Source organism: Stegodyphus dumicola, chromosome 2, assembly GCF_044657685.1.
Source record: "Stegodyphus dumicola isolate Sdum_Otavi_A_Nest chromosome 2, ASM4465768v1".
In the NCBI taxonomy this organism is placed as follows: Eukaryota; Metazoa; Arthropoda; class Arachnida; order Araneae; family Eresidae; genus Stegodyphus; species Stegodyphus dumicola.
Window position 1 is genome coordinate 58,492,650 of NC_140769.1, and position 72,089 is coordinate 58,564,738.

The window sequence follows — 72,089 nt, forward strand, 5'->3', positions numbered from 1 at the left end:
TCGACCACTTTTTAAAGAATCATTAATGTAGTATTATTAGAGTGTAATGTGTTGGTATGCCGTTTCAAACTGCATTTATTTTGGTACGTTTTTAAGCAATCAGAGCATACAAAATTACTCTCAGCCACACTAAAATTATTTGCACAATCAACCAGTTTTCAGAGACTCAATTAATGTAGTATTATTGTAATGAAATTTATATGCATCGCGTTTCAAATTGTATCTATAGTTGAAAGTTTTAAACAATCACGGCAAACAAAATCACTCTGAGCTATACTAAAATCATTTGCACAATGAACCATATCACTCATAACACAACCAGAATTATCACACTGAATTATCGCTCACGATTACTCCTTCCTAATTTTGATTCGATTTAGAATCAAAAATACCTTCTGAGGAAACAGAAGTACTTGGCCCTGAAAGGGGCAGTTTTTCTTGATTTTGTGCAGAAGATATAATAATCGAAGCAAAATAACTGTAGAGAGACCTGTATCTGCAATCACACGCTACAATACATAATCTTTGCTACCGCAGCAGACAAGCGTCTAGCCCCTCAGATACTAGTTTCCTCCCGATTCCTCCCTGATCATTTGCGCAGATTCACGCGCAGCGTGTTTACTCCAAGGAGCTCGGCGTGGTCAAAGCCGATTTTTTTAAAATGCCATACGTTTAAAACGTTACGAAGACTTAGACTTAGACTCTATAATTGACCGAGCTATTGCGAAGAGCAATGTTCCAAAATTAAAGCCCAAGGGCACTTGACATAAATAAATCCGGACGTGGAGAAAATCTCAGATGAGAAAACGGAGATAAGGGTAAGAAGAGAAGTACCAAAAGGAGCAAGACAATCCAATCGGACAAGTTCGCAAAAGGTGACGAGCGATTATAGCTTTCAAGGAGGACCCAAGACAATGGAAATCAATGACAACAATACGAGAAGATACACTACAGCAATAGTTCCAATGACAAATTCAAATATAATTAAACAACATCAATCAGTAGTGCTAAATACAACACAATACAAAACAACTATACAACATAATTTAAATGCAATTATTCAACGAAGCAACAGAAGAACTTCAATCAAAATCAGATGCATTGGAAGTGTAAATAGCTAACAATTGAGGATCTAAGTGAAAAAGTTGTCGTCTCCTCCCATGAAGGTGTGAGCTGCAAGTGGTCTGACGCTTCTATCTTCGAAGAGAATTTCATAATTAAAAACTTGGGAGTAATTAACAAAGTCACATTGCACAGCTTTATTGAAGAATTTTTCATTAGATCTTCTGATGTAATCTGGAATCGTCTCAAGTTTTAAGTCTCTGTGTAAAAGTTTATTGCGGATAAGATAGTGAGAATCAGTAATAATGCGCAGAAATTTGTTTTGCACTACTTGTAATTGATGCAGTTGAGTTTGCTGCTATCTTTTTTGAGTAACTGTGTTCCAAGCAGGAGCAGCATAACAAAGTATCGGACGAATGCAAGTGGTATATATATGTTTTTTGGTACGCAAGCTAAGATTTGAATATTTTCCAATGACCGGGAGAAATCTGCATATTATGCCCATGGCTTTGCTCTTGACACTATTAATGTGATTAGACCATGTGAGCCTTTGGTTCAAAATAATTCCTAGGTATTTGGCCTTTGTGACCAAAGGAACAGCTTCCTGAAAAAGGTAGAGGTCTTTAAAAGCAATTTTTTTTCTTAGTTTTGCTAAGAATTAAAAGTTGCGACTTGCTAGCATTGATTTTTACTCGCCAATTTGTGCACCAGTCTTCTACGGCATAGAGGTAATTTTGCATTTTGTCTATTGCATGATTAGCTTGAATGGATTTAATTGCAATCGCCGTATCGTCGGCATAACATGCTAACAGAGAGTAATTGTCCAAACCAGGGTGAGGAAAATCTGATATGTACAAAAGATATAGTACTGGACCGAGAATACTTCCTTGTGGGACGCTGGATCTTATAGGTCTTGAATTGGATTTTTCATTTCCTTGAGCGACGAAGAAAGTGCGGTTTTGCAAAAAGGAGAAGATCAGAAGAATGAGCTCTCTAGGAAGTCCCAAGTTGATAAGCTTGAAGACGAGCCCCTCATGCCAGACGCGGTCAAAGGCTTTTGCCACGTCCAGCATAAGGAGCGCAACACTTTGCTTGTTATGGAATGCAGATCCCACAAATTCTACAATTCTTACTAGTTGTCGAGTAGTACTGAGGTTTTTTCTGAATCCGTACTGATCATTAGGTAGCAGGTGGAGAAAAGGTTCCAATCTAGTGAGAATAAGTCTTTCATAAATTTTACCAAGGCTGGATAACAAACTGATAGGACGATAGCCATCAGGCTTGGTCACATCTTTACCCAGTTTGGGAAGAAGAAAGATCTTGGCTTGTTTCCAAGGATCAGGGAAATAGTTGAGAGCAAGACAAGCGTTGAGAATACTAGCGAATTTACTGATAAGTTTTCTAGGTAAGTTACGAAGCATTTTATTTGTAATTTGATCACTTCCAGGAGCTTTTTTGATGTTGAGATATTTAATTATATTAGTAATTTCCATAGGAGAAGTAAGCCGAAGTTATGAGCCGAAGAAGAATGAAGCCAGGAATACACATAGTTTTCGAGAACATCTTTAAAGGTCTGATTCATAGGCTCCATATTAGGAGTAAACTGCTTTTCCAGGTATTCAGCGAAAATATCGACTTTATCTTTAAGTGAGTAGGCAATTTTTGTATCCGTATGAATAGGTCTATTATTAATACTACTTCTTTTAAGATTTTGAAGATACTTCCAAAGAGAACCATCATTAATATTAAGTTTAGATATAAAATCTTCTCTTGTTTCCTTTTTAAAATCAGTGATAAGTTTCTTGATTCTTCTATTAAAAATATTGATTTCTCTTTTAAGGGCAGGGTCCCAGTTACGGTGCCAAAGCTTCAGCAATCGATTTCTTTCTTTGATAATGTCTCTGATACTGCGAGGAAGTCGAATATTATTGTTAGTTAATTGAATGGTAACTGTAGCATCTCTGAAAGCTTTCAGTATACTGTCAGAGAAGATATGAATGGCAAGATCGATATCCTGTTTGGTAGAAAGTGAAGTGAAAATAGGAGGATGTTTGATTAAGATATTGTGAAAAGTAATCCAATCAGTATTATTTCTGGTAATAGGAGGGTCTTCTTTAGAAACACCAAGAGAAGCAATGACAGGTACATGATCAGATGTAAGTTCTGCCTTGACTTCCAAGGAAATAGGGATAGAAGTATTTGTAAGGATAATATCCAAGATGTCCGAGAGATTTGGAGAGGCAGGACGATAAGTGGCTTCAGAGGGTACATGTAATGCGACAGGATGATTGCAGATAAAATTATGCATAATACGTCCATTGGTGTTAGAACGACGACATCCCCATTCAAGGTGCTTAGCATTCATGTCTCCGGCAATAATAACTTGCTGATCTTCAGGAAGTAAGTTTTTTAACATATTTTCAGAAAGTCGGTTTCGTGGTGGATTATAAATAGCCGTAAAATGGATGGTACCAAACTGTGGGAGTATAACAGCAACAGTCACACTTTCGAATCCAGAAGCAGAGTTTTTCGAGATAAGACAGGATTGCAGAGAGTTTTTAACAAAAATTGCAGCTCCTCCTCTTCTTTGTGAAAGTCTATCACCTCTGTAGGTGCGATAATTAGCAATATACAGTCTATCGGCAGGAACAACATGCGTTTCAGAGATCATGCCAATATCTATGTTATATTCTATAAAAAAGTCCGAAAGTTCATCAATTTTGTTAACAATGCCAGCAGCATTCCAATAGCAAAGTTTAAGCGAATCTGACTTATTGAATATGCTGGTCAGAATTAGTTTCATCTGATACCGTATTAGTGGCATTTTGACGGATGTTTTGCGCAAGGAGTTGTATTCCTGAGTTTTTCAGGAAGGTGACTAGAGTATTAAGGTCATCAAATATCTTTTTTGCTTCTGCAATAAGATTTGGAGAAGGATTGTTATTAGCTTTGATGGCTTCAGCAAAAGACTTATTGATAATAAACCTATCAGCATATGATTTGATTTGTTCTTTTTTAGCTTGCTTCGGAAACTTTTCACAACCTTTAAATGAAGCTGTGTGGTCTAGACCACAATTTGCACATTTAGCAGGTGCATTCTTGTCTTTTTGACAGGTTCTTGAGTCATGGTTATCACCACATTTAACACATCTAAAGTCATTGTGGCAAGCAGCTTGTGAATGGTGAAATCCTTGACATCGGAAGCACTGGACTGGGCCAGAGCGTCCTTTATATGGTTCGACTTTGATATGTAATCCACAAATTTTGGTTTCTTTAGATTTTTCATTTTTCTTCAGAGTGATAAGAAAAAGTGGAAATTTTTTAACTTCTCCTTTAAATCTACGAGAGAGTTGACTGACACTTATAACTTCGTAATTTTTGCTTAAAAGTTCTTCTTTGATTTCATCAGGATCTGTGTCCATTGTAAGATGACGGAAGACCACTTTATGATTCTTCTCATCAGGCAAGAGAAAGGAGTGATATTTAATTTCCTTTTTGTTCAGAACACTTGTCATTTCTCTATGAATGTTGACATGAGAGACTTTAATTTTAAAGCCTTCTTTTTGAATGTAACCTGTGTAATCAGATTTGTCTGATAATTTATGTTCTGCAAATAACGCTTTTAGTTCTTTCCAATCAAATTTTTTATCATTTATATAGATGGCAGGTGGCGCTTTGCCTTTTTTGTTTTGATCGTTTTGTATTTCTTCATTTATCTGAGATTCATTTGGAACAACAGGACTAGTGTCCATTGATTCTTGACTATTAATGGAAGGAGTAACAACTGGTTTGAGCTGAGAAGGATTAATGGGACGAAAATGACCCTTTTTCCTTTTACCCACACTACGATCTGCTTTGGGTTTTTGTTCAGTTTCGTTACCTGAACTATCCGTTTCTTGTTCGAAAGGAATTTCAGTTGAATTGTCTTTATTTGGCTTATTAGGTGAGCCTTTCATACGTTTTCTCTTGACAATTTTCCATTCACTTTCTGTAGGTGTAGAAGGAGTTTCTTCTTGATGTTCTAATGACTCTTCAATTTCTTTGTGAGCAGTAATTAAGGCATCATACACTTTTTGAAGTAGATCAAATTCTTTGTCTTCTTTGATAGAAAGATTTCCATTTTGTTTCTTAACACTCAGCTCCTCAACGGTAGCCGCAAAAACTTTCAAAAATGGTTCCATCATTCATAAGCAAATTAATGGAGTCCGGCGCTCCGGAACCAGACCCACACGAAGGTGTTCTGGATGAGCCGGCGTGACTTCACAAGGCCCTTGTCTTCAGCACTGATAGTCAAAGCTAAAGAGTAACAATCCAAAACAGTAAAAAATCGAAGGATCGAAATCCAACAATTCAGTGATGAACGATCAGTGGCACAAGATAAGCAACCACAAAGCGAAAACGCAGACGATCTCCAACACAGAGGCGGGAAAACACGTCATCCAAGTACGGGTAGAACACGCAGGTGCAACTCGCAGGTGGAGAAGAGCAACGTCGACAGACAACCTACCCTTACCGCTGCTCCACTGCAACTCAAAACGTTACGAACTCCAACTCCAACTTGCTTTATTTGCCGCGATTAACCTGCGAAATCGCAGGTTGTGTTCCGGCTATCGAACTTTGGTGCTTCTAGGAGCGCTGCAGGTAAGGAAATGCCGAACGTAGTTCTCATGGAGACAGGATAGCAGATGCAGGGGGTGTGACCAATGTCACGTGATGAGCGATAAGACATCTGGTTGGCGATGAGGTATCCAGGCATCGTAGCGCTGTAAATCTGAAGTTTTACAGTAGTTATACATAAAATAGTACTAAATCAGTTCATAAAAGGTGTGTGTTGCAGTCATAAATGCAGAAAATAGAATACGATTCCAAAAAGTATAACAGTATATACAGGAAAAATATAAGTAATATCTTGTGGGCTTGGCTGTGTGTGTCACATGATCATCCGGCTAAGATTTCTAAACATCATTATTTACAAGTCAAATAAGTTTTTCACTACATACTTAAAAACACAAATTATGTTGGAAAATCCTGGTTTCCACTGAGTAGAAAAGCGGCATATGGACGGAGGTGCCTGTCCTCGTGTAAAATTTCATAGTGAAATACGTTGAAAATGTCCATATGTTGGCACTCCATAGCGGCGTCATAAAATGCCGTGTTAGTTCTTAAATATTCCACTATTGTATCCATTTTTAAATCTTCATGGAGACGTTTGTTCTTCACATACGGGTGTGCATTTGTGATAACTCTTAAAAATTGGTTTTGCACAACTTGTAATTTTTGGATTTCACCCTTCGTAGCGGTAGTCCATGCTGGTGAAGCGTACGTCATGATGGGTCGGATTGTGGCTAGATAAATAAGTCGTTTCTTGTCTAACGAAAGTTTTGAATATTTCCCTATCATAGGATATAAACATTTCATGACTTTAATCGCTTTATCCCTGATTTGTTGGATGTGATGCTGCCATGTGAGCTTGTCGTTGATGGTGATGCCCAGATATTTGGCTTGTTTCACCATAGGCACAGCCTCGTTAAAAAGATAAACACTTTGCCTGATCGGAACATTTTTCTTCCTTTTCCTTATGAGTAGGAGCTGCGATTTTTGAGCGTTAATTCGTATCTTCCAATATCCACACCATTGTTCTATGGAGGGAATAGTGTCTTGGAGTTTCCGAATAGCATGATTGATGTTAGCAGACTTCACTGCCAGGGCAGTGTCGTCTGCATAACAGGCTAGCATAGAATTATGATTTAAATGCAATCTCGGAAAGTCTGAAACGTAGAATAGATAGAGTATAGGGCCAGTCACAGAACCCTGTGGAACACCGCTAGTCATTATTTTAGTGCTGGATAATTCATTTTTTACCGAGACTCTGAATGTCCGATCCCTGATAAAAGAATGGATTAGCAGAATGAGTTCTCTGTCCAGTTGAAGGTCAATTAATTTAGCAATTAAGCCCTCATGCCAGACGCGGTCGAATGCTTTCGCCACGTCTAGCATGAGTATAGCAACATTAAGTTTGCAGTGCAGAGCTGCACCAGCGAATTCGGTTATTCGGACCAGTTGCTTCGTTGTTGAGAGGTGAGCACGGAACCCAAATTGTTCCGGCGGAAGATGCTGAAAATATGGTTTCAGTCTATTCAGGATAATTCTCTCAAAAATTTTGCTTAAGCCCGGCAGTAGACTAATAGGACGATATCCGTCTGGTCGGGTGTGATCTTTAGCCGGTTTAGGTAGTAAAATAACGTTACGAACTGGGTCAGTACCTCCTATATACGAAGCCAAGCCTCTAGGGTTGCTTGAACCAGGGGGGGGGCCCAAGAGCGATGCGCAGTGCAGGGAGAAAGTTATGCCACATACGCATGACGTCATGTGGGTGACAGAGTTAGTTCTTGGCGTTTGTTTACTTTCTTTGCATCAACAGTTTGATTTGATTTGTGTTGTTAATTTGCTATTATACCTAAGCGGAAGTGGCAAATTGTGCTATAGCGTTGTGTCAGAATTATACACGTTAATACTTTTTTTTGGCGGAAAACACTTTTTACAATCAGATAAAATAACTATTTTTTTAATGAATTTATGTAGTTTTCATACATAACTGTGATGTAATTTTACATTTATTTTTCATTTTACTGCTATTTTACATTTAAATTGAAAAATTTCTCATTTTAAATCATTTTTTATCATAATCTTCATTTTGTGTATGAGACTTACATCGTAGTGAGATATTTAAACTCAGTGTCATGTTTACCAATACTGAGTACCTAAATGATTAGTTAATAAATTTGCGTATCCAACTTCATTCACATGTTTTGGTTACTTTCTTTACATCCCAAACGTAACTCTATGTATTGAAGCAGCGTCTGGGTTAAGCTTTGCGAACTAAGTAAACTAATACATGCCTCACCGTGAGGAAAGGACAATTTCTCGACCACACTATGCTGCAAACATCGAATGAGTGAGTGACATATTTCCTTCAGTGTTATTTAACTGATGCATACAGGTATGTGTGATGTAATTTAATTGATATAACTTACACATGCTTGAACCTGAAGGAAAACAAATCTGTGTATAATGCTAGAATACAAATAGCGAAAGAGAAAGTAAGATATTCTGTTCAGTGTTATTTAACTGCTGCATATGTTTTAATTTTGATTCCATATAACTTGTTTTTAATTATAAGAGAAAGAAAAATAATTCAATATTGAACACATATTTCGAGTATAACAAAAGTATTTTAAGAAACAAGCTAATAAAAATACATTAGTAATTAAAAATATTTAATTTGTGTACAGACTGAATTGAAATTAAGATGTGGTGGTGTATTTAATTATGGCAAAGCACACTAGGGCTATCTGCGTAATAGGTGTGATGCCTTCGTGGAGGACTTTCTCAGGGAAACTGGCTCGTATGCACGTTACGCATGAGGAAAACCACGAAAACACCCATGCAGCCAGCCCGTTCGCGGGATTCGAACCGAACTACCCAGTGTTCAGCGACTTTACCGCTCGGCCGCTGGTGGGCCGAAACTAAGATGTAAGGCAAGTTTATTATTATTATTATTGTGTGTATATGTGTAAGAAAATGTATTTTAATTGTTCCATTTTTAATGTATGAAAGGAAGAATAGGATGCCAATATCGAAGATTATTTACTATAGCAAATAATCACGTCAGGATAAATGTTATATAGAAATCTTGGGAGTGTAAGGGATTATAAGAGTACTTTTAGATTATACTGAAAATATACGCACTTCTGCTAAAATCTGAAGTGAATCAGTATGAAGTGACTTTTCACTTTAAAAAGAATGTGATAAGTATACTATTTAAAAGTATAATGACGGATATTAAGAAATTTGTAGAATTTTATGGTATTTAAATATGAATTTGTTAAGTCAAATCTTTTTATATATATTTTTGCTTGAGATATGTAATTTGAACTGAAAATCACGATCATATATTTCTCATGGAAAGTGCATGAGCAATGAAAATAAATAGAATAATACTTTTTGATTATGTTTCTACCATGGTCTTAGCAGTTATGCCATCATGTGTTCTGTTCAACAAGATTTATTTAGTGCAAACAATACTACGAAAAATATTGAAAAATACCTTGCTTTACAATATTTATTTCCCTTAATTAACTTAAATATCGTTTTTCATTTTCTAATGCTTTCCTTTACGAAAAGAATTTAATGTTTACAATTATTTTCAGCATTCGTACGAATTCTGTGCATAAAATAAACATTTTTTTTAACAAAATACTTAATCGGAAAGTATATACCCGGTATTTCCGGTATATCTACCACATATAAAATGATCATTTTGCTTTAGTTTACATTTTTTCCATTACCAAAATCATGTAGCAGACGCGTCGGCCGATGCGTCTTGTCTCCCGGGTGACGTCACTACCAGCAACCAATGGCACGCTTTTTCCGTTTCTGGCCTAACCTTAGTATATTAAAGAACCTTGGCTTGAACGGTCTGACGTCATCTAAGTCGTCATTCCTACCATCTTCCTCGCGGCAAAGAATGAAAGAATATACTTCGGTGTCGTAGCGTAGTGAACTGATTGTTGTTTGAAAGTGTAGTGTGCTCTAATAGAACATTTTTCATTTAAATTACTTTATTTATTTTTTATTATGCCACATAAATGCTGTGTTGCAACATGCAAAGGAAATTATAAGAATGGCCCGAAGGTGGCTGTATTTAGTTTTCCTACGGAAGAACAACTGAGAAAACAATGGATTTGGAACTGCAAACGAAAAGATGGATTCAAGCCTACGAAACATTCAAAGGTAAGCATGCATTTCATTTTTAAATTAGAAAATTCCTGAAAGATTAATGTCATTGAAAGAAACATGACTTGAAAATGCGAAAACAAAAAATTCTCAATGCAAGGGAAATAATTTACTAAAGTTCCATTGTATTCAACCATAGAAAATAAAACGAAGTTTTAATTACTTTCTATACAAGCATAGTTATATATTTATTTACTAGGCAGAAATTTCTCTTATCCCATTATGAATGAGTATTATTAATGAATTCTTTCAGTAATTTATATTTTCGGCGTCGGGATCTTTATAACACGCACATTGATTTGGGATTGATTAATCTTTCAGGAATTTATGTTATACAGAGCTTATACTGAATTTTAAAGTGATTATAAAATGGACCCTTTTCTCAATAACTAGTCAATAGAAAATCCACCAACCTTATAAAGTTCATATTATAACTTTAAGTAGATAAATATAAAATGCTTCAAGTCGTAATTTTAAAGCCGTTAATTTAAAGTTGTTTTAGATATAAGTATTTAACTGTTTGGGTATACTATTTCTATTGATTTAGATAAGTCTCGTTCCACCTATTTTATTTTTATTTTTTTTTCTTTTTAAAACTGAATGTATGCAATGCCCCTTTATTATATGCTAGGAGCATTTGAGAATGCATTTTGCTCGTAACTCATGTGAACAGGAAATTAATGCTAATTATGCAATGTTCTAAACTTTATTAATTCTAAAATCCTTAAAAAAATTATGAAATATATGTAAAAGAAAACAATCGTATAAATGGACTAGTTTTGACAGTAATTATTTTAATTTCTGGAATAAGTTACAAGGTGTTTAAATTAAACTGTCTTGTTCAAATAATATTGCCTAAGATTGTAAGCTTACTAGTTTTCACCACATGTTAGCATAAATCCTAATTAGCCTATTAAATTGTTTCATGCACACACACATCTATAAAAGTACGAGTTTCTTATGCCAATAACACCTACCTTGTTACAGTGGTTCACTTGCTACTGGCAGTAAGTTCTTGTGGGCTTGAAATTTACATTAATTTCTTATCTAAAACACTTATATAAGGGGTTTTGTTTATTTATACTTGTTGCAGTGGAATATAAAAATGTTTCATTGTATTAATAAGTTATAACTTTTAAAATTTTTGAAAAAAGTTAAGAAAATTATATGGAAAATAAGCAATCTAGTGAGCCTTCCACAGTAATATAATGTCAAACACGATTGATGAATGTGAATATTTCACTCCAAAATTACATAAGAATAGCCTAAAATATTTAATTACTGCAAATAAACTGTTAAATATACAAATTCTTGTTTTTTTCTTTGTGTATCATATTTTAGCACTTATACATGTTTTCAATAATTCAAGAAAAATGAATTTTTTTAATGACTAATGATGTTTTATGCCCTTAAATATAAACATTCATAGGCACACAAGTAAATTTGTACTTCTGGTTGTGAAATATCATTTGTAAAAATCATTTATCATTATATTTAGTCATATATCATTTGTAAAAATGTTTAGAAAAAGAGCCAGTAACTTTATGTTTGAATGGTACGAATGAATGTGGTTAATCTTATTCTTATCCATCAACTGATGGTTAATCTTATTCTTTTTATAACTGTATTATCACCATTTTGAATGTAATTCCATAACCAAGTGTTGTTTTCAAATAACTGAAGAAAGAAATATTTAGGATGTAGCAATTATATATACATGAGCAATTGTATGTTACCTGAGGATGTATCAATTAAATATTACTTATGTTATATGCATTTGACATATGACAACAAACATGTGCTAATTATTTGCACTTTTCAAAACTTTATGACAGCATCCATGGCTCTTTTTAGCCCAAAAGAGTTAATAGTTTTGTTTTAAGATTTTGCATTATTCACTCTAAATGGCTGCATCACTTTTTTGCGTTGTGCACTTTAAATGGCTATATCTCTTCAAATTGTTACCATCCAAACATTATCGCCCTGTATTATTTTTAAAGAAATTAAATGATGAACGTTTTCCACAACGGTAACCCTTCCCTTAAGCAGATAGCTCTTGAGTACTTTGCCATGATTAAATAAAAATACAATAAAACCCTTATTAGACTGTGCATGTATTTAAAGGATGGCGAATGCTTACGATTTTATAATTGTTTAACCTTTTGATGCATGTTTATTTATTTGTTCTTTTTCATATTTAAAAGGTGTGTGAACTTCACTTCAAGCAAGAGGATGTTCTGAGGCAAACTGAATTCTTTGATGAGAAAACTGGAAAGAAGATCATTATACCATTGTCATATCCTCCTTTAAAGAATGGTGCAATTCCAAGTCTGTTTCCTGATGGTCCGAGTCATCTTAGTTCCAGTGTTTCATCAAGGGAATCACCAGAGCATAAAAGACTCAAAAGAGAACAAGATGCACTCGAAAAAGCCTTAGCCTGTAGCTTAGCTGAAAAGGAAGAGTATGAACGAAAACAAATGTTTTATAATTTAGATGAACTAAAAATTTGTTTTAATACTGTGAATTTACCAGATAACTGGATAGTTATACACAGGCCTATACATACTATGATTCTTAATATTTCTAATGACAATCATCCAAGAATTCTAAAATCATTATTTATTGATTGTAATTTGAATATATCTGTAGCAATTAGAAATATACCTATTAAATCACTGAAGCAATATGTAATCCCATCAAAAATTAACAACCTTAAAGATCTTTTAAGTATTTTAAAGAAATTAGACCTATTTGCCTCAAATGATTCATCTGAAGACAGTATTCAAAATTATTTACAAATTGTAAATGAATTAATGACAATTTTAAAAGAGAAAATTCCACATAAAAACAATGAAATAAATAAAATCCTTTTTATATGTTTTGCATCCTAATTGTGTTGCTTTCTTTTAATAAAAATCTGAATTATTTTGAAAATTTTAAATCTTACTTTACATCTTAACAATCAGGCTATATTTATTTTCATTTCTAATAGGAAAATACATAAGACTTGTTATTCTTTCAATTCTAAGAATTGAGGACATTTGATCTATTTAGATGTTTTAAAAGTTCCTACTGATTACCCTGATAAAAATTCCAGTAAGTACATATATAAACTTCATATTTATCATTTGCTAAAAAATTCTCAAATAAGTTACAATGAAATGCTTTCAGGAACAAAAATTTACAAGTTACAAAAAAAATTATATGCACATAATTAGACAAAAGGGATGTTACAAATAAGAATAAGAAACAATAAGAATTTTGAATTCCTAGCAAGTGTCAAGTTTGTTGAATTTTTACAATTTTTCTTTTTTTTATTATTGGGGAAGATGCAGTTATGTATTCTCAAATAATGATCTAATTTAAAATGCCTAAATATATGAAATGTTTTGCTACCGTATTTTAACACTACCAATGAATAAATATTGATAGATGCTAAAAAATAGTATTTTTCAAATCATTCTCCAGGTTTCTCATCTGTTAAGAAATTCAGTCCCACACTGAAGTGAAAAAAAAGTGGAAAATGACTAAACAATTATGTGTAAATTTGTATTTACGAGAAACAGAAAATGCTGTTAAAAATTGATTAAAATTAATTTAAGGATTTTTAGTGTTAATCAACTGTAAACTTGCTTAATTATGCGTTATCCTCTTTGTTAAGGAAGAAAATATTTAATAAAATATATATTCTTCAGAAAGCAAACCAGCATCAGCCAGATATTCAATATATATTTATTACTACTAATCTGAAGTATGTTGAATTAATTTCTTTACTATACTGTTATTATTTTAAGCGTAAAAATATATAAAGAAAGTAAGGTTAGGTATTTGAAATTAGAAAATGCAGTCGATGAAATCAAATCGGAATATATATATTTGCACACACACACACACATATATATATATATATATTTAAAACCAAACGATATAATAAGCCTTATGGAAGGAAATAAAAACTACTTTTCATTTTCTCTCCTCTTAAACGAATAACAGCGATAAGTGGTTTCATGTGGCAACCATGCTTTCTGTACATAAGGACGACTTTAGTGACGTAGTGTGTGGCGTGCCGTGGCTTCGTTTATAGGAGGTACTGACTGGGTGCGCCATACCAACACCGACTCTACTTCAAGCCTAAGCGCGCGGTTCGAAAATTCGTGTGACGTCATGATTTCTGGTCATAATAAACTTCGGAACGCATGCAGTGGCTCTTTGCTGATTGCTGAAGCTTCTTACGTTGTGCGAACGCTGAAGCAGAATACTTTGATTTTTTTATGGTTTTAAGGTTGGATGTATTTTAGAGAGGTAAGAATACATTACTTTACTTCTGTATATATATTTATTACTACATTATTACTACATTATTACTACATTAAGTTATATTTTTCTAATTATATCAACGTTTTTAGGCGTATGTTCTAGTATACATGTGTTATTTCTGGTAGAGACAAGGCTGCTGTGCTATGTATAATTTCTTTTTGAATAATGTTGTGTCAGCCCATCGTAAAATAAACGGGCTTTGCATAATTATATTACCTGATCTGTTTCAGAATAAAACATTTTTTTATGGACCTGTATAAATTTGATGTTATAATATAAGCTAACACAGCTTATTCTTAAAATTTTACATGCCATTAGCTATACACTATAACTATTTACTCCCTTTTATATTTAAAAATAATTCATTTATATTTTATACATAACTATTTACTCCCTTTTATATATTAATTTAAATAAAAACATTTCAGTTATTAAAATGGCGGGTAGGTGCTGTGTACCATTATGTAAGGGAAACTGCCCAACAGGACCAAAAGTGTCTGTATTCTCCTTTCCTAAAAATGAAGATTTGAAGAGAGAGTGGCTTTCTGCAATCCAACGGAAAGACTTTTCACCCAAAAAGAGTTCAAAGGTAAGTAAAGTAGAGTTATTAATTAATAGTGTAGATTCTAATTACATATAAGGGTTCATTCAGAAATTTTTAAATGATAATATTTTGTTACATAAACCAGGATATACAGAAATAAAGGATTGAAATAAAGCTTTAATCACTGCAAATATTCTCTGGTTCTATCTGTGAAATGAATATTCTTTACTACAAATGCTCAGAATGAACCCTCTGATTTTTAAACTATTACTATTAACATAATAATTTTTTTTTTAATTTTCTCTAAAGGTTTGTGAATTGCATTTCAAGGAAAGTGATTTTAAAGTTGAAGCTTCAGCATTTGATTCTAAGAATGGAATTTTAATTTCTGCTCCACTTCAGGTGCATAGATTAAAAGAAAATACAGTGCCATCAATATTTAAGGACTATCCATCTATATACAGTTCAAAAAGTAGCACCATTGTACGAGAAGATGCTGATGCAAAAAAAACTGCCCGCGAGTGCCATAATTTACAGAAAGCATTGCGTGAAAGCCTTAAAGAATATGAAATGTATAATAATGATTTGAAAATTAATTGTTCTAATGATATTTTGTCATTTATTGATCGCTATGGAATATCAGCATTTTGGCATGTATACACAGTTCCAGATACCTCAACTGTTTGCTTTATTCATATTGTTTTTAGTCCTGGGCCATCAATTGATTATTCTGTAGTTGTGAATGACAATCAAGAAATGTCTGTATTTATTAAAGAAAAATCTATTATGCAATTATCTCCTTACACATTCCCACATAAAGTTACAAATTTTAATGAAATTAGGACTGTTTTAGATAAATTGGCTAATCTTCAAACCAAAGAGTTAAATTCAAAATTAACCATAACAATTGATATAATTAATGAATTACTGCAAACTATCTCTAACGACAAAAATGAGAGCATTATTAAATTTTTGCAAGACCAGATGAATCTTTTACTTTGCCCTAAAAATAATTTTAGATACAATCCTGATGTACTAGTGTTAGCATGCTTGTTAAATACTATATCACCACATGCATATAAATTTTTAAGGGATAGTGGCAGTATTATTATGCCTCATCCTTCGACTTTAAAAAAATTTGTAGCAATTTAGTATTGTCACCATGTAATGAAACTATTGATGAAAATTTTTTAAAATATATAAAAAATCGTGTAACTTTCCTTGAGGATCGAGAAAGAAAAGTGATTCTTTTTGTAGATGAAATTTATGTTCAGCCATATTTTGATTACAAAGGAGGCTCTGTCGTTGGGGCTGCATTTGATTCTTCCAGTCCGGCAACCAGTGCATTTGCTTTTATGATATCCAGTTTGGAATCTTCATTCAAAGAGGTAGTACATATTATGCCTGTTAACACAATAAATTTTGAAACATTACATTATGTAATTAAAAAAGTGATTAGAGGTCTTGAAAATATGGGAATTATTGTTATTTGTGTTATTACAGACAACAATGCAATAAATAGAAAAGCCATGAGTTTGTTTTCAAATCCACCAGGTAATTCATTTGTTTACAAACATCCAATGAATGGGAATAGGCCTCTTTTCTACATAATAGATGCAGTTCATTTATTTAAAAATATAAGGAACAATTGGCTGAACCAGAAAAATCCTGGTACATGTATGTTTTTTCCAAATATTGAAGATCTTTCAAAGAAGCACTTCAAAACTGCTTCGTTTATGTCTTTGAGAAAGCTACATGAAATTGAAAATGACCAACTGATTACATTTTCTAATGGTTTAACTCTAAAAAGTCTTTCACCTTCTAATTTAGAGAAACAAAACATTAAACTGGTTCTTAAGATTTTCAATAAATTTACTATTGAAGGTCTGATTCATTTGGGTCCTTTGCATGAAATACCACACTATTCAGATACATCTGAGTTTATATCCATAATATGCAAATGGTGGGATATTATGAATGTTAAAACTATGTTTAAAGGTATACATCAAAAGAGTGAATTTATGAAGCCATTAACAGCAGATGATTCTGATCCAAAAGTTATTTTCCTCAATCAGTTTCTTAACTGGTTAGATGCATGGGAATCGATGAAATGTTCAACATGCATGCTTACAAAAGAAACTCATGCAGCTCTCAAACAAACTACTTATGGTATACTGGAGTTGACTAGATGTTGTGTTGAAGAGCTTGGAATGAAATATATACTTCCAGGAAAAATTCAGACTGATGCTCTTGAAGCCCGGTTTGGTAAATACAGACAACTTTCTGGTTCTCAGTATCATATTTCAATGAGACAGTTATTAGAATGTGAAAAAAAAATTAAGAATACAATCAAGTATTAAGTTAGAATTGATTATTAAAAATACTACTGTCCCTTTAACATCATTTGAATATGATGATAATCTTCATGATATTATAGAATTAGATAATACGGTATATTACCCATCATTAAATATTACGGAGAGTGATGTGAAGGACATTAGTAGCCATCTGCCAGTTCTGACTTATTTGGGTGGTTACTGTTGTCATGCAGTTTTAAAGAAAGTGAAATGCTGTACCTGCAAACAAAACATTACAATAAATTCCACAGTTAATCATGATCAAACGTATGATCTTATAAAGAATCTTGATCGTGGTGGACTCAGGTGGCCAAAACCATTTATTGTAAATATAATTATGTATAATTATTTAATTGTAAATAAGCTGTGTAGTGAAGAATATGAAGATTTTTTGTTGGAACAAAATCAGAGGAAAATTGTTGCAAATTTGACTTTTAAAATTTTAGAATTAAAAGAAATGCTCTTTGATGATATTATTTGTGATAATGGTCATACAAGTGAAAGTATAAGCAAACTGATAATTTGGATATCAACAAATATCATGCTCAAGAATCTGCAATAGGAAAAATGACGATATTAAGTTCAATAAAGAAAAAAAAAGAAAACTTCAGACACTTGCAAAGTAACATTGATGCTGTCTTTAAAAGTAATTTTTAAAGTTCTCTCAAACTGCATCTTTGCTAAATATCTACGTGTCATCTTTGGTGAGCAGCTGAGATTTAAGAAGAATGTTTGTTATACATTTAAATTGCAAATTTTGGACTTGTATATATTATTCTTTGCTTATTTAACCAAGTTTTTAATATTACTCAAGATTTTATATAATTTTTAATTTGCTTTATACTAAGTTATTTCTCAAGGTCCTGAAATTTCTATATTGTATTTACAAGCGCCTTTGCTAAATATCTACGTGTCATCGTTGCTGAGCAGCTGAGATTTAAGAAGCATATTTATTATACATTTAAATGCTAAATATCATAATTTATTCTGGACTTGTAGATATTATTCTTTGCTTATTTAGTTATTTAACCAAGTTTTTGGTATTACTGAAGATTTTATATTATTTAAAATTTTCTTTATACTCAGTTACTTCTCAAGTTCCCAAAGTTTCTATTTTGTATTTCAATTGTGTTTCTTAAAATGTTCATCATTATTTAAGATTTTGTATCCTGCAATTACATGGCATAGTGTAGTCATAGTGTAGTAGTGTAGAAAGAACATATTACATGGCATTGTGTAGTAGTGTAAAAAAAAGACAAATTCCATAATGTCTTCTTTCTGCACAATCTTACTCTAATATTTATATTTATGCAATAATTGTATGGACTCTTTCTGGATAGTACTACATGTTCAGCTCAAGTAATATTTGCTCTTCACATTATTCACAGTGAATAAGCACAAATCAATCTACTAATATACCCGTGTGGTGACCGGGTGTGAAAGAATAGTCCCAATGTAGCTCATACATGTCGTAAAAGGCGACTAAAATGGGTACCCAGCGTCTGGGGGTATAGCCGGGCACCCTGCCCCTGGGGATTATATCAGGGAACTGGTCCTCCAGGTTGGGGGTTGGGTGTGGGGCTAACTACCCCACCCCATAAAAAATCTCACTGTTAAGAAATCCAAAGATAGAATTAGCCGGACTGCTTCTACTGGAAAACGACTTGGAAATGGCCTAGGGACTTTTCGTTTTGGAACATGAAAAATAAGCAAACAGACTAAAAGTTTGAAAAGTTATTGAAATAATTAAATAAAGAATGATGAAGTGTGACTGCAAGGGACGTCCGGTATCCTTTTCTGTCATTGCACTTTTCCTGACATGATAAGGCTCTACCACGTACACTTTGGTAAGGAGGCTTGGAAACCTCGGCAAACACCTTGTTATTTATTAAAAAGAAAAAGAGACATGCAGCAATAATTATATTTCATAATAATAATTTTGACCCAAGCTCTATAAATATATTATGATATTAATTTATAAGTCTTTACAAAATTACATACATAGGTCTTTATAACATTTCACCTGTATAATAGTTATATGATATATGCTTTTAAAGACTAAAAAATAAATTTGTTCTGTTCTTTCTTTCTTTGTTTCAGGTATTCATAATGAAGAAATGAGTGTTTTTATCATGAAATGGCTCTCAGGTGTAAAAATGCATAGGATATATCTTAGTTTATTGAAGTTAAGAATTGGTGCTTTGTGGACTAAAAAATATGTGCAATATCCATTGTCACACCACTCTGTTCAAGAATATCGATCAGTCCTGAATGATAAAGAAAATGATTAACAAAGGAATATCTAGAACTTGATTGTGTGCATGATTTAATTCCAAATATAAGTATTGGAATAATTCATCCTCCTTATTTTCAACAAAAACTCTTCATTTGGTAATATACATTTGTGCTTATCAGTGTGGTGTCTTGTGGAACAAATCGTCAGTATTATAAAATAGATGGAAAGATCTTTGATTATTGCAAGAGCTTTATGTGCTGAAGAAGTAAAAAAATGTCCCAGATAATTGTGGATATTATGAAACTGAGTATCATAAGAATGGAAAAATATTTCTTAAACAAATTACCTTGTGATGCATGTAATGGGTATGTTTATTTTATTTCATATAACTGTAAATTTAATTATTGATAATAAGCAAACTTTTTTTTTTTTTTTCCCTAAAATGCCATTGGTGTATTGTCATTATTCTATATTGACATGTATTCTCTTACATTTATCATTGAAACCAGAGATTTTATAATAGAATATGGGAAACTTGTGTTGAAGGCTTGTTGATTGTGTGACGTCGTGGATGCTTCAGTGGGAACAGAATCAACACTGATAGTGGTGATGCATCACTTTTTAATAACACAACATATCACAGATACAACATTAATACATTTAGAAAACTTTAGTAGATATCCGAGCTGGTGACACGATCAGAGACGTTAACGAAGATGGTACTCGTCATCACTCGACAAACAAAGTCTCCACATCTCAGCTCGCTGGCGGAGCTTCCCAAACTCTCCTCTGACAGGCGTCTCAACAGAAGTCTCATCTCTTTACGCATGCGTATTAGTCAGTTAAGTCGTTGCCATTCACAGTTCTTTACATAAGGTGTTAAAATGAATTATAGTACTCGTAGTGTGAGGAGTTTGCTAACGACGTTCTCTCTAGTCAAGAGCATCATAGGTCTTTCTAGTAGAGTTCAGGAGCGTTCTTTACAATTGAAATACAAGTGACCATTACATCTTTGGAATTTGCATTCTCATTGCCAATTTTGAAAAGACATTCTTTTACATTTTCTTAAAAAAGTTAACATTCTAATGACTTTAGAAGTAGACATTGGCGACTTCATATGAACCAGTCTCTTGGCGAGTTTAGCAAAAAATTTGCCAATGGCTTCCCCATAACAGAACTGTACTGGATTCTATACCTGAATATTGCATTAAAAGGAGAGAAAACCATTTATTATGAAGATAATAAATGATTCATATTACGAATGTTCATTTCTTATAATGATAGAGTTTTATATTCTTGTATTGTATTTCTTTTGTGTCAACACAGAATAAATTGTGTCGGATTTCAGTTATAATGATATGTGTAAAGATGCTGTAATAAAATTTGTTATAAATGTACTGTTGTGTATTTTTCTTTAGCAGTTGAATTTATGAAAATTTGTATTATTTTCTAACAAATAAAATTTTATATTTTAATATAAATCCATCTATGGACATTACAACAGATATTATATTCTGGAAAATAATTTATTATGCCTTTTCAAAACTAAGTTTAAAATGAAAACAAACTTGAATGCATAATAATTTTTAATGAATAAATAAAATGTGAAATATGAAAAGTGTTCTGACATGTCACATTAAGACTGCAATCAAATAAAGGTCATTTTGATGTTGGCGAAAATTTTCAAAATTGCACCAAGGCTGCACCGTATATTAGGATTTTAGCAAGACCTCCACGGGGCATTCCTCCTTTTCCTGTAGTGCCTAAAGGCGGAGCATGTAATAAGTAAAAGGAAAAAAAAATTGCACGAACTCTGTGTCCATGTACACATCGATATGTTTTCACTTAAAAAAGCATCCTAGAACTGCACAAACTAGGCATTGCGCACTGCCTTAAATTTGTCCATGTACACATCAATCTATTTTCATTTAAATAAGGAAGCTAAAACAAAGTTAAAACTATCATGGTAACCTGAAGCGAGGTTTCATTGCCAAAATAAAAATTAAAAAAAAAAAAATGTCGCTAATCAAAGGGGCACCCAATTCTACACTAGAGCCTGATTTTATTTTCTTAATATATATATATAATGTTTAAAAACTGATATCATTTTTACTTTAAACAATATTCCCGAAAATATATGCTCTCTTTTGTGAAATGTTTACTTTATAATCTGTGCAAAATATTACCATAAATAAAATTAATTATTTCTTAAATATAAAGTAATTAAATACTTTCATTATCCCTATGATTATAAGAATTATAACTGAAAGGGCATAAACAAAAACACAAAGGAAATGCAGTACTGAAAGTTTCTGGTTAGCGAAAAATTTGCAACAGAGCAAGCCATTACAATACTATAAGAATTGATTAGTAAGGTAAACATTAGTTGAGCATTCTTCCACAGTAGCAATAAATTTTTCATTTATAATTCTTAAAACACGCCAAAACAGATTCACGATTGGTGCCTCTGATTTAAGGTCACACAAAAGTAAATTTGATTTAGCAGACCAAGAGATATTCCATGTCAAATTTACGAGAAAGATCTTCACCAATGTTAAGCTTATTATCTAATATTCATAACAGTTTGGTTAGTTGACTATCACAAAGCTCAAAAGTGCTATCTGCTGCTCATGGTGAAAGACTTTCTAATGAGAACTGGCTTGTATTCACTTTATACGTAAAAAAAACTAAAAAAAAAAAAAAAAAAAAAAAAAAACCAACCAACCATGCAGACAACATGTTCAGAAAAAGAACAGAAAATGTACTCTTAGCATTCAGTAACCTTAACCATTCAGCTACTCGTGGGTATAACTATTGTTCTAAGAGATAAGCAACAATTTTTCAGCAATAAGTAATGCACTTTTTTACAGACAGAACTGAACAGTAAAAACTTCTTAAACTGTCGATTCAGATTCTAATTTAGTTTCTTCCTTTTAAAAGCAGGAGCTTCAAAACTTTCCTTATGCTGCTTTTTATTTTGAATAAGCTTCTTGAAAAAAAAAAAAAAAAAAAAAATTCCAGGTGCAGTCAAACATTTTATGATCTTTGTTTTGATATTGTAACAGGAGGGAATATTTACCTCATCTGATTTTGCATATTTATAAATTCTTCCTTCATAGTTATATTTTCACATATTATTTTGTCTTGAAAATTTTGAATTATTTTTTCACATAGAAAGCATAATTTAAAAATTTCAGGAGGACTTTTAAATCCCCCCTAAATTTGCAAAATTAATTAATTAATACTGCTAATTAAAACATATTTCTTGTTCACACATTGAAAATAAAGTAACTATAGTTAGAAATACAACATGAAGGTTTACTATAACATAAAAGCATGATAATAGGATCAAAATGATGCATAGAATATTTAAATTAATACTTCTTCAAAATGCCTAGACAAATACACAATTTATTTATCCTAATATAACGAAAAACCTAAATAATTTATAATTTAGATCATAACTATGTATCCAATTTTTAACAAAGGTGCAAACCAACAGGTTTGGTGACAATACATCAAAATATAGCATGCGACTTTAAATTACCAATCGTAGAGTAAAATTGAAACACGAAAAGTCATATCACATTTCTAACCAAGCACAAAATTTACATGAAATGTAGTGTACAATTTTACAAACGATAATAAAAGAAACATCACAAACAGTATCGGCTATAATTTACTGCACAAATACACACACATTCCGCAGTTTATTTTGTATTTATAAAATCATTTGATCATTAATAAATGATAGTTAAACGAAAATGCACGTTTTAAAGAAATACGAAGAGTAATTTATTCTAACATTCTATGAGAAAATTCGAAGCTGAACTTACCTCAAAAACATGCTTTTGAGACCGGAATCCATTGATTTTGACGATAATTAATTATCCATTTTCTTCATTTTTGGCGAAACGTCCTAAACTTATTTTTTGAATGATTGGAACAATTTGATGCAACACATCCACCCACATTTGTCAAAATTAAGTCGGAATCGACCAACAAATACAAGCGTCTAGCCCCTCAGATGCTAGTTTCCTCCTGATTCCTCCCTGATCGTTTGCGCAGATTCACGCGCAGCGTGTTTACTCCAAGGAGCTCGGCGTGGTCAAAGCCGATTTTTTTAAAACGCCACGCGTTTAAAACGTTACGAATTTGGTCCGCATTACTGAATGTAAATTAATTAATTTGATTAGTTTTTCTGAAATAGTTTTCTTTTTAATTGGTATATATATTTATTTGTTCAGATCTTTTATTATAAATATATACATAAAGGAAGAATTCCTGATTTATTCATTTATTCACCTACAGATCATCGCCCGAAGCTATTAGAGATACAGATATCAAAACTTAAGAGCTTATTACTTTTGTACCGAAGATGTCATTTAAGAAGTGATTTTTTTAAATTCGGCGGGCAAAACATGTTTTTATGTTTTTTCATATAAGGAAGAAACAGATGTACATAAGATTCTTGCTTTAAAATGTATGGAATATGAATACTTAAAAACCAATTTCAAACGTTTTCAAAATTCGGCCCCGAAAGGGGGGGGACGTGTTCTTCACATATTCCTTCATACCTCAGATATCCATAAGACAGACTTATGAATTATTGCTCTAAAATGTAAGGAATACAAATAAATGCTGACATCAACATGTGTGGGGAGGGGGACTGATTGGCATAAAATACAAGTTTACATAATGTACAAGTAAGCCTTATTAAAGGTGCACAGCAGATATGTAAAGCTAGTTAGTATTAAAAAAAGCTTAAGGTTTCTATTATTTAATGTTATTAATAATTAAAACCCCAAAATAAAAATGTGGCAATTCTCAAAACTGTGATGTGTTTGTTACCATGTTCAGTTAGTTTTAAGCAATTCTACACATAATAAAATGGCCAGTGCACAACATGTGAATGTACATGGGATTGAATAAGTAGAAAATAAAAAACTTGACAAATATTTAATAGCAAGTATTGAATAGTACAAAATATTGCTTACTGTTCAAATTTGGGATTGACTCAGTTTCACCAAAATATATTTATCTACTTTAAAATGTTTGGTAATAATCTATTGACTGAACAGTATAAAAGTCAATGAATGATTGATTGTATGGACAATATTTGGTATTGTTGGACATGGGGGGGGGAAGGAAGACGGTAATGCAAAGAGGATGAACAAAAATAGACTTACTCATTAATCACAGAATATATCAGCCTATCACGAGGACCTGAGATAAAGGTTCAAAACCCTGTTCTGACCTTCTACATCTGTTCCTGATCATTTTAAGGATCAGAGTTGGAATTATCTTATTATTAAAGAGAAGTTCTGAAGAATGAGAGAGAGATAGTATTATATAAATAAGAAAAAAATATCATCTGACACATATAAAACACTTGCAGGCAGTTGAAAGATGTTTTAGATGATAAAAATGGACAAAAGGAATTGTGAATAGGTACTAATGACTATTGTTAAAATATATATTTTTCACTAGATATGTTAAGTTTCTTCAGTGGAATTATGTGTAAAATTTTTGTGATCCAAAATAATTTTTAGAATTGTACTATTATTGTCTTCATTCTGTGAAGTTATTGTAGAAATTTTTGTCAGTTTCCTTTTCGTTTTGTATTTGAGAATCTTTTGAGTATTATATTTTTATTAGGTGGAATATCTTTATTAGCAGTTGGGAAATGTATTTCGGGTAGAGTAGACTTTAAGGTACCCCTTGTATTATGGCGAAGTTATTGTTTGATTTATCGCCAAGTTGTTGTTTCATTTATGGTAGTCTGAATACTTGAATGTTATGGAAACCCTATTGTAATGTAATCGGGTGCATGCATGATTCTGGGAAATTTTGAATCATGGGATGTTTTGTAAGCGCTTTTGTGGTGTGTGTTGGTTTGATTCTTTAGATGGTAGAATGGCCAAATGTAGTAAGATTAATTTGAAGTTTCTGTACGATTACTTTACTGGAGCGAAAGGGGAAAAGAGCTTTAATTGACTGGTTTGTAAATGAAGGTTTACTTAGTAGCCATTATAAGTGTCCTGTATGTACAGGGTGATCAGCAAATAAGCCCTAATTTCAAAATTAAATATCTCTACAACAAAAATCGATTATGTGGTAAACTGTACATTTATTAGCAAAACTGTAAAAATGGTGTACAAAAGTTTAGAAAATTTAGTTACGAAAATCGTTAACAGATGGCACTCTGCACTGAAAATTCTTTCTGAAAGGAGTCAAAAAAATAATTAAAAAAATAAAGCAGCCCTTGCAATCAAAATACAATTTTTCAAAATGTTCACCATTCGAAACAATGAGGTGGCGTAAATGAACAATGAAATTTGACATCACGTCTTGCAATGTCTCGATGGAAATAGAATAACATGCAACATCAATGAACGATTCAAGCTCATCTAGAGTAGCAGGATTGTTTCGATAGACAGCGTCTTTCAATGCGCCCCACAGAAAGAAGTCACATGGACTAAGATCGGGAGAATATGGAGGTCAAGCTATTCCTGTGTCAGTAAATTGAAGATAATCTAACGCAATTACTCTATTCTCAAAGTATTCATGAAGAAAGTGAAAAACTTTATTTGTTTGATGTGGTCGAGCCCCATCTTGCAGGAACCAGTCGATACCTGGTCGACCCTTCAAGACTAGTTGAGTGCTGACAAATTGTTCCAAAATTGTAATGTAATGTTCAGTAGTTATCGTTTCTCATACGAAAAAGGGTCTGATAATGCCTCTGGCACATACCGCAGCCCATGCCATAACTTTAGGCGAATGCAGTGCTTTTTCTTCACACAAATGAGGATTTTCAGTACCCCAAAATCTCCAGTTTTGTTTATTAAGGATTCCATTCAAATGAAAATGTGCTTCATCTGTGAACCAGATACAGCTCCCATCAAATCTGTCGTTGTCGATCATTGTTAGAATCTGATTCGCGAAGTCAACCCTTTGTTGCACAGCTTTCATGGGTATTTGACTTTGGATTGACCTGATGACTTTGGATTTTGTATGGAAACAGCCGTAGGCTATTTTTAAATATTTTTTTGTGTGCCCATTCAAACCTGTCTCTGATGCAATCCATCGGATGCTTTTCCTGAACAAATCCAGAAGCTTTGGTTGCATGTTCAGGAGTGACTATAGTTTGCTTAGGCCCAACATTTCCCTTTCGATCATCAGCCCTGCTGCCAGTCCATTCGAATTCCGTGAAGAGCATGAGAATGGTTTTCACATTGGTTCCAACTGGAACATTGAATCGGTTTTGAAAACTGCGACGTATTGCCATAGGACTGTGTTCTAATCAGAGAAATTACAGAACCAAAATACACATTGTTCAATGAAATACATTATTTCACTTTCTACGTTAGCATCTTTTCACTAGCCAAAAGTTGTACTGATTACTTTTGACTTTAAAGGCTATTGTTAGGTCATTGCGATTACAGCGCCATCTGTTAGAGATTTTCATAACTAAATTTTATAAACTTTTGTACAACATTTTTACAGTTTTTCTAATAAACGTACAGCTTACCGCATAATTCTATCGATCTTTGTTGTAGAGATATTTCATTTTGAAATCAGGGCTTATTCGCTGATCACCCAGTAGGAAGGATATGCATCTAGTCGAATGTATACACCGCTTAGATGGATGTGAATGGGTTTGTAGGAAGAAAGGTTCAGATGGTCACTATGTGAAGTGTTCGATCAGAAAGAGTACTTGGTTTGAAAAAAGTCATTTGAGTGTGATTGATATTTTGATTTTTACGTGGCTGTGGGTGTACCAAGTGAATTCAAAAATCATGGTAAGTGAATATTTGCTTTTGGTAGTGCTTAAATGTATAACATGTTTTTCCTTTTTTATGTTATTTTATTGTTTGGTTTAAAATGTATTTTATTGAGATAATGTCGTTTTTGTTTGCCTATATTGTAGAATTTGGTACTCCTTTGACCTTTTAAGTGAAAATATATCGATGTGTACATGGACAAAGTAAAGGGAGTGCGCAATGCAAGTTTGTGCAATTCTGGGATTTTTTATTAAGTGAAAATAGGTCGATGTGTACATGGATAAAGTTAAAAGAGTGCGCGATGCCATTTTTGTGCTATTCGGGGAATTTTTTTTAAGTGAAAATAGGTTGACGTGTACATGGATAAAGTCAAAGGAGTGGAGTGCACAATGCCATTTTTATGCAATTCAGGGATTTTTTTTTTAAGTGAAAATAAGTCGATGTGTACATGGATACCGAGTTTGTGTAATTGTTTGTCTTGTTATTTTCGGCAAAAATCACCGCTTCGCAAGCCAAAATTAACGAGTCAAAGAATTGCACAAAATCGGTATCCATGTACCGGCAAAAATCGCCAAGGGGTACCCTAAAATATACTTTTACCTTTATTTCTTGTGCATTTAACATATCATTTATTATCTAGTTGTAGTGGTGTTGATTTTAGAATCCTGTCTAACACATCCCATTGTTTGTCAGATTTTAATGAATCTACTAATTCTAAACATGTTTGATTTAGTTCATTCTTTGTGTTCCAGTGAGAGGGTCTGTGATTTTTTTTTGGCTACTTAATTCAAAATTAAAATTCATTTTCATCATCTATAATAAGTGGATAATTCATTATGTATTGTAGTTGTAGTATAAGTAACAGTATTTCTAGTGTGCTGATGTCAGTAATGTATTTAACAAGTAGCAGTATTTCTAGTGTGCTTTCACATACTCTACCTAACATATAAGGTATTTCTCCCGCCTTCTTGGTGTGGTGATCTGCATACTGGGCGCATATTCCAGAGGTCCGCAGTTCGATTCCCGGCGAAGGCAATGCTAATTTTTCATTCTCTCTTGCTTCCAATGTAAAATCCTAATGTCTGTACAGTGGCGCCCGAACTAAAAGGGTGTTAGATGATTGTTCTCCACACTCAGGATTTGGCGATTAGGTCCCCTAAAAACCTCAGTCGCCCTTTAAAAGGGGGAGTATATAAAGTATTTCTCCCACCTTCTCGGCATGGCTTCATGGTGTGATGTGTATCCAGAGGTCCGTGGTTTGATTCCCGGCAAAGGCATTGCATATTTTTCATCTTGCCTGCTTCCAAAAAAATACCTAATGTCTCTACAAACTGATGAATTAATATAGCTGCATATATATCAATGAATGCATATCAGTGCACTGTATGTGACATGTACAATTTTGTTACTTTCATGTATAGTGTATATTTCTGTATTATGTGTTGATGAAACAGACCACCCATTCTCAACTACATATAAACATATTGTTTCATTTGTTTTATGTTTGATTCTTAAATTCCAAATCTTACTTGTTAATTTACCTTTATTTGCTATAATTAAGCAATTAATCATTTTATCTCTTACAAATCTCATAATACCATGTATAGTGTTATCCAATCTCTTAACATTTTTTTCCATCAAGGTAAACATATTTTAATGTTCGGTGCATTCGTTTGATGTGCATGTTTGTGAACACCACTGTGAAGGCTATAACAGTATGCTCAGCTAGATTTATTTTGTAAATAATATGTTTCAAAGTAATTTTCAAATTCAATAATGTCCGGATCTCCTTTAAGTAATTTTATTGCTGCTTCTTTCAGTGTATGAATGTCTTGTTCTTCTAAGTGAGACCTACCGTATTTGATGGCATATAAGACGCACTTTTTTTCCTAAATTTGGTCTCAAAAAAGTTACTTGCGTCTTATATGTGAAGGTAATTGCATTCAATAATTGTTTATTTGGCTTTTATGAAACGTGAGAACTAAAAGAAACCACGCTATTGAAACATTTTTTCCTTGTGTGTGGCCGTCTAAATAAGGGTGCGTCTTATAAAGCCATCAAATACGGTAATAATTTTATATGTTTTTGCCTGTTTTTCAACACCACTGTTTTTTTTTTTTTTTAAATTGTTTCTCCAAGTTCTATCAATATGCCATGCACAAAAAAGATGTTTCTGTAGTAAACCCATTTCAGACTTCCAAGCATTAAAAAAAGATTCAGCCATATCAGACATAAATATTTGTGGTTGTATTTGCCCAACTTTTTTTTTAATGCATGAAAAAAAATTGACTGCACAGGTTGGTCACATCGATTAGAAATTAAAAATCCACACAGGAATCCTTGGTGCAAATCATCTATTGTAAGTAACGTTATGAGTTCAAATCTGTATGCATTAACCCCACGTGTACCATCAATACATATACAAGTCAGAACTAAATTTTTTCAGTATCTTTTTTTGTGCTTCTGTCATCATTATCAAAACAAAATCATTTCCTTTTAGAAATTAATATTGTGTGCAATATTCACTCATGCCATGTTGATCCCTGAGTTTTATAAAACGAAATGCATTGATGTTCAGAATTTTGCATTTCAGGTACCCATGTATCTACACAAACCCAATCATTTTCATGTTTAACAGAATTAGAAAAGAAATTGAAAGATTTTTTGATGTTATGTAAATCTTGTTTTGTAAGTAAAGGAAACCTCTCAAGCCCAGCATCTCATAGAGAATTTCTAATTTCATCTAAAATATTATCCAGAGAAATTTTTGCTGCTATCTTAGATGGAATATTTTTTATTTCATCTGTTGTTAAAAATAAGTGACCTAAATCATTCCGATGCCCAGTATGTATTTTCTGATATGACACTACACATTTGCCATCTGTATGTTCTGCTACTTTTAATGCAGCTGCGCAATATGTATTTATTTTATTGCTTACCAAGGATTTTTAAGTGACACAAACCTTTACTTTCTGATATAAAATTTCCTGAACAGTAGCATTACACCATGTATATTAAATATGCTTACTCCATAAGAAATTTTGACTTCGTATTATTTTCAATTTCTGCCTTCCATGCCAAAAAATCATTAATTGAATTATTCTAGTTCAGTATGATTCAAATCAACATCATAAACATTATTGAAATGAAATATTATTTCTCACTTTTCAAAATTAGCATAACATACAGGACACACATAATTACCTGTTAGAAGTATGAATTTTATTTTGATGATATTTCCAATTTTTTAGGTCACTAAATTTCAGATGGCAGTCCTCACATTTGTAGCTGGGTGATCAACCACTTTTTGAAGAATCATTAATGTAGTAGAGTGTAATGTGTTGGTATTGCGTTTCAAACTGCATTTATTTTGGTACGTTTTTAAGCAATCAGAACATACAAAATTATTCTCAGCCACACTAAAATTATTTGCACAATCAACCATACTATTAGAACTTAGTTTTCAGAGACTCAATTAATGTAGTATTATTGTACAGAAATTTATATGCATGGCGTTTCAAATTGTATCTAAAGTTGAAAGTTTTAAACAATCACGGCAAACAAAATCAGTCTCAGCTATACTAAAATCATTTGCACAATGAACCATATCACTCACAACACAATCAGAATTATCACACACGATTACTCCATCTTGATTTTGATTCGATTCAGAATCAAAAATACCTTCTGAGGAAACAGAAGTACTTGGCCCTGAAATGGGCAGTTTTTCTTGATTTTATGCAGAAGATATAATAATTGAAGTAAAATAAAAGAAGAGAACTGTATCATCAATCACTCTTTACCACAGCGGGTGCAAAGAGTAACAGTAAATACGAGGCGCCTTCAGGGAAATGACGACAGGCGCAGTAATCTGCGCAGATGTTCAGGGAGGAACCGGGAGGAAACTAGCGTCTGAGGGGCTAGACGCTTGTACCAACAAATATGTCAACAAAAGGACACTGTAACATAGCGATAGCAACAAGCATGCTTCGTTCGTTACAACCAAGGAGGTTAGAATACATGGAGATGCCCTGCGCGCAGTCCAAGTGAAGCCAAAAAGTGGGGGAAAGCATGCCCTTAGTAGTCGTGGCTTTAGAAAGATTGACGAGCTCTTCAGCCAATGAGGCAGAACCTAGCCACACCCAGTTTCGTAAATTAAAGACCGTGGATTCTTCGCGCGCTTTTTCCTTCACTTTTCCCCCGCCATTTCATTTTATTTCTACATTTTCTATCATCTTGTAGACGGCTGCAATATTGTTCCGAGAAGCAATTTTTATTCCTGCCAAAATGGTAAATTCCTGCGTCGCTTTCGGCTGTACAAATAGAAGAATAGCAGGATCCGGTATTACATTTCACAGGTAAATATTCTTTTAACATATATACTATCATTTATTTAATTATACTTTGCTCAAAGTTAGATAAAAGTTTGCTGTGCATGTTTAAAACATATCCAAGGAAACGGCTGCAAGTGCTGATAATTGTATCAATTCTAATGATTATCAGGATATGCAGAGGGAAAATATATGTACAAAGGGACTGATTCCATTAAAATGAGTTAAATGAGAAATGCATTATGTAATTACATGCTGTCATTAATGAATGCTAGCAATAAAGGTATTGTGAAAATAAATAAATAAATACTCAAACCATTAATTGATTATATTTTAGTTATTCTAAATATATACAGGTATAATTCTCAATTTTCCATGTTAGAAATACTACTTACGTTTTGAAAAATATTAAATTGCATGAACAATGATAAAAAATAATATTTAAATTCTGCATTGTTATTTTTAAAACTCCCACAAATTTCACCCCAAATTAAATCCTGTTATTAAATATTTACTTGAACAGAAAATAAAATTAAATACATAAAATATGACTTGTAATATAATATGATCACACCTTTAAAATAACGCGTTTTCTTTTCCAGGATGAGCTGACCACTCCCCCTTCCCTTGTTTACTTACCGTTTTGCTTTTACAACTCAGTTAATTACGAGTATAATACTCAAACCATTAATTGAAGAAAAATCTGAGAATTATAGATGTTTCTTCGCGCACGTCACACCGAGAAAATACTCAAACTCTTTTCTGACGGCATTTCAAACGCACATTTCAATTATTCTACTTATTTATGCATGTTAAAAAAACATTCTTTTATATGGAAATGAAATCCGAAATGTAGACATTATTTCAATGTAACCATTCAGTACCTTATAACCCTCTCACGTCTTCACATAAGAAATCAGAAAACACACTCAAAACTTCAAACAAGCTGACGTTTAACCTCACTTCATATAGTAAGGGAAGCGTTTTCTTGCCCTCACGAGGCGTGGCTTATTTGCTTCCCCCGGCTTCACTCTCCTCGTATTGCGACAGCAGAGACGCCATCTCCATGTATTCTAACCTCCTTGGTTACAACGGACGACGCATCAAATCCCCGATGACCACAACTTGTGACGTCACAAAACCGCCATCTGGCTTGTAGTAGAGTCGGTGTTGCTTAAGCGGAGCTCCAGCTACATTCCAGAAAGTCATGGATATCGTATTAAGACCCGTCTTAGGCAAAAGTACAGTCATCTGTTTACATGATATAATTGTGAAAAGTGAAACAATAGACGAACATGTCAAACATCTGGAGGAAGTTTTTACATTATTAAATGAAGCCGGTCTCAAGGTGAATCCGAAGGAATGCAAGTTTGCTGCCAAAGACCTGTTATAAAATCTCAAAAAAAAAAAAAAAAAAAAAAAAAAAAATCGAGACCGATAATTATAAAATATTAGCAATTAAGAGTTATCCACCTTTTAATACCGCCAAAAAGTTATCATCCTTTTTGAGCATATGCTCATATTATAGAGTATTCATCAAAGACTTTGCAAAAATATTTGAACCCTTGCTGGTTCTCAAACGAAAAAAAAAAAAAATCTAGATGGACAGTAGAGGCAAACACATCGTTCGAAGAATTAAAGCACACATTAATTGACGCTCTAGTTCTCAAGTTCCTGGAAGGGGCCAAATTTAGAAATTGCAGCAGGCGACTCTGATTTCACAATTGGCACCTCCTCTCCCAAAATGGGCAGCCAATTGCCTTTTTCAGTAAAACCCTGAATCAAATTCAACGAAACTACACCGTGACAGAAAGAGAAACTCTCGCTGTCTTACTAACAGTCCAGAAATTCCAAGTTTACTTTGGGAGCACCCCGGTAACAATTTAATCTGACCATGCAGCAGTTGTTCGCTTGTATTTGGAGGAAAATCTCATCCCTGCTTTACGCTAATGTTAAAACTCCAGGAATTTAACCTAAAACATACACTGGGGAAGGAAAATGTTGTTACGGATGCCTTGTCAAGAATTAAGATCGACGAAGAGGGAAATACAGTCAGATGTATGATGCTGACTTCGAAAATGATTTAGTCTCGGGAAACAATAATTTCAGAACTGAAGACAGACCCTGAATTCAAGGATATTTATGCATATGATAGACCCCGAACATTTCGAGCATGTGGACACAACAGCTATTCGGAACAGGACGGCCCATTATGAAGTCACTGATAAATTGCTATTTTAAACGAAAATAACTAAAAATAATCAAGAATACCGGCCAGTGATACCAGCGAGTCTAGGGTTAAATATTTTAGGGTAGCTGCATGATTCGCCCACTTCAGGTCACTTGGGTATCAGGAAAACATTGCAAAGAGTCAGCAAAGCAGTTTGTTTTTCACTGTTACAGAGGGTGGTAATGGTGTATGTCAGGTCATGTCACATGTGCCAATTATTTAATTGCATTAGTTATAACTTGGCCAGGTACATAAATAAAATAAAAACCACTTTCCCGAATGAATTAGTTGGCAGTGATTTGCTCAGACCTTATCCTAGAACAAGATTAAATAAAAATAGATATCTCTTAACTATCGTTGATCATTTCTCAAAGTAGGTGGAAATAATTTTCCTTAAATGAGCATCAGCAAAAATAGTATCAGATTCGTTTTTAAATATTTTAAAATACGGGGCCCCAATAAAACTAATATCTGATAACGGAAAACACTTTGTTAGTCACTAATTTAAAAAAACCTTTGCACAGGACTTGGCATATGCCATCTAAAAATGGTACCATATAGGCCGCAACCGCATAGGAACATGTAAACAAGAATATTATTAAAATTATTCGGGGATATGTTAAAAATTATCATGATCATTGGGATAGCTGCATCAATGAATCAGGCTTTTCTTTAAGAACAATGAAGCATGATACTACACAACCCCCCACAGAACTCTTTTTAGGGTGGAAAATTTTAACTCCCTTAGATAAACTCATTTTTATGTAGCAAAGGAAAGAATTTAAACTAAAGGACATTTGAGAAATCATTAATGAAGCAATCAAAAATTCTGATGTAGCAAGGCAGAAACAAAAAATCTACTATAACAGGAATAGACGAGAGGCAGAATATTTTGTGGGTCAAAAAGTGTTGAAAATGAAGCATTCCTTATGATTTGCCCAGAAAATAGTCGCAAAATTTGAGCCCATGTTCGAATGGCCTTTTGTTATTGAAAGGATCTCTACAACATGAATTTCCTTCCTTCATAATTAAAGACTTGTAATATTTAAAATATTTACTTGTGAACATAAGAAAAGCTGTAACTAACAGATAGATTACATATTCTTATGCTCTGGCACTTCCAGAAATCAACTGCATTATTGCCTATTTTTGAATACTGCCAATGGCAGCAGAGTCCAAGTTCAAAACTTAAGGGAAGTCCCCCTGGCGAGTTCAACCACAAAATGGAGGGAGAAAGTTATAGTTTTTTTCCTTTGTTTTGTATCTCAAATATTTATTTACAAAACAGTAGGTCATACACTGTCATTCTTCTCTTCAGCTTTTTTTGTTTTGTTTTTGTGAATAACACATTTATCAGATGTTCTCCATCACGCATGCAATTATCATCCAATCTATCATGGAGGTTTTGCATCACTTTTAGGTCTTTGATATAGCTATAACTGTTTCCTGTAATGTTATCTTCAATTCATCAGTGTTCCTAGTTTTATTAATATATACTTAAGACTTACATTAGATAACCCCATATTGACAAGTCTGTACAAGCTATAACGTTATCTCCTTGTTTAGAAATAATACGAATGGAAAACATTTTTTATAACAGTCATGTTTTCTCAGGCTATATACGATGTTACCACATCTTGCTGGAACAATAATCGCTCAAGATCTGCAGTACACTGCCAGCTAATATTACAAAAAATTATTAGATAAAATGCAGAATGTTCGAACTTCTTTATTAGTATAGAACTTGAACAAATTTTTACTTTATGTAAAAATCATGGCCATTTCATAGCATAATGATATAATAAAATAGCTTCTTTCTGGGAAGATACAACATAAATTCTTGATACAAAAAATGAATACAGGTTTCTAAAGAGGGAGCATAAAGCATAATTTCTTTTCTACAGCTTCATTTTGATATAACCATAGGTGGAGAAAAATACATTATTGAGAGTTACTTAAGATAGTAAAATCAATAATGTACACTTCTTATTAATAATTCAAGTCACTATAATGATAAGTTTATTATACTACTTAATAAATTATTATTTAACGATAAAGAATTTTGTTAATTAAAAATTATTAAAAAATGAAATACTTATTTATCATTAAACTGGTTCATTTACACAAAATTTATTTACTTTAATGCTTTCAACGCAACAAATATAGCATATTCAAGACCTAATCAACAGGTAGGATTCTAAGTTTTAAGGGAGACCAAAACCATCCCGATTCCTCATAACTTTTTTTTCCCATATGAAAACAAAGAAAAACGTTATTTTGACCTTTGAAAAAATGCTGTATTTACGGCTCTAGACTTTTAATTAGGCCACAGCATATCAGATACAAATTCTTGTAGTTATTAAAAAATTATGTTTTACCTTCCTGAATGGTGTCAAGCTATGAGTGCTCTTTTGAGTACCGAAGCTGTGGAGTTCACTAAAATACTAAGACAGAATTTGCACCTAGTGATGAAAAGCTCACAGAAAAACAACATTGTTTATCAGAAACTGCATGGTGAAAAGCAAAAGGCAGATCTTGGCTGATAGCAGGATAAAACTCATTTTACCTGGGCTACCATAGGAATACAAGTCGCATGAAATTTATCTGGTTTTAAGAAATATCCTCGAGGAATTTCCAGGAGGAAAAGCGATTTACCTCCCAACTAAGATTTCTGTATGTCAAACACTTGTTGGCTACGAAAACACACCATGGCCAATAATAGTATACTATACTGATGTTAGCCATATTTGTGGAAGCAGGGTTAACATTTTTGTATCTAACCTAAAAAGTGAAGCCCAAACATATTTGTTTGCTGTGGGATGTGTCTCATGGTGGTTTTTTTTTTTTTTTTTTTCAGAATTTAAACTTTGTTAACACAAATCCAGATCTTGGATACACAAATTACCATTTATTAATCTCAGATATATTTGGAAGTGATTGTAATAATCAGTGGGTACTGCATCATCAAAATTCAAAGGGCTACACTACAAAGTCTGAAATCCGGACCAAAAGGATACACCATCCAGGCTTTCGGACCCGGACCACCAGAATGATTTTTTTTTTTTTTACAAAATTTAGAAATGGAAACTACATACTCCAGAAAAGGCAGCTGTGTCACAAAAGCAATTTTCCATGACTAATTAAGATTCCTGCATGTACCAGCCAAATGCCTGCTGGCCAGGAATCATTGGCAATATCATGACCAACGAAAATACATTGATAGATGCTTAGAGATGACCACAGTTTCAGCTCTTGAGTAATTGGGGTAGTTAATATTTTTCCATTAAGCAAGTTAAGCCCCGAAACTTAATTGTTCGAAGGTGGGTTACTGCTATAACAGTGGGAAGACGGAAAGAATTGCATTCAGATGAAAATAAGTTCAGTTAATGTAGCAAATTATGTTCTTCTTTAACTAATTTGATTCAGCTTAATATTTTTCTAGGTTATTATTACAGCTCTCTTATCAAAATTAAAAGTTTGAATTTTCGATTATATTGTAATGATTTTCCAATTCTGAGCTGTTAACAGGATCTGCAAAGTGAAAATATATTTGGTACCAAGCTCAGTACAAGAAAATAGTGTTGGCACAATTTGTGTTTAAGAAAGTGCAATGACAAAATAGTAATCTTCTTTTAACATAGATTTTATACTCTACAAAAGGTGAAATTTTATAATTAATGGAATTTGTGGAAAAGTGATAGTAAATGAAGGGAATGTAATAGAAGTTTTCCATTGGAATCACCATGTCCCAATCAGTAATCAACTAAGAGATGCAAAAAATCTATAGTACGGTTTTAAATCCAGAAAATATCGCAACCGATAGCGATGAAAATGATAGACATTTGAAAGTGAAAAGATTTTGATCAAACGTTTTGTGCAAATTCTCGACGTGGCAATTACAATCAGATGAACTTTATAACTGAACAAAAAATTATTTCTATCTATAAAACTAAAGAAAAAGTATTAGCACAAAAACAAAACAACAACTTACATTAAAAAAATAAAACAAACATATCAATATTGAGAGTTTTTTTTTCAGAAAATTTTATTCTGTTAAGGTAATATATGTTTCATTATTTCATGAACAATATTTTCATATTTTTCAATTAATAATTTCTACACATGCCATCTTACTAGATTTAATATGATGGGATTTTGTAACTGAATAAGAAATTATGTGTATCTATAAAATGAAAGTATTAACACACACACACACACACAAAAAAAAAAAAAAAAAAAAAACAACTTATATTGAAAGAAATATTTAAAAAACAAATAAATATTGAGCATTTTTCCAAATTCTGATTTCCTCAAGATAGAAATGCCTTATTATTTCATATATTTAATTTTATAATGTTTACATAGCATTTTACTAGAATTAAACAGATGATCTAAAATGCAGATAGTTCTAAAATCGACAAAATCCCAACAAGTTTGGATACTGAACTTTGTACTGTACTTATTTATGTAGGTTTAAAAAAATTATAGCTCGTTACATAATTTAATCAAAGTAGATTTGCTTTGGCAATAATAATATCACTTTATATTATATAGTTTTAACATAGGTATTTTGACACAAAATCAGACTTTTTCTGAAATAATATACAGTACAAAGACAAAATCCGGAATATCCTCAAAGCCACAAACTTTTTTTTTTTTTCTTTTTGGTGTGCTTTACGCATGTGCGTTTGATTTTTCCTTCCATAATAAAACGTGTGGAGATTTCCACTTAAAAATTCCGATTCTTAATTTCACTTCGGCACTCAATAAAATATATCATTATGAAAAAACAATCACGTAAGCATAAATTTGCGAGATTAATAATTTGGCTCCACAGCTGAGTGTCCGCTTGGCATTACTTCTCAAACCAAAACATCACCTATTTTATATCCCTGATGCCGACCTGGCGAGTAATTATTTACTATATTTTGCTTTCAACACCGCATGTTTATCAATACATGACAGCTTCAGTAATAACTCTTGCAGTAATGTCTAAACTTTTTTTACTTCCTTGTATGAAGTAAAAAGGAAGTATTGTGATCGCGAAAAGTTTCAGGCAGCACATTTCAACGAAAATATCCATTTTGACTGCTTTTGAATGTAATTTACGATGTATATGCGTGATATCTGTACGTAAGGACAGAATAAAAGACTTTTCCTCCAAAAAAATTATAAAACCGCTTTAAAATGAATTCTGAAGAGAATTTTTCGTGGCGTCTGTATGAATGTATCTCACATAACTCAAAAACGATATGCCTCAGAACATTGAAATTTTGTATATAGGACTACTATAACATGTAGATGTGCACCTATTATTTTGGTAGCAATCGGCCGCGCCAAACGTATATAAATATATATATATATATATATCCACTCTGTTACCTGGCTCAGTGATCTTGGTTTCTTTACTCTTATATGTTTGTAAATTGTACATTTTTTCCTTTAAAATTGATTGAATTATGTTGTTCCGGTTAAGGTTTTTATGCCTTTAGTAAATCTGTATGCAATATTTTTAGAATTATCAGCAATTAAATTGTTTAAGTGCCGCTAAGCCTACTAATTTTTTGATGGCGGCCATTGCTTGTTTACATTTGAAACAGCAGAGTAACGTAGCTTCGCAACAACAAAGATAACGCCTTCATTTATTATTGCAAATTAAATCATGCTTAATACTTTCTGGAATTTTTCCGAGGAAATAAGTGTTTAAGATTTACTTCGTAACTGTGAGAACTAAATTAATTAAATGAGAAATACTAAATTGTCTGTGAAAAACTGTTTCTTTTTTGTTTTGTTTGCTTAATTCCTTTTATACATCGTTCTATCTTTATTATAGTATTTGAATAGAACATTTGGCAACGATTAGATAATTCTTTAAATGATATAAATTTTGTGCATTCTGAGTTATAATATGAACAATATATAATACTGTTAAGTGAACCTAGCGCCAGAGTGTCGCTATGGTAAACAAATAGAGTGAATTTTAAAGAATGCATTCATTCTATTGTGGTTTATGCGGTGTCGGCGAAGTAGGTTTATTTTAATCCAATAAGTTTAAACGAAATGTAAGAAAAAATGCGTATAATTTAATATTCCGTACAAGGAAGTCATGTGGTGTACACATCAGATTTTTTATATTAGTAATTGAATAACAATAGTAAGGCAACCTTTTCTGCTAACATTACGCTTGGCGATGATTATAGATTTTTTAAACGCTGTAAGAAATGTTGACGAGGAAAAATTCAACAAAAATTTCTTTTCATATGCTAAAAATAGATTTTGTTGATGAAACTCATAGGCCAAGAGAATATATTTAATTAAGAGTTTTTAATTAAGAATAACTGATATGTTATTCACCATAAACCCAGAAACGGCGGCAGAATTTAGGGAAGACACAATTTTTGGAGTTTGGGAAAGCACAGAGCGGCAAAATTAAGGGATGAGAAGTTTTTTATAATTGGAGGGGAAAGCACTGAGATCCAAAGTTTAGGCACAGTGAAAATTTAGAACATGTGAAGGCACTTTTTAGCAGAATTTAGAGGAAGTATCTAGCATCGACCCTAGATAAAGTCTTGAGTATATGTGGGAGTTTATTTATTCAGGACTCGGATTAGTTTTAAGCATGTGCAAGAAATAAACATAGGTATAGTAAATAACTAATACAATTCATGCTTAATTCAGTACGCAATAGGAGCAAGACAAATTTAGTGGAACAACTTGGCTTTCGTCACCAATCTTGTGATACACAGCCAATAATGTATAACGGACGCTATTAAGCTAGGCTAAAATTATCTTAACTGATTCTAAGGCATTTTAGTTAATGTAGCAGACAGAGCTGCTCTTTAATCTTCTGAATTGATCCAGCTTATTATTTTTTGCACACTATTATTATTACAGCAATTTTATAAAAATTAAGCTTGAACTTTCGATTATATCGAAAAGAGTTTCCAGTTATAGAGCTGCCAAAGGATCTACAAAGCGAAATCATGTTTCGATGTCCATTAAACAAAAAGTGGAATTGCTGCAAAAAATGGATCAGTCTCAAAATTATGCGAGGAGTATGGGCATTGGTGTCAACTGTATATGACATAAGAAAAAGTAACATTTTGAATTTTTTATGGAAGCAACTTAAACAACTTACATTGAAAGAAATGTTTAATAAAGCAAATAGTAAATAAGTATTAAGCTTTCATTTGTAAATTTTGATGCCCTTTAGATCATAATTGTTCTTTATGTTATACATTACGATTTCATATTTTTAATTGTATAATTTTTGCATGCCATCTTACCAAACTTAAATTGATGATCTATTATCCGGAAAAATCTCAAATCCGGAATCGCTGAAGTCCCAAAGGGTCCGGATTTCAGACTTTGTACTGTACCAATTTTTCTTCCATATTTTGATTCTGCGACTAAAATTATGAATAAATATTAAATTTTGTAGATCTTTCATAATTTTTTGGTGAGAAATTTATGGAGAAATTAAAAAATTTATCTTGGCAAATTTTTTTCAGTTTACGCCAAAAATAATTCATTTGGTGAACTTCTTAATTTATAGCAACCTATTTTCCTTTCCTTTTTCTTCATTGTCCACGAGCGGGGAAAAGTCATCATTCATACTTTCAAAAAATTTTAACAAAATGCGTAAACCCCATTTTTGTTACTATCTCTTATAATAAATACACCAAACTTAAAACACAACAAAATGTAAATTCATGTATATCTCAGTAAATTTTAAATAAAAAACTTTAATTTTTTGCAGTTATGCTTTAAGATGATATATAAACTTTTATAGGTTATAATTCAAAATGTTTTCGAAAAATTTACAAATATTATTTTAAAATACAAATTTAAAAAATAAATCATAAAAAATATGTTAGTCTTATTTGGAATGAACCTAAATTTTGAAATATGTAAGGAAGAATCAAATAATACTGGCAAGTTATATTTTGAAAGATGTTTTGAAGTAACTTGAAAGTAAAATGTTAATAATGTTTTAACGGGGACTGGAATTAAATCATTATGAAGAACAAAATTTCAATTGTAAAAGGAAAAATGAAATTAAAAAAATGTAATCATTGTCATTGATCGGAAATTAATTGACTTTTCAAGGGGAACAAACCAACTCCCGTTCAATGAACAAAAATTTATAAAAATACGTAAATACGAAGGTGTTTCGTCTTTACTCGAGTTATAAGGTAAAGCCAAACCGGCAATTCTAGTCAAGCCAAATATTTCCGCGAATAGAAGGGATTACGAACCAATGCTGATACTCAAAGGATATTAATAAATATATATCAAATTCAATTAACACTGAGAAGCTAATGTTTTAAAAACATTTTACACAAACTCGTACCATTTTTACAATGCTTCGCAGTTTGGTATAAATTGAGTTGCAGAATCGAAATATGGAAAAAAATTGGCATATCATTTCAGAAAAAAGCCCGATTTTGTGTCAAAATACCTTTATTAGAACAATGCTATATATAAATCTAACACATATCCTAAGTCACGCTTTCGAGACATGAAAAACGAAAGTTGAATTTTCTTCAATCGGCCCACTAGAACGGGAGATATACAATTGTCCCATTTTTTTCGCACAGTGTACATAATATTAATTATAATTTCACATAATTATTAAAATTTTGCATGTTATTTATAGCAAATAATTTTGCATAATTACTAACATTTTGAATGTTATTTACAGCAATCTTAATGAACGATTTAAAATTTTATATATATACATATTATAAAAAAGTTGGCTTTAGAATTTGCAGTTTATTTCTTTATAAATTGCAACTTATATTTTTATTCATAAAGACAACAGCAGTTCTACTTTAAATTCTTGCACAAAGCATTCTGGTCAGACATTCATTATCTTTTAATAGTTTTTCATTCTCTGTCTCAAGAAATTTAATTTTTTCTTCTAAAATTTGAATACGTTCTTTTGCTAGCCTGAGTTCATCATAATTTTCCTTTGCACACATTCTCTGTGTGATATGCTCACATTCATCAATGGCTGTTGCACCAAATTCAAAATGAGATACACTTTCATCATTATGTACATTCTGACAATCATTTTTATTTCTGATAAAAATATCTATTTCATTTACATCACATGCTCCTCTGATAATATCATCTAACTCGCTGACTTCAACAGACCTGCTTTCAAATTCAGTTTTTTGTACAGATGTTGGCTTCGAACTATTTAAATTGCACTTCACTATAAATGGTCTATTTGTATTTTTTCTGTGTAGTCTACGATATTTTAGACTGGACATTGTTCTTAGCTTAAGAGAATGATCAGATATGCATTCCATTGATTTCTTTAAAATATCCTTTTGTATGTATGATGGATAATTAGGGAAAATCGTTGGAACAGCTTTAGGTTTAAGTATTTTTCTTGATATGCCTTTTTTATACTGATTTTCACTGAAATGAAGGCCACACACAACAGAAAGTTCTTTAGGAACCCATGGCAATCCAGTGTCAGGATCTAAGTAGGAAAACAAAAGCAAGGATTAAAATACATAAATTATTTAATGTCTGTAAATATCACAGATACATAATGACATGTTTCACAAGTAAAGGTAAATATTTAAGCTAGTAAAGCCTTCCCTTTTGAGGAGAAAATTTGCTATGTATTTAGATTTGTAATGCACATTTTATTCATAAACTTGATTATTAAATGAACTAACTGAATTGCATTAATCTGGTCTTAATTGAACAATTTAATTAATTTAGTTTGCAATTAATAAACTATTTTTAGGTTCTTCTCTTTTTCCAATTTTATTCAGAGAAAACAAGAACCTGAATTAAACTGTATAATTTGCATTTCATACAACACGCATTGAACTAAAATTGAAAAATTTGTATATTTAAAAATTAATTTTTAGGAATATATCAATGTAAACATGCTTGAATTTATACAATATTTTGCATCACTTTTATCCATATATATAATGGAAACATTTAAACTGATTAATTATGTAACAGGGTTACATATTGTTGTGTGCGTATGGGTTTGTAACAGATTAAATGCACACAGGTCTGATTAATGATTAATAAAATTTATTTTTATCAAAAGATATATTTCGAAGCTCTGGAAATTTCCACATAAATATTCGTACAAGTGATCACAGTATTACACAGTACAATCAGTAGTTACACTTAAAACTACTCTAAGAACATTAAACACGATGCAATGCAAAGATCAACTAAAGAGAAAGTTAATTCAATCTCACACTGAACTAACAACTCGCAACAATAACAACAAACTAACTGAGAGCAGATGCTCTCTTTCTGGCTTTATATATTTCTAGTACTTTCTGCTTCTCAGAATTACTCGAAAGCAATATGAGAGTTTAATTATGTTTACAGAAAACATATAGTGGACAATTACATTTATTCAATTACGATACCCATTTATGGTGATACAGGGACCGAACTGAAATGTAACCAAATGTTCACTATCTTTGGTGACTTTTGGTGATTTCTTGCCTAATTTGGCGGAAAAATAAGTCGCCAAACTGTTATTAGCTTGCCGTTACCTCACCAAATTACCGAGATACCCATTTACTCAATATTAAATGCACTTGTCCTTGCATTCTTACTTTTCTGGCATTTGTCTTATAGATTTTTCTTACATTACACATAAAAATACAATTTCACATATAACTGCACTAAAATTATCTATGTATGTACAAAAATTCCTGAAAGTATGTATAAAATAAATAAAAAATCCATTTCTTCAGGCCAGTTTTCTCTATCATGGGAAAAAATTACCAGTCCTTTTAAGAATACAACACTTCCAAAATTTTACTTTTTTCTGATACCATTTGCAATGTAACATACAGGGGTTGGACAAAAATATGGAAACACCTTTAAAAAAACATGTTTCTTTGCTTAATATGGTGTAGGAAACCCGTTGGCATCCAAAACAGCTTGCAGTCTTCTCGGAATGGATAAATACAGTTCCTGTATGTTTGCCGAGGGAATATTATACCATTCTTCCTGCAAAATGGTGGCAAGTTCAGGTGTTGGCGGTGGATAACAAGAACGCACTTTCCATTCCAATGTAGACCACAAAGGTTCGATAATATTCAGGTCTGGTGACTGTGGTGGCCAGGAGAGATGGGACAACTCATCCTCGTGCTCAGAAAACCAGTCCTGGACAATGTGAGCTGTGTGAACAGGGGCTTTGTTGTCTTGGAAGACACCATCACCATCGGGGAACAAAGTTTGTACCATGGGATGAACTTGATCAGCCAAAATGTTCACATAAGTCTTGGCAGTCATGTGCCCTGACACAGTTATCATGGTGACCACAATATGGCTGCTCAAACCATAACAGAACCCCCCCCCCCGCCATGTTTCACTCTTGGCAACAAGCATATATTATTATTTATTATAGGCTTGAGATGGCGTTCTCCAGACGTAAACTCAGCCAGAAGTGGGAAACAATGTGAAAGAAGACTCGTCAGACCATATTACTCGCTTCCACTGCTCTATAGTCCAGGCTTTATGACTTAAACACCACCTTTCCCTGTTATGGGCATTAGCATCACTGATGAGTTGCTTCTCAATTGCAGCACGGCCAGCAATTCCCTGTTTATGAAGCTCCCTTCTAATTGTTTTGGTACTCACTGGGTTCGGTAACACAACATTCATTTCAGCAGTAACTTTTGCAGCTGTGGTCTTCTTATTTTTCGTCACAATTTCTCTTAATGATCGTCTGTCACGATCACTCAGGACACACTTTCGTCCGCGCTGTGATTTAGCAGATGATGTTTTTCCGCTTCTCAAATATGCGGAATAAATCTTCGATACAGTACCTCTTGAAACACTAAACACCTTGGCTACCTTGCTTACGGAAGCACCTACTATACGTGCTCCAACAATTTGCCCACGTTCAAAGTCTGTTAACTCTGACATAATGCAATGACAACTTCACATAACAGTACTCCGACAACAACTGAACTGTTTAGCACATTTACGAAGTTGTATAGGTGGCGTCAGTAGTCAAAAACGCCAGCGCCACCTACATATTTCATTAAAATCAATCTTTCTTTTCAAACATGCATTTCACAAGGTGTTTCCATATTTTTGCCCATCCACTGTATCTTATATGCTAGAAAGGAATGTGTCACTTCTGAAACTTCTCACAGCCTATGTTATGTAGTTAAGACTGAAGCTCAACAACAAGAATTAGAATTAGAATAACTTTTTCTCTTGAACTCAGCCATTCAAAATTATAAAATAGGTACACAACAGTAAAAAATTTTCTGTCTTGTTACATAGTTTTAATGAAGATGTAGATTTAAGTTTGCAATTTTTCCTTTTTAATGCAATTCTGATATCTGTAAACAGTGCGGTTTCTCTTATTGAAGTGAACAGAAATTCAATTTGAGAACTGCCTAAATTTACTGATGTAAAAAAAAAGATTTCATAGCTAAGATACCCAATATGTGTGTATATATTATCAAGAAAAGCAAGCATACAAATGAGACCACTTAATTATACAGAAAATCAAAATATTTAATTTAGCAACAGCATACATATAAATAAAATGTAAAAGTTCAAAACTTAAAAACTATTTTTTTCCGCTAGTTTTTTTTTTATTTTTTTATTTTTATTTTTATTTTATTTTATTATTTTTTTATTGTGGAAGAAGCTTGTCAATCCTGGTGTAAATACAGTTATGGAAATACACTTATGTATGCCCTCAGGTCGCCAAATGTGGCAATATGTGTTCTGTGCTGGTCTTGGGTGCAATTGCATGTTCTGCAATGGTTTGGGGAGCGATGTTGGTTTCTATGACAACCCTTTTTACGTGGAAACTTGGATTTTGCTGTAGTGGTTTTAACTGCTGATTGGTTAGTGCAATGAAAGATATGTTGGCAAAATTTTAGTCGCGTGCCTGGTACAACTATTTTTTCGGGTGGCTGGAAATTCTACAAGGATTTAGAAGAAGGTTTTGAACATTTATTTGTGAAAGATAGTATCAATTTTGCAGATAGTGAGTCTGGCTGTCATATGAATATGATAGAGATTACGTAGCAGCACGTTAAAACTACGTTGCCTGCTTATAATCGGAAATGCGATCGAGTTTCATTTGGTGATTTACATGTTTTTCCATCGCTGTTCTCAAACGGGAAAAGATTCTTTTAACAAATTTGTGGTAAAATTGTTTTGGCGATGTTTGAAATTGACATTTCTGCTGGTTGAAGAAGTGTTCATTCATGGTAAGTGCATTTTATTTTATTGTTGTTCTTATTTTGTAGAATGTTATGTTCATTGTTTTTTTAGTATGAAATTCAGTCGTTATTGTTGTTTTTTGAATTGTTTGTAATTTATTTTAATTTATTTTGTTGATAATGTGCAATGCCTAGATTGTGCAATTCGTAGATTTTTTTTTAAATTTAAACAGAACGCTGTGTACATGGTATTCTTGAAATTATATAGAGTACATAAGAGTAGTTCCACAGTTATTTATCAATAAGTGCAAAGAGATGCACTACTAGGAGGATTTATATCATTTTACATTAACTATTTTCTGCATGTTAAATGACTACTTTCAGAAAGAAAATATCTGGTTGCAACAACAGTTTTGCACCACAAAATATTCTTAATAAAGTTAGCAAAAATAAATAAATAAATAAAAGCAGTACTTTTATTGTAGGTAGTAATTACTACCCAAATCTATGATTTTCTGCTAATGTTTTGGTAGTTTTTCAAAGCATTCGGCCCAGAAACTTGGTGACCGTGAGTCCAAAAACTCTCCCAAACCTCATTTCCAATGTCCTATGAAAAATGGACCAGCAAGATGTAGCTACAGGTATGAAAAAAGGTAGAAGTCCGAAGCAGTGATGTCGGGGTAATATGGTGTGTGTGGCAAAAGATCCCATTCGATTCCGTAGAGAGTCCAGTTGTGGTGAATGCAGATACATGTGGTCTTGCATTATCTTGATGGAACATTACTGTTGCTTAACAAGTAAATCATAGGTTCGAAAATCTGAGCCGACACTTTTTAAAAACACCAACATTTATTTTCACGACATTTCTAATTCTACAAAATCTTAAGTGCAACTAACTATCAAACAGAAAAGCAGACGTAGACGTAATGATGCATCATCTGGGCACGTGATCCTCGTGACAGACGAATTCTTTAGGGTTGCCACAGAAAGGCAGTGTGTCGCCACAATTACCTTTTTGCGCCGGAACTCATTTCAACATTTTCCCTTTAATACCAGCATCAACACGAAGTACCTCTTGCTGTACACCTTCCTTATTGTTAAAGGTTTTACTTTTTTGCAGCTATTTCTTGTGGATAATATATTACGGCAATCCCACCAGATACAAATCACGACCTTTTTGTCAGTCAAATTGCACTTTCCAACGCTGTCAACACAGGCTCACCAGTCACAGATCAACCCGCTTTTCAGACTGTGTTCTTGAAGTAAATCTACTTTTCATCGTAAGCAAAAATCTGGTCCAGAATTTTGTCCTTGCGCTGATATTCAAGCATACTAATGCAGGCCGAACACGTCTGTCCTTATCTGCTTGACTCAGCTCATGTGGCAACCAACAATTGAACTTGTATGTCAAGTTTATGCAATGCATAGCACAACTAATAGACATGGCAATAACATCTAACTCCTTAGCAAGCTCTCGAGTGGTTGTTGTATACTGGCCACCTTCTATAGGTTTTCGCAGGCAGGCCGGCCAGAACGTTCTGCTTCTTGAATTTCTTTGTTTTTGAAATTTCAGTACTAAGCCTTCACAGTGTCATATAATACAACATTAGTACCTAAAGCTCTACACATGATTTGGTGACATTCTGTAGCTGACTTTTTGCAACAGAACTGGAAGTAAATGAAGGCTCTAATCTGGTAGTATGATAGTTCCATTTCAGTCATCTTGTCCCCCTCAAGACCTGTAGCCTGCCTCAACGTGGCGAGGGGGTGGCACTGGGTGGAATAGGCGAAGTACGTTGGGAGTGTATACTCCTGGTAGGGCCACCCTAGGCATGAAGGCTATTCCATTATACCGAGCTAAAGCCTACAGGCATCTGAGCCAAGTCAGTCCTCTACCATTGGTGCTCAGGTCTCACGACTTACAGAGGCTGCCCTTTTCCTCCACCCATGAGTCATGAAGCTTTCTAATGTGATCCATACTGCATCGTCCGTCGCGCAGGTTCAAAAGGGGTGTGTTCGAGGTTTAGGGAGAGGACCTCGTCCGAAAAATAAGCTACTTTCTCCTAGATTATGAACTCTTAATGTAATGTCAATGGTATTTCAACATTGGAAGCGAAATCTAAACTTGACCAAATACTGAAGTTGGCTGAAGACCAGGGAGCTCAAATTATCGCTCTACAGGAAACTAAACTGAAAGAGAATTCTCAACTAAAAGTTAAGGGATACAACATCATCCATTTAGATAGACATGTGAAAGGAGGTGGTGGACTTGTTTTCCTTATCAGAGACATTAACTATATTTCCAAAATTTATAATGTACCCACTGGTTCAGATTTAGAGTTGCAAGGTGTCACTGTTTTGTGGAGAGGTGAACCACTAAACATCTTTAATTTATATCACCCTCCCAACATTGGTAATCTGCCTGGAGTCCTTGATAATCTTTTATCTGGAAATACTCTACTTCTGGGTGATTTAAATGCTCAGCACCCAGCATGAGGTTGCTCTTCCCAGAACCAGAGAGGACTTAATCGTCTTCATTCTGTTGATGACTCAGGTTTCATGATCCTTAATGTTGGTACTCCAACGCACTCTTCATATAGCTATAACACGTCTGAAGCCCTTGACCTGTCTATAGTAAATCCCACTATCTTTCCAAATTGCACCTGGACAGTTATGAAGAATATTGGGAGTGACCATTCTCCAATATTAATCGAAATAAAGAAGAAACAGTGTACTTTCCTTAATCATTAAAAATATTGGAATTTTGCTAAGGCAGACTGGAAGGCATTTGGTGGTCTTGTTGACATCCTGGCTGAACCTAGCATTCATTCAAGTGACTTTGATACTAACTGGATTACTTTTAAGCATATGCTCTTTGGGGCAGCTAAAAGAACTATACCTAGAGAAAGGGTAAAGCTTTTTAATCCTTACTTTACTCATGATTCGCCGGTTTTGCAGCCTTTGCTCCAGAAGAGAGAGAACCTGCGATTCGAATTAAAAAACAATAATAAAGAGCAAAACAGGACCTACCAATCATACTGTGGCTGCTTTTCTAGACTTGTCAAAGGCATTTGACCGTGTCTGGAAACAAACTAATAGTTAAACTCTACGAAGATTTTGACATCAGGGGTAAAGCCTTGATCTGGATCGCAGATTTCTTGAGAAATAGACTGATAAAAGTAAAGCTTAATTCCACTATGTCAAACACCTTTAAATTCAGCCAAGGCATTCCACAGGGTTCTGTGTTGAGCCCAATTCTTCCCTGCCTGTATTTGGCTGGAATTGAAAAGATTTATCAAGGAGATGTGAGGTTGGTCTATTTGCGGATGATGTTGCCCTTTGGAGCTCTGGCCCAGATGAGAGTTCAATTGAGACCAATATAAATTTTATCCTTGAAGAAGTGTGGAAATTCTCGAAAGACCACAAATTGAGTTTTAATCCAACTAAATCTATTGTTAGTTTTTTTACCACCAATAAGAAGATTTATAATTATCATCCAAAGGTTTTTATGAATAATTTGCCTCTTACATATGACAAACATCCCAAATATTTGGGCTTTGTTCTTGATCCAGAGATCACTAGTAACAAACATGTGGAAGCACTGGTTTTTAAAGGCAGAAAACACCCAAACATTCTGAAGTATATCTTGGGACGTGATTGGGGAGCCGATGCTTGCACTTTGAGAACTACTTACTTAGCTATCATATGACCTATTTTGGAATACGGTTTCCCCGTTTACTGTTGTGCCTCTTCCTCCAACCTCCAGAAATTGGAAAGAGTCCAACTCAGTGCTTCTCGCATTATAACTAACTGGCTTGCATAACAGTTGCCTGAATAAAATTGCGTTGTGTGAAACAGATCTTTAACCCCTCAGTCTAAGAAGAAATGCAGGCCTCGTAAAATATTATAATAAACTTCTCAGTTACAGCTCCCAGAATAGAACTTCAGAATTTCTGCAGCACTGGAGTAGTAACCAAAGACTTAAGAAAAATAGTCCACTTTGTCAAATTGAGTATGCTGGTATAATTGACCGTTATGTTGAGCAGCATTCCTTGAAACAATGTTTAGATCCATCTGAGGGACTATCTGGAGTCGGGTTCCATGCGGAACTTTCGTCTCGAGTTTCCAAGAAAAATGATATTCCTGCCCTGTTACGACAATCTGCCTTGGAAACTACACGTGCAATTCCCGCTGAAGCTACCCTCATCTACACTGATGCGAGTAAAAGCGAGGACTCTCGCTCCGGTAGTGGTGTTGTCATTAAATGCACAAATGGAAATATTGTTAAAATAAAGAAAAGAAATTCTGCCTTCAGTTTGGTTTTTAAGAGTAAGCTTATAGCCATCGAAGAGGGACTAAATGCTGTTTTGTACTTTACAGATCTTAAGGCAGTATGGATTTTGTCTGACAGTCGTAGCGCTATCAAATATCTTTCAAACTGGCAAAGAGTTGGTGATAGGGCCGGAACCGCAATTCTTAGCAAACTTAGGCAGGTCTCGTCACTCTGTGAAGTGCATCTTCAGTGGATTCCTTCCCATGTTGATATATGGGGGAATGAAATGGCAGACATTCTGGCGAGGTAGGCTTTTGAAGAACCTTTGCCAACAATCAATTCACTGACATATATTGAACTGCATTCCATTAGAAGACATGCTGACAGGCAGATTTGGCTCATTCCCCCCCCCCCCAGAGTCATCCCTGGTATCAAGCTGATTGTCTTGAAAGATCCCTTGCTATGGATTGCGAAAGATGTGTTCAGACAACACTTTCCCGATTCTTCAGTGGGCACTTGAGGGGACTTACTTTTGAGAGTGGTGTTAAGATGCACCCAATTTGTTCTAAGTGTCACAATGCACCGCATCACCGGCACATATGAGTGCCTGGAGTTGTCTCTTGTGGACCTTTACGGGTCTCCTAAGCTTGTTCTTGATTTCCTAAAGGTGAATGGACTCGTGGACCTCATCTTGTATATTCCTAGGCATGGAGATTAGTAACAACAGTCATCTTGTACTTAATGATAACGATATTTTTTTTACAAATTTCACAACACAATATTCTAAAGCAAGCTTCTTTCAAATGCCAAAAATCGTTTGACAAAATATGATTAAATACATCAACGTGAACTGTTTGTGCATATGATATTTGCAGTAGCAGGAAACTTTCATTAAAACTATTTTAATTTCATTAAAACCAAACATTACCAGCATTTTTTCCCCTCTTCTTTTTGTTTTTATCAGAGGAATTTAATTACCAAACTACTAAACAAATAACTACATTTTCGTCACTGATTCATAAATGCATTATAACATTCCATGATTTACGAAATTTCATTATTTCCCATTAATATTGAATTAATCTTTCGAATATTCTCCTTTGCAATATATGATGTAGGGATCTTAAGTTAAATTTTCTTTTTTCCAATACAATAACGTATACTGATGTAATTGAGAGTTTCATATTCAGAGAATTATTCAGTACTTTTCTATTATTACGACTGGATTCAGAAACATGTTTATGTAACATACTTTCCTGGATCTTGTACCGATAACAGGGAAATACTATAAATCGGCTAATCTTTGGAATATGGTAACAGGTAGTTTGGCGACATTTTGGCAAGGCGATAAAGGTTACAGGCTAGGACTTTAGCAGTGTACATGGATAAAGTCAAGAATATGCGCAATGCCATTTTTGTGCAATTCTGGGATGTTTTTTGGGGTTTTCATCCGCAGAGAACCGGTTGGTGCTTCGGGAAAGAACCCGTTGGCGCCGTTGCATTTTTACTCGCCAAGCTCGCGGTTCATCGACGATGAGCCGAGCCGTAAACAGATTCTTTGCCGTAAACGTGATATTTTGTTAACGTGATTTTTAGTGCACGTAAATTCAAGTTAGCAGACAAAACAATATATTAAGCATTAGTAAAAATTCACAGATAATAAGCATGTAGATGTAAAACTAACCGGTTAAACGTGATATATTCATTTAAAAATATAAATTAGTATTAATGTACTGAAATTAACCAGTTAAACGCGACAAATGAAAAAAAATTGTCTTAAATTCCAGTTAACACAGAAAACAATATATTCCTTACATCAGCAGTGATTTGCTAATTTTGGTGACCATGGTGATGCATCAAACTATTCTGTCATCTTAGATAATCAATAATTTTGATTTCAATTTAATCATCTATTTATGTCACACCTGCCATCCTCTGAAAGATTATTGTTAGAAAAGCATTAACATTATCTTGTTAAAATTTTACGCCATCAAAATTGATTTATTCTCATAATTTTAGATGACAATAACTAATAATAAAAATAAAAGCATTATTTATTTATTTAAAATGCACATTTTTACGGCCTAAGGAAACAAATTATTTTAGAGGTTGGAAACCTGATGATTCTGCTCATGGTTCTTAGAGCTGTTAATAATTAAGAACACAACGTGAACAGCCGTGTTACAAATTAGCATTCACCCCTCCCGCCGTATTTTCTTCCTTTCATCCCGAGGAGAACCGGCATCTATCTACGAAAATATTTCTATCTATTCATTGTTAAAAAGTTCAGAAAAAATAATAATAAATAAGAGAAGAATAATATAAATCTGCAAATGTGAACAACAACAGTGATAATTCAACAAAATGAACGCAAGAGGAATGGTTGCAAACTTCAAACAAGCGAATAGGATAAATCTGCTGGGTTACCAGGTTTGAACTATTATCGCTAAATTTGGCAATGTGTACATTTACCGGGTTCTCTGCGGAAGTGCTTCCGTTTTTTTAAATGAAAATAGGTCGAGGTATACATGGATACCGTGTATGTGGAATTCTTAAAAATGCGGCAAGCAGTTTGCGATTCTGCACTTTCTCCCAATTTCGCAACTTATCTTCACCATGATTAAGCACTTTTGTTCCATAAAAGTTCTAGCATAAGTGTTATTCGGCTAGCAGATTGTTGGAAAAAAATGTTGAGTTAAAAAAAAAAAAATGCCTTTACTTCGTGAAAACAAAATGGCGTCCAAACAAAAACTAGCAGGTTGCTGTAGCAGGGTTGGTCGCCAAAAAATCGCCAAGTTACCATAACCCAAAGATTAACCTATAAATCTTAAGAAAATTAATAAAATTTACCATTTTGATAAGAAAATTTTTCTGCTTTAATGTGTTTTTTTTTGGGTGGGGGGGGGAGGTAAAGTGCATGGTGAATGCCAAATTTGTTGATTTTGTTATTACATAATGCTTTTATTCTGCTGCCCTAGCTTTCATTGTTAGATAATATTACACGTGAAACTTTATTTTATTGAAATTGTGAGATATATCTCTTTCAGCCTTGTGTTCTCCGTTTTTGCTAAAAATATATTTTAGGGTGCTCCTTGGCAATTGGCCAGCATGGCACAATTTCAAGATGGACGCTACACAAAACCAAAATAACAAGTCAAAGAATTGCACAAACTCAGCATTGCGCACTCCCTTGATTTTGTCCATGTACACATTGATCTATTTTCACTTTTAAAAAATATCTGGAGAATGATGACATCATAAAGATCCTGAAATTCCTAACGTTAAAAACGATCCTAACGTTAAAAAAAAGTTAGATTGATCTTGATTTAGAGGTAAAAATTTTTGGATATTTCATTTATTTTATATGTGGAAATGTTCATATTTGGAAAGTGTAAATACTTTTTCGCGATCAGGTAATTTCATATATGTTCTTTTTACCGGGTTTAAAGATTGAGAAAATTGTCATGTATTTTCGTGAAATTTTTCTAATTTATGAGAAAAAAGCAGTGTACATGGATATAGTGAACAGTGTGCGCAATGCCATTTTTGTGCAATTCTGGGATGTTTTTTTAAGTAAAAATAAGTCGACGTGTACATGGTTTAGTGATATTTTAATTAAATGATAGTTATTTTGTGAATTTTATGTTTGTAGGAATTTGGTACACGTTTAAGTTGAAGTAAAGGTGCATGGAAATAATTTAAATATTTGATACTAAGTATTTGTAATGCTTGCGGTATGAATTCGTTGGTGACGTGTATAATGTAATACATGATTTAGAGGTAAAAGTTTTTGGATATTTTATTTATTTTATATGTGGAAATGTTCATATTTGGAAAGGGTAAATACTTTTTCGCGATCAGGTAATTTCATATATGTTCCTTTTACCGGGTTTAAAGATTGAGAAAATTGTCATGTATTTTCGTGAAATTTTTCTAATTTATGAGAAAAAAGCAGTGTACATGGATATAGTGAAGAGTCTGCGCAATGCCATTTTTGTGCAATTCTGGGATGTTTTTTTAAGTAAAAATAAGTCGGCGTGTACATGGTTTATGTGTATGTGTTATTTTGAAAAAAGCGTAAGGAGTATGGTATTGTGCACTTTTCCCAATTTTGCAGTAAATATTTGTCATGATTAAGCAGTTTTGTTAGAGAAAATTTCTAGCATAAGTGTAATTCGGCTAGTAGATTGTTGGAAGAAGTGTTCAGTAGATAAAAAGAAAAGAAACATGTCTTTACTTCGTGAAGACAAAATGGCGGCGGGAAAAAAAAATAGAGGATTGCTGTAGGAGAGTTGGTTGCTAAATTTTCGCCAAAAAAACGCCAAGTTACCATAATGTAAAGATCAACCAAAATAATATCCTCAAATAATTAAAAATACTAACTTACCTAATCTTCTTCAGAATCTTGATTACGTGTCCGATAAACTTTTCTTATTTCTGTTTCAGGATCTTTAAAATCATACTTATAGTTCACAGCAAGGTACCAGGTAAAATAAATAACTTAATAAAACATCTTTACTTCTATCTCGCACAACCTTAAAGAAACACTTATTACTACCCCTTTCAATTCCACTAAATACTCATTTCGAATTCACTTTAGTTAGGGCCATGGGATCCAAAAATTAACGAACACTGTTTCACACAACACAGAATAAAGCCAAATACAAAATTTCCAGATTTTTTCCCGATTTCCCTCCCTTTTCCGATTAAAGAACCGTAATTCGTCCATTAATATCACATGACATATCCCATGATCTCTCATTTCCCTCACACAAAATAATGCGTAATCGGAACTGAGTACTGCTCACATTATTACCAAAGTCCCAGGTAGTAACCTTTATCGCCTCCAAAATGTCGCCAAACTACCAGTTACCATATTCTAAAGATCAGCCAAAAGTTATTTAGCACGAAAAGTGGCGAAAATTTGTAGCTAATCAAAAGCTCAATAAACCACATTTTAAATCACACAATGAAATAACATAAAAAAGGAAATACATGTTATCACATATATGCATGACAAAAAGGAAATATTGACTTACCATATTTAGAAATTTCTGTTGTTAATCTGCGGATTATGGTAACTTCGTGGTTTTTTGGCGAAAATTTGGCGACCAACCCTGCTACAACAACCTGCTAGTTTTTTTTTTTTTTTTTTGACGCCATTTTGTTTTCACGAAGTAAAGGCATTTTTTTTTTTTTAACTCAACATTTTTTTCCAACAATCTGCTAGCCGAATTACGCTTATGCTAGAACTTTTAAGGAACAAAAGTGCTTAATCATGGCGAAGATTAGGTGCGAAATTGGGAGAAAGTGCAGAATCGCCCACTGCTTGGCGCGTTTTTAAGAATTGCACATACACGGTATCCATGTACATGTCAACCTATTTTCACTTAAAAAAAATCCCAGAATTGCACAAAAATGGCATTGCGCACACTCTTGACTTTATCCATGTACACTGCTAAAGTACTAGCTAGTAACGTTTATCGCCTAACCAAAATGTCGCCAAACTACCTGTTACCATATTTCAAAGATTAGCCAATACCTTAGAACCACATTCCCTTCACTCAATTTTTATGGTGTAAAATTTTAACAAGATAATATATTGTTAATGCTTTTCTAATAACCTTTCAGAGGATGGCAGGTGTGACATAAATAGATGATTAAATTGAAATAAAAAAATATTAATGATTATCTAAGATGACAGACTAGTTTGATACATCGCCATGGTCATCAAAATTAGCAAACCACTGCTGGTGTAAGGAATACAGTCAAAAGTCGTTAATTTGGAAACCCATGATCCGGACCTCAAAGCTAAAAACTTTCTGCGCATGCTCCATGTTCACACATGCGCAAAGGCGTTTAGGCGTGCGCATAAGACCTTTACGACTGCGCATATGCGTGTGCGCAAATGCAGAATATTGAATATTTCTAATCGGACATCTGACGATTTTAAATATTTTTACGCATGCGCATAATACGTTTATGCATGCGCGTTTAATGTATAACGGACGGTATAAGCTAAAATTATCTAATTATCTATTTCAGTTAATGTTCATGATTGCGTTGTTCTTTAATCTTCGAAGTGGATCCGGCTTATTATTTTTTGCAGACTGTAAGAGCAATTTTATAAAAGTAAACTTGAACTTTCGATTATGTCAAATAGAATTTCCGATGCTGGAGCTCCCAAAGGATCTACAAAACGAAAGTATGTTTCGATGTCCATCAAACAAAAAGTGGAATTGCTGCAAAAAATGGATAAAGACATGAAGAAGGTGACAGAGAGGTTAGTGAAAACGAAAAAATTTCAATTGACAAATTAGTCGGTATTCTCGGCACAGCAATTACGGGATTTGAACAGCGGAACTTTGTAACTGAACAAGAAATTATGTCTGTTTATAGAATTAAAGAGGAAGTATTACCACATAAAAAACGAAGCAACTTAAACAACTTACATTGAAAGAAATGTTTAATAAAGTAAACAAATAAATATTAAGCTTTTTTTTTTGTAAATTTTGATACCCTTTAGATCATAATTGTTCTTTATTTAATAAATTACGGTTTCATATTTTTAATTTTAGAATTTCTGCATGACATCTTACGAGATTTAAACTGATGATCTATAATTCGGAATCGCCGAAGTCCGGACGAGTCCGGATTAACGACTTTTGACTGTATATTGTTTTCTGTGTTAACTGGAATTTTAGACACATTTTTTTCATATATCATGTTTAACCGGTTAATTTCAGTATATTAATACTAATTTATATTTTTTAAATGAATTTTTGTTTCCGTTATAAATGCTTATATATTGTTTTATGCTTAATAATATGTTCTTTTCTGTGCTAACTTGAATTTAATACAAATTTATTTTCGTATATCACATTTAAATGGTTAGTTTTACATTACAGTTTACATCTGTATACGGTTAGTATACAGATTCTAGTTCAGATAATTTTAGGAAGTTTTGGAATGCTGTTAAGGAATTTTGTTTGACTAAAGACACCTTAATTCGTAAATAAGGTAAGTGGATATTTCTTTTGTGTAGTGCAAAGATGAATTTCCTTTATTATGTTATTTCATTGTTTGAATTAAAATGTAGTTTATTGAGATTATGCCCATTTTTTTTGTTGGCTGCTCCTTTGACTTTTTAAGTGAATATACATCGATGTGTGACAAAGAGAGTGCGCAATGCCCAGTTTGTGCAATTCTCTGATGTTTTTTAAAGTGAAAATGGGTCGATGTGTACATGGATACCGAGTTTGTGCAATTCTTCGACTTGCTATTTTCAAGTTGGCGATTTTGAGAAACGCGCGAAGCAATGGGTGAATCTGCACTTTCCCCAAACTGACAGCTGGTTCGGCCTGGCGTTTTTTTTTTTTTTTTTTTTTAATCTTACTTTCCTATATACATGGCTAAAATTCGAGTCGCTTCCGAAAATCCTGCATGAAAACCATATTTTTGGCATGATTTACATTAACTATATGTTCATTAACACACATTTAAATTCTATGGCAACTTTTTATTAATAACAAATAAATAAACACACATACCTTGACGTCGAATATTTTCTAACCATAACATTCTGAGACCCAAATCACAAGGAAATTCATGGAAACTTAATCCTTTATCATGTCTTTTCTTATAATCATTTGATTCGCAAAATGGTACACAACAATACCTACCCATTACTTTTATACGAATACATCACAATTTAAATACGCAAACAACGAAGCACACACAGACTACAGCAAATTCTGTAGTAGAGCTGTAGCAAACCGCATGTATTCGTTACCGAGCAACGGGTACAACGGTTGACTCGAAGTACCGATTCGGTACTCACAAATTCATTTCGTTACTCGCATCTGTTCGTTACTCGCATCTGTCGTACGATGAGGTTTATTCGAGTATGAATGATGCGGTTGCTATGCGAATACGTATGATGCGGTTTCTATGCGAATACGAATGATGCGGTTGCTGTTCGAATACGAATGATACATTTGCTAACAATACCCGTGTGCCACATTTTTCATTGATAATTTCGAATTTTTTTGGTTAACTCATCGGGCAAACTCTTGTTTACATTATGTGTTTTAGTTGAAATATTGTTTAGTTGTTGATATTTAAGAAAATGATCAATTTTGATAGCGTGAAGCGTTATTTTGTATTTGCTTTTTACATTTAGATTTATAGCGCATATTATGTCTGTAATTTGAAAATTTAGATGATTATTGATTTTTTTTCTTGAGCGTGCCATAGGGAGATTTTATTGATTTGAAATATTTATATACTGCACTTAGGTATTGTTTAAATAAGAATATGTAGGTTAATATAAGTTCTTTACTTAGGAGTAAGTATTGTAATCGAGAAATAAAAAGGAAGTAAGTATTGTAATCGAGAAAAATTTTGGGGTATCATATTTCAACGGAAATATCCATTTTTGACGATTACGGAATCCATGTGAACTATTTTTTAGGTGACGTCTGTACGTACAAACACAATTTTTTTTTTTTCCAGAAACGGATTGTTAATGTAATCCCATTTACTCTAAGCTGATACTTATGACTAATGATTATGATTAAGTTGATACTTGAAAGGGATTTTTTTCGTGATGTGTAAGTACGTATATATGCATTTCCCATAACTCAAAAACGATTAGAAATTTTGTATATGAGCCCATTATAACATCTAGATGTGCACCTCCCTTTTTATTGCAATCGGTAATACTACAAAACGTAAATATGTATATTTTAAATAAATTATAATTAAATGTAAAGTACATATATATATATCATTATAATTAAATGTAAAGTACACACACAGTTATATGTATATAAATATAAAATAAAAGCCAAGTAAGGCAAAAATAAAAGCCTTGGTTTTTATTTTATTTATTTATCACTAAGTAAGTTACTGTAAGTTACTATCTGTTAACTTCTTACTATATAAATAATTAAAAAATAAGGTGTATACTCTGAATTACCTTTAAATTAGAGTAAATAGTTCTAATGCGTACAATTCAGAATAGCGCATGTCTAGATGAAAGCAGGAATTAAAATCGAGATCAAATAGCTGGTGTTTATGTATGAAAAAAAAAAGGTGAGATAGCTTAAAATTCCATTTTTTCATTCTAATTAAAATATGTTTACTAATAAGAAATCAACAATATCTCACTACTATAGATTAATATTTTTTAAACTTTGCATATAACAAGACAGAATTCATTTTTGGTACTTTTCCGAATTTTGTAAACATCGCAAAGTGTAGCAGAATTGTAGCGCCATCTTGCGGTCAGTAAGAATATCACGCAGGCAACCGAAAACACAAAAGAATATTTTCCAAGGAGGTTAGAATAGAAGGAGGGAAGGTTCAACTCAAACGGTGAAGCTTGGCGGCCATCTTCCTGTTATCCCCGTGACTTGTGCAAGGAAGTCTGTCATTGCAACATTTTTTTCTTTTCTTTTTGAAGCATGTCAGCTTGTATTGCATATTAATGCACAAATAGATTCTCGAAAAAAATTCCGGGCATTATTTTTCACACGTAACTATTAATTTTCTTTTTTTATGTAATATGACAACTATGTCAAAAATATCACAATGTCATGTGGTTTTCTTTCCAGATGTGAAAAAAAAAGACTTAAAATAGGTTATTTAATATAACTATAATCAAAATATATTAAATACATTTTAATGTTTCTGTTTATAGCTGGTATCTTCGTTCCTTAAGATACAATGCTATATGGTAGGATTTAAATTGTATAATTTGAACGTTTTAGTTAATTCGTTTTATAACTTTCATGAAAAGTAAGAAATCAATTGTTACTATTTTTATTAATTGTAAAGGTGTTAAATAAAGCAATGCTTTTCTTTATATATTAATTATTATTCATTTTTTTTAAGTTAAGATAAACTGTTCTGTTGTTAAAAATTTTTTGCATAAACTTACAAATTTCTAGGCAGTATAGTGATAAACTTAAGTAAAATATTTACACAATTGAACATGGGGAAAGATGTATCCAAAAACTTATATAGGTGTATTTCTGTAATTCAACTTAATTAAAGGCAGTTTCTTTGAGATTAATAAATATGAAATGCGCATAAACTGAAATCAATGAATTCACATAAATCTGTTTTATTTTATTAAGATTTATTTTCTAACCTAAGAAAATTCGTGAAATATGCAGAAAAATCATTTTTTAAAGGCTTTAATGTTATGCGCGTGCATTTAGATTTCGAACTATTTCTTAATAATTTGCTGTACAGTCGGTCACAAAAGTATTCGAACACCGGTACCCTATCAGAAAATGACAAGATGGCGTTTTTTTTTCTCTTTCTCTCTGTGTGTCGTGTTATTCCATCCTAGGTTTTCTTCTCCCCCCCCCATCTTGGAAAAAACTGGAAAAAATTGGTTACGATCTCTTTTTGAATGGGGAGATGCCATTTTGAGAAAAAGCTGACGACCCTATCTTGGAGAATGAACATGACCGCTCTACACACCCTTTTACGATTTTGAATTGGGAAGCCATTTTGAGAAAAAGCTGACGACCCTATCTTGGAGAATGAACATGACCGCTCTACACACCCTTTTACTCTCTCTCTCTCTCACTTTGAATTGGGAAGCCATTTTGGGAAAAAGCAGACGACCCTATCTTGGAGAATGGAAATGAACGCCTCTCCCTTTCTCTTTGAAATGGGAAGCCATTTTGGGACCCTCTATTCTTGGGGAGGGAGAAAACTGAAGTCTGCATTTCGCTGTCTCTGAATGCGGAAAGCCCTTTTGGGAAAAGCGGACCCTCTTCTTCTGATCTTGGAGAACTGGAAATGAACGCTCTACACGATCTCTCTTTGAATTCAGAAGGTATTTTGGGACCTTCTAATGTTGGAAAACTGAAATGAACGCTATACACCTTCTCTCTCTCTCTCTCTTTCTCTGAAATGGGTAGCCATTTGAAAACTCCCTAACTTAGAAAAAAACAGAAAAGAACGCTCTACACCATCTCTCTTTGAAAATGGGGGGGGGTGTCATTTTGAGACCTCCTTCCCCTAAACTTGAAAAAAAAAAACTGAAATGAATGCTCTACACTTTCTCTCTTTGGACATGGGTAGCCCTTTGGGGAACCTCTCCTCTTGGTAGAAAAAAAAAGAACTGAAGTGAAGGCTCTACACAATCTCTCTTGGAATGGGATCCATATTTCGGGAAACGTGGATCACCTCATGCTGGAAAACTGAAGTGAACCACCAAGATTGGACTCTATATAATATTTTTGTTAATTGACATCATGACCCTCCTCCCATTTGTTATTAAAAAAATTGTTTTTTTTTGTTTTGGTTTTTATCCCATTTCCGATGTGATTTCAGAAATGCAATTCCATAACAGTTCAATTTCATTCGAGGTTAAATGATCTAAACAGTCTTTGACCCACCCATCTGTATGATTATTTTCTTCTCCTTCCTGTTGCACCAAATTTTGTAAGTCCATATAATCATTCCATACGGGAAGGGCTGTATCCTCACAAGGCTGTCTTGAAACACTTGGAGTCTCTTTGGGATGAGTGGAGGGATCTAGGATGTCTGGACCCGGCTGCGATTCTACCTCCATGATTTCTGGACCCGTTGGAACTTGTTTACCCGGCTGAAATTCTACCTCCATCATTTCTGGACCCGTTGGAACTCGTGAACCCGGCTGTGATTCGGCCTCCATGATTTCTGGACCTGTTGGAACTTGTGGACCCGGCTGACATTCTACCTCTACGATGTCGGGACTTTTTGAAGCTTGTGGACCCGTCTGACATTCTACCTCTACGATGTCGGGACAGGTTGGAGGAGAAGAAGAAGAAGAAGAGGATACTGGAAGAGGTTCTGTCTGTGAGGAGTCCGAAAGAGGTTGCCTGTTTGAACAAGTCGGGGAAGAAGAAGAAGAAGAAGCTTCTGGATTCTGAAGCGGATCTTGCACGCCAGGTAGGTTCCGGTAAGTCGACCGTTTTTTAAGAGGTAATTTTTTTCTTCCTCCTCATCTTCAATTGTGATGACTTCAATTTCATTCCGTTGCCGGGTCGATTTTGTTTCGGGAAATAACGGTTTGGTCCAGCTCCTCTTATCATCTAAGGAAGGGATGGGTAAAGGTGGCGGAGGGTTCTCTTCTTCTTTTTCTTGAAACATCATCGGCGATTGGAAAGAAATCTCCTCTTTCAATTGTTTCCAAAGCGAGTACGAGCACCGATCGACGAGAAAGAGACTCTTCTGGGTTGTGACGATGAGATATTGCGTTTTCGGGGGAACGACATAGTTTTGAAAAGGTCTTAGAATATATTTCTTATATTTCATCCTGTCGCTGACTTTAAAACTTCTTTCCTTCAGATTGGGGGACGATGATTCGTAATAGGCGAGAGGAGCGGCTGTGGTTTGAACAATATGAACTTCGTCCTCAGCCGTCGTTCTCACTCCAAACGTAAAATATCGTTTCGTGAGAAAAATATTCTTCCACGGAAAACTCGTGCGCGGATCTGTATATCGCCGGTCTGTTTGAATAGGCCGTCTCAATGCTCGATCCATCCGATTCCAAGAGAAGGGAGATTCCTCTTTCGTTTGTTGCGATTCGAATAAATTTCTGTATATATTCTGAACGAGCAGGTTGGAGGATTCGACATCTTGGTTGAAAGAAACGATCGCTTGATGAGGTGGTAAATGCGGAATAAATGTCGCACAATGACACGCCAAAAAGATTTTCAAGTTGGAGATTTGCTTTAGCGTCTTCAAATCCTCCCCGTTCGAAATCCGTTGAGTTGGAAAAACGTCTAATAGCGACATGGCTCCCAATGGAAAAGAAATGATCTCGCCCAGTACTCTCGTCTTTTTATATATCTATATAGACACACACAGACGCACATAGAGGCTCTATGACGTCCGTTTTATTTTTTTTTTTATTTATTTTTTTTTGTTTCTCTCTCTCTTCTTTCCAAGAAATCTTATCTCCATGACCTCTTTTTCTTTTCTTAAAAAGATGAATGTGTGTGGGAATGAGGAAGTGAAAGTAATAATTTAATAAACAAAAAATTATCCAACCATTACCTTCTTTTTTTTTCAAAGTCACCCTTTCCAATCCAAGGACGTCCAGAGATAGAGGAAGTAGGGAGAGAGGAGGAGGAGGGAAGGGAAGGTCACACTCTCTTTCTCTCTATAAATAAAAGGGGAGAGCCCCAAAGTCGTATTTTTGTCCAAGTGGATCATGAGGAGGCATCCCCAGCTCACTACGTGTATTCCTTTCAAATATAAATATGTTGATCTTTCCTTTTATATCATCCAAGGAGTCGTTTACCTGAAAGCCTCCAATTTTTCAAAATGTGCGGGTTATTATACCGTGGGGAGTTATCAAAAGATGCGGGACGAATTTTTATCCGACGAAAACGTGTTGATGGCTCGTGACATTCCACCTTTGGATGCACAAATTTTGTTAATGAAACGAGCCAAATATTTTTACACGTCCCACTTTCTAACCGTCTCGCAAATGAATAGGATTATGGATCGTCTTGAGAAGACAAAAGGGATTCTCGTTCATTTTAGTGAATGGTTGCACAAATGTTTGCACGAACCTCTCTCGATCGAGAAGACTGGGAAGAATACCTATTATATTCTTCTCGAGGACTCTCCTCCTTCGTCTCATCATAGAGCGGCCACGACTTTTGAAAAAAATCCTCGAGCAAGAAAAAATAGAATGGTGGAACAACTACCCCATCCCTCTCCCCGAGCATCAAGAGGAGCCTGTTCAGAAGAAAAAGAAAAAACCTTTCCAAAAGCCTATCCTCATCCTCCTCGATAATGATGGGGATGAGGAGAAGCCTGTTCAGATTCCTCTCAGTTTGTCAAAACCCGTCGAGGATGAAAAACCTCTCCCTTCCTCAAAACCCCTTGAGGAAGAGAGACCCCTCGAGAAGGAGAGATCTCTCCCATTGTCAAACCTCCTCGAAGATGAAAAACCTCTCCCTTTCTCAAGACCCATCGAAGATGAAAAACCTCTCCATTTATCAAGACCCCTCGAAAATGAGGGACCTCTCGATTTGTCAAAACCCCTCGAGGATAAGGGAACCAAAACTTCTCTCTCTTTCGAAGAGGAAGGACCTCTCAATTTGTCAAGACCCCTCGAGAATAAGGGAACCGAAAATCCTCTCCCTTTCTCAAGACTTCTCGAGGAGGAGGAGGAGGAGAGACCGCTCCATGTCTCAAGACAGGACCCCCCTCTATCTCTTGAGGATCCGAGGGAAACGATTCCTATTGAAAAACTATCTATCGACGATCCCCAGAAAAGGTCTTCGGAGGAGATTAGACTTCCATGTAGAAAACGAATCTGCCACAATAATAATAATAATAATAATAATAATAATAATAATAATAATAATAATAATAATAATAATAATAATAATAATAATAATAATAATATACCCCCTTCTCAACAACAGAATCCTACAACATTTGCAGATAAATGCATTCAAACCAATCCCTTTATAGTAACCCTTTTGATTGGAGAACCCGTGCATTAGCCTCGAAAAATAAAATGAGATTCTAGACTGTTTCTATGACCAGAATAATAAGCCAATAGATAGGTCTAGCTCAGAATTTTTCTTTTTAAAAGAAAATAAATAAATAATCCAAAGACTATTCGTAAATATAAATGGTAAAGTCTCGAGTCGGCTGGAAAAAAATTTTCAGAGCTGAGAAAAATTTTCCAACTCAAAAAAAAAAAAAAAAAAAACTTTTTGTTAATTTTTATCATGTCTTAGACATGATAAAAATTAACGACCCCCCTTTCCTTTTCTTCTGGGAATGTTGTCTCACTCTTTTGAAAAACAAATCGTGATTCATTCATGGAATGATTGCCATTAGAGAAAGGATGAGTCATGATCTATTTTTAGAAAGGGTGAGACATCCTTCCCAGACAAAAAGGGAGGGTCATTAATTTTTATCATGTCTAAAGACATGATAAAAATTAACAAAAAGTGTTTTTTTTTTTTTTCATTAGAGAATTTTTATCTCACCTCTGGGAAATTTTTTTTCTCCCATCCGATTCGAGACTTTACCATTTGTTTTTAAGAATGATTTCTCCCTGATCTATTATTTCAAAATTCCAAGTTTCGCTTCAGAACCATCTGTGCTGTTGAAGAAGTAACGTGATATATGTATTTTTTTTTAATGAGTTCTGTCAAGATTGAATTGTGCAGGATCGACCTTGCGAATTTCTTCTCTGTGTCTTTAAATAATAATGATACCGAACTGCTTTTTGTAGAGCGCAATGGAAAAAACCTTTTGTATGGTTAGGACAATTCATGTGTTCGATCCCATTGTATTTGAGAATCTCTTGCGTCGATCCCGAAATGTAATAAATGGATCTTTGCAACCATTTCTCTAAAAACCGCCGTTTCATTTCTCCTCGCACCCAAATCATGGAAAAAGGTTCCGTCAACATCGTTAACACCCATGGAAAATAACTGTACGGAATTTCTCCTTCGTACCACGACAAGCCGTGATAATAATCACTCGCCCACACAGCGGTTCGTTTTTCTTTTTCGGTGAGCATTTGCCATGGAAACGGGGATTTAAAAACAAATACCCCTCGAGAAGTACCGTCCAATGTGACGTAAGCCAATTCTTTCACAATAAAGGCTCCTTGAGAATCGTAGAAACCTTCAAAGTCGAGCACGAGTTCCATGTTTTTTATTTCTTTTTCTTTCCAAGGTGACCTTTATTATTATGATGATGGATGTGTATTGAGATACGCACGATATTATTCAAAAAACAAATATATATACGAATGTGACCTTTCCCAGAATTCATACGACCTGTCACGTGCAACCTTCTCTCTCTATATATATAAAAGAGGAGACGGCGAGAGAACGCTATCCATTTTTTCCTTCAGGACACACAGCGAGAGAGAGAGAGAATTTTGTTTTCTTTTTTTCCTCAATTGAAGAAGATGGACATTTTGAGTGCCAAACCTCTCAAAGATTCCTACATTGTTCTGGACATGGAATACTTTCACTGTTATGATCCAAAGACGGGAGATATATGTTTCATCTTGAAAGAACTGGGCTACATCACTTGCGATTTAACCTTATGCGGATCCATGATTTTTCTCCCTCCTGTCCATTACGATGACTTATCGTCCCGCAATCAAGCTGTGGTCAACCAGACTACAAATAACCGACACGGCCTGCAATGGACCGAGGGTCGTCTTTCCTACGAGCATCTTCCTACAATCCTGAAAATACTGACCGAAAATGTGGAGGTGATCTACGTCAATGGATACGATAAAGCCGAATTTTTCAGCAAGCTCTGCCAGCGATCCGTTTATGAGTTTTACATCCCAGGGAAAACCGAGTGGCGGAACAAGTCGAAATGCGCGCGACACCAATATTTCCAAAAGATGATTCATTGTGCCGAGAACAAGGTGAGAAATTTTCGATACCATTTGATGGAGGGTAGTTACGTTTTCCGGAAATTACATTGTTACCCCTCCGAAAGCAAAGCTGTCGAAGACGAAGAGGAGGCGGAAGAATCTCCCCAGGAGAACTCGTGCGACGATGAGGAGGAGGAGGATGAACTTTCTAATAATAATAATAAATGTCTAAGTTGGGATGCTTTAGAGACCCAAGAATATTGGTCTCAACCCTTATCTCACCTAGACCTGAAAGAGGATCCTCAAGTGTACTCTTTGTGGTCCTCTTCTAAAATTTGGTCTTGGAGAGAACCCTTGAATGTTCATGAATGAAATGGTATGTAAATCCCTAGAGAAAAAAAAATAGGAAAAAAAGTTCCTTTTTTTTGTAATATGTTGATTTCTTTCCAATCCCATTTCTTTTCCATAACTCCACCCCAATCGACGAGAAGAAGAAGAATTTTCCAAGTTACACAAGACGTAGAAATATTTCACAATAAATCACACGCTCCCACATGATATATGTATAGAGAGAAAAAAACCCTCTGTTCTCTAGCAAATACGTCAAGAATTCCCTAAACTAAGAGAGATCATGAGTACCGAGGAAACCTTAGCAGAGCAAGTGGAAAGACTTTCAAAGAGATTAGAAGAGTTAAGACGGGATAGATTTACAGTTCCGCCGACTAAAGAGGAAACTATCATCGATTTCAACAAACCGCTGTACTTTCATCCCCTACCCCAAAGAATGAGACGAATGGACTCGCCGTTGAACAGTTCCAATGAGAAACAAAATGTCACTTATTTAAATAGCCAATTTCAACACATGAATATTTCATAAGTATTTTTTTTTGTTTTTTTTCCCTAAAGCGTAGGGAGATCGGATCAGTAGTTTTTCCCTTTTCATCGTCGAAAAAGATTGGGAGGAAAAATCTTTCTCAGCTCTCTCAGAAAAATTTTTCAGCCTTAAAAAAAAAAAAAACTTTTTGTTAATTTTTATCATGTCTTAGACATGATAAAAATTAACTCTACCCCCCCTTTTGTCTGGGAATGTTGTCTCACACTTTCTAAAAATAGACCATCACTCCTCCTTTCCTAAAGAATAGAATTCCAAGAATGGGATTTGGTCTATTTTTAGAAACGGTGAGACCCTATTCCCAGACAAAAGGCGGGTAGAGTTAATTTTTATCATGTCTAAAGTTCAGGGTCCATCCATCTTCTTATGTGAAACGGTGACCCTGACAAGATCGAGATAAACAAGTCCTGTGAGTTGTTTTGTAATCTTGACGCGATCCAAGGAAGACTTTTTATTATTTTTTTTGAAATATTCGGGGGGTGGGGAGAGAAAATATTCTCACGACCCTCAGATATCTTTTCATAAATATATTTTTTATCAAAGTGTTTCTTTCATTCCGATCCTTTTAAGAGGTTGGAATGACCCTGACATTTAGATGGGGTCGCGATCCCGACAGATGTCGCGCGAGTATAAAAGTTTGTATCCTCCGCGAGATTTCTTCAGAGAACAGAAGAAGACGTGAACTGAGCTGGTAAGTCCCTTTGGTCCTATGAATATGGTTTAATCATAACTTCATTTAAAAAGACCTTTGAAACTTTGAAACTTCTTAACCCTTTGAAAAGAAAAATGTCTCTTTCAAGACGACGACTCTAAAACGTTTTATTGTTTTTTTTCCCTTTCTAGATCTTCCCTGTTATCCATATATACCTTTTCGATTCTCTTTTTTGCTCCTGTTTGTGGAAGACATCACCGTATTCATCGCCATGGCGTGTTCAGAAAACTTTATCGTGCTCGATCTAGAGGGTTTCCAGTCCTACAACCACAAGAAGGGTGAATTTACCTACGTTTTAAAAGAATTGGGCTATGCGACAAAAGATTTTTTGACCGTGGGATCGTTGACGTTTGCTCCTCCTCACCCCTTCCACCAACTGAATGAAAAAAACCAAAAGACGAATGCCTGGCTGACGAGAAACCGGCACGGACTTCGTTGGAACGAGGGTCATATTCCCTACAACCATTTAGGACGCATTCTCCAATCGCTCACTCACAGCTTCTCCACGATTTATGTGGTGGGATGCCAGAAAGCTAAATTCTTTGCTAAAGCCTTGGATTATCAAAAACCCGTGACGGAATTTATGTGCCAGATGGAATCATTTGGAAGTATCGGGAAAAATGTGCCCGACATCATCAAAGGATGAAATATTTCCAATGTGCCGGAAACAAAGTGCGCAACTATCGATGGCATATTACGGAAGGAGATTTTCATATCAATCACGTCTATCCAGACGGAACGGAGAAAGAGGAGAGGATTCAGGAGGAAGCAGACAATCCTCTGCAAGCTTTTGATAAGGCCTACGATCAGTTAGAGAAGGATCCGTCCCCAAAAGCGTACGATAACCTCATCCAGAAATGGGATAATCTGTCCTGTTTCCAAGTGATGGAACAACCGGATGAGCATACGCCTTTAAACTTGATGGGCTCTTCTACTTCGTCGTCAACTTCCTCCAATAACTCGAGGAAGACGGAGGGTTGGGGAGACATACCTGAAAATAATCCCCATTACGATCCAGCAGCCTGTTGGGACGAACCTTCCAAAGAATCTCATGAGACCCCCAAAATATCTTCAGAGGATCGAAAGACAAAATCCACTGAGTGTTGGGACAATGAACGGACGACTCATGATCCAAAATCCACTAAGACTATGTCCACTGAGTGTTGGGACAATGAACAGACGACTCATGCTCCAAAATCTATTGAGACTATGTCCACTGAATATTGGGACAATGAACGGACGACCCATGCTCCAAAATCGACTGAGACTATGTCCACTGAGTGTTGGGACGATGAAACCGAAAAGACGACAGAGAATTGGGATGACCGTTCTCAAAAGTATTTGAATTGATATATACATAAACTCAGGAGAAAAAAAATAAAGAAAAGATTTTTAGAAATAAGTAGGGAAAGGTTCTCCGCTTTCCCTATACTTATGGAAATGGACTGAGAAGAGAGAGAGAGAGAGACGAATCAGGAGACCAAAAAAAAATGGGTCTTGGAAGGAATGAGTGCAAATGCATTTGATTCCTTCCGAGACCCATTTTTTTTGGGTCCCTCTCTCATCCAATCTTGGAAAAGAACTTTGTCCTATTTTTCTAGGTCCATTCAAAAAGAAATGAATCTATCCATAAATTTTCTTAAAAGAAAAAAAAAACAAAAAGATCCATTACCTCTTGACGGTCCAAAGTCGAGAATCTTGGGAAAAGTTATCCACTCTCTCCATCCAGTCAAGCTTCTCTGTAGAAAATCTAGTAGGTGCATCTGCATTCTTGAACACCCGGCAGTTATTATTGGACGCGAAACGTCGAATGCTGAAATAGTTAACAGTGAGCCCATTCTTAAAGAAACGGGGATGTTTTATTCATCCAGTCGAGTGCGGAAAAATTTCTGAGAGCCGGAGAAAAATTTCTCTAACTGAAAAAAAAAAAAAAAAAAAAAAAAAAAATACCCCCCTTTTAGTCTGAAAATTGATGTAGACATCAATTTTCAAATTTTCAGACTAAAAAGGGGGTAATTTATTTTTCAGAAACTTTTCCCAGCCGACTCGATGTGAATAAAACTTTACTGTTTGTTAAGAATGTTATTTAATGGATCGATTTCAACCTATCGAGTTTCGCTTGAGTTCCGGCCGTGCTGTGGGCCCACCTGGATACAAGTTTTCCCCTTTTGGAATAGAATAAAACTTTACTGTTTTTTAAAAATGTTATTTAATGGATCGATTTCAACCTATCGAGTTTCGCTTGAGTTTTAGATGTGAATAAAACTTTACTGTTTTTTAAGAATGTTATTTAATGGATCGATTTCAACCTATCGAGTTTCGCTTGAGTTCCGGTCGTGCTGTGGGCAAACCTGGATACAAGATTTCCCCTTTTCGAATAGAATTTCCGTCAAGGTAGGCTACTTTTCCTCTTTTTGCATTTTTCATGTCATTTCATTTGTATTACAATATACTGAAAACGGGCGTTCGAACTGATTTCTAGGCTATTTCTATACAAATGGAGCTCGATCCAAGAAAGAAATGATGTCTTTTTTTTATTTTGTGGACTGCCAATATTTATTGGAATATACTGAAAACGGGTGTTTGAGTCGATTTTCAGTATATTTCAAGACAAATAGAGCTCGGTCCAAGAAAGAAATGATGTCTTTTTTTTTATTTTGTGAACTGCCAATTTGTATTGGAATATACTGAAAACGGGTGTTTGAGTCGGTTTTCAGTATATTTCAATACAAATAGAGCTCGATCCAAGAAAGAAATGATGTCTTTTTTTTTATTTTGTGGACTGCCAATTTGTATTGGAATATACTGAAAACGGGTGTTTGAGTCGGTTTTCAGTATATTTCAATACAAATAGAGCTCGATCCAAGAAAGAAATGATGTCTTTTTTTTATTTTGTGGACTGCCAATTTGTATTGGAATATACTGAAAACGGGCGTTCATGTCGGTTTTCAGTATATTTCAATACAAATAGAGCTGGA

At 34.0% G+C, this 72,089-nt stretch overlaps 2 protein-coding genes across 6 annotated transcripts; one reads left to right on the plus strand and one right to left on the minus strand.

Moving 5' to 3' along the window:
• Window positions 1–9,560: 9,560 nt before the first annotated feature.
• Window positions 9,561–20,709, plus strand: LOC146998452 (THAP domain-containing protein 6-like). Of its 5 annotated transcripts, none has more exons than XM_085810684.1 (5): window positions 9,563–9,855; window positions 12,063–12,319; window positions 14,604–14,764; window positions 15,029–15,121; window positions 19,177–20,709. In XM_085810684.1, exons 3-5 carry the CDS (start codon window positions 14,612–14,614, stop codon window positions 19,195–19,197), a joined length of 267 nt encoding a protein of 88 aa, XP_085666810.1. In that variant the 5' UTR covers window positions 9,563–9,855; window positions 12,063–12,319; window positions 14,604–14,611; the 3' UTR covers window positions 19,198–20,709. The 5 variants fall into 5 exon arrangements, with proteins under 5 accessions (XP_085666809.1, XP_085666810.1, XP_085666806.1 ...); XM_085810682.1 differs by having other exon boundaries at window positions 9,565–9,855; XM_085810683.1 differs by having other exon boundaries at window positions 9,561–9,855; window positions 12,063–14,764.
• Window positions 20,710–35,368: 14,659 nt separating this feature from the next.
• LOC146998453 (uncharacterized) lies at window positions 35,369–59,037 on the minus strand. The gene is made up of 2 exons (XM_085810685.1): window positions 58,674–59,037; window positions 35,369–43,150 (listed from the first exon to the last, which is right to left on the minus strand). The coding sequence occupies exons 1-2, from the start codon at window positions 58,807–58,809 to the stop codon at window positions 42,492–42,494; spliced, it is 795 nt and encodes a 264-aa protein (XP_085666811.1). The 5' UTR covers window positions 58,810–59,037; the 3' UTR covers window positions 35,369–42,491.
• Between the last annotated feature and the right edge of the window lie 13,052 nt (window positions 59,038–72,089).

What these genes read in the sequence shown, in the direction of transcription:
- LOC146998453 (XM_085810685.1), bottom strand. Translation starts at nt 58,809, where the DNA reads ATGGGTAGGTATTGTTGTGTACCATTTTGCGAATCAAATGATTATAAG. An exon ending in AGAAAATATTCGACGTCAAG is followed by an intron (nt 43,151 to 58,673) that starts GTATGTGTGTTT and finishes TTTCCTACTTAG; the next exon opens with ATCCTGACACTGGATTGCCA.
- LOC146998452 (XM_085810680.1), top strand. Translation starts at nt 9,700, where the DNA reads ATGCCACATAAATGCTGTGTTGCAACATGCAAAGGAAATTATAAGAAT. An exon ending in AGCCTACGAAACATTCAAAG is followed by an intron (nt 9,856 to 12,062) that starts GTAAGCATGCAT and finishes CATATTTAAAAG; the next exon opens with GTGTGTGAACTTCACTTCAA.